Below are 72,089 nucleotides of genomic sequence, written 5' to 3' on the forward strand. Positions count from 1 at the left end.
GATCAGTTATAACACTGGATTTGAAAATCCCGACCAATTATAAAACTAGATTTGAAAATCCCGACCAGTTATAGAAACTGGATTTGAAAATCCCGACCAGTTATAAAAACTAGAGTTGAAAATCCCGACCAGTTATAGAAACTGGATTTGAAAATCACGACCAGTTATAGAAACTGGATTTGAAAATCTTGACCAGTTATAGAAACTCGATTTGAAAATCCCGACCAGATATAGAAACTGGATTTGAAAATCCGGACCAGTTATAAAATCTGGAATTGAAAATCCCGACCAGTTATAGAAACTGGATTTGAAAATCCTGATCAGTTATAACACTGGATTTGAAAATCCCGACCAATTATAAAACTAAATTTGAAAATCGGGATCTGTTATAGAAACTGGATTTGAAAATCCCGACCAGTTATAAATCTGGATTTGAAAATCCCAACCAGTTATAAAACTAGATTTAAAAATCCCGACCAGTTATAGAAACTGCATTTGAAAATCCTGACCAGTTATAAAACTGGATTTGAAAATCCCGACCAGTTATAGAAAATGGATTTAAAAATCCCGACCAGTTATGACACTAGATTTTGAAATCACGACCAGTTATAGAAACTGGATTTGAAAATCCCGACCAGTTGTAAAAACTGAATTTTAAAAATCCCGACCAGTTACAAAAACTGGATTAGAAAATCCCGACCAGTTATAAAAACTAGATTTGAAAATCTCGACCAGTTATAGAAACTAGATTTGAAAATCCCGACCAGTTATAGAAACTGGATTTGAAAATCCCTACCAGTTATAGAAACTAGATTTGAAAATCCCGACTAGTTATAAAACTGGATTTGAAAATCCCGACCAGTTATAGAAACTGGATTTGAAAATCCCGACCAGTTATAAAAACTGGATTTGAAAATCCCGACCACTTATAGAAACTGGATTTCAGAATACCGACCAGTTATAGAAACTGGATTTGAAAATCTCGACCAGTTATAAAAACTGGATTTGAAAATCCCGACCAGTTATAACACTGAATTTGAAAATCCCGACCAGTTATAAAAACTGGATTTGAAAATCCCGACCAGTTATAGAAACTGGATTTGAAAATCCTGACTAGTTATAGAAACTGAATTTGAAAATCCCGACCATTTATAGAAACTGGATTTGAAAATCATGATCAGTTATAACACTAGATTTGAAAATTCTGACCAATTATAAAACTGGATTTGAAAATCCCGACCAGTTATAGAAACTGGATTTGAAAATCCTGACTAGTTATAAAACTGGATTTGAAAATCCCGACCAATTATAAAACTGGATTTAAAAATCCCGACCAGTTATAGAAACTGGATTTGAAAATCCCAACCAGTTATAAAACTGGATTTGAAAATCCCGACCAGTTATAGAAACTGGATTTGAAAATCTCGACCAGTTATAGAAACTGGATTTGAAAATCCTGACTAGTTATAGAAACTGAATTTGAAAATCTCGACCAGTTATAGAAACTGGATTTGAAAATCCTGACCAGTTATAAAACTGGATTTGAAAATCCTGACCAGTTATAGAAACTGGATTTGAAAATCCTGATCAGTTATAACACTAGATTTGAAAATTCCGACCAATTATAAAACTGAATTTAAAACTCCCGACCAGTTATAGAAACTGGATTTGAAAATCCCGACTAGTTATAAAACTGGATTTGAAAATCCCGACCAGTTATAAAACTGGATTTGAAAATCCCGACCAGTTATAGAAACTGGATTTCAAAATCCTGACCAGTTATAGAAACTGAATTTGAAAATCCCGACCAGTTATAGAAACTGGATTTGAAAATCCCGACCAGTTATAGAAAATGGATTTGAAAATCTCGACCAGTATTAAAAACTGAATTTTGAAAATCCCGACCAGTTACAAAAACTGGATTTGAAAATCCCGACTAGTTATAAAACTGGATTTGAAAATCCTGACCAGTTATAGAAACTGGATTTGAAAATCCTGATCAGTTATAACACTAGATTTGAAAATTCCGACCAATTATAAAACTGGATTTGAAAATCCCGACCAGTTATAGAAACTGGATTTGAAAATCCCGACTAGTTATAAAACTGGATTTGAAAATCCCGACCAGTTATAAAACTGGATTTAAAAATCCCGACCAGTTATAGAAACTGGATTTGAAAATCCCGACCAATTATAAAACTGGATTTGAAAATCCCCACCAGTTATAGAAACTGGATTTGAAAATCCTGACCAGTTATAAAACTGGATTTGAAAATCCCGACCAGTTAAAGAAACTGGATTTAAAAATTCCGACTAGTTATGACAGTAGATTTGAAAATTCCGACCAGTTATAGATACTAGATTTGAAAATCCCGACCAGTTATAAAAACTGGAGTTGAAAATCCCGACCAGTTATAGAAACTGGATTTGAAAATCTCGACAAGTTATAGAAACTGGATTTGAAAATCCCGACCAGTTATAGAAACTGGATTTCAAAATCCCGATCAGTTATAGAAACTGATTTGAAAATCCCGACCAGTTATAGAAACTGGATTTGAAAATCCTGACCAGTTATAAAACTGGATTTGAAAATCCCGACCAGTTATAGAAACTGGATTTAAAAATTCCGACCAGTTATGACACTAGATTTGAAAATTCCGACCAGTTATAGATACTGGATTTGAAAATCCAGACCAGTTATAAAAACTGGAGTTGCAAATCCCGACCAGTTATAGAAACTGGATTTGAAAATCTCGACCAGTTATAGAAACTGTATTTGAAAATCCCGACCACTTATAGAAACTGGATTTCAAAATCCCGACCAGTTATAGAAACTGGATTTGAAAATCCCGACCAGTTATAGAAACTGGATTTGAAAATCCTGACCAGTTATAGAAACTGGATTTGAAAATCCTGATCAGTTATAACACTAGATTTGAAAATTCCGACCAATTATAAAACTGAATTTAAAACTCTCGACCAGTTATAGAAACTGGATTTGAAAATCCCGACTAGTTATAAAACTGGATTTGAAAATCCCGACCAGTTATAAAACTGGATTTGAAAATCCCGACCAGTTATAGAAACTGGATTTCAAAATCCCGACCAGTTATAGAAACTGGATTTGAAAATCCCGACCAGTTATAAAACTGGATTTGAAAATCCTGACCAGTTATAAAAACTGGATTTGAAAATCCCGACCAGTTATAAAAACTGGATTTGAAAATCCCGACCAGTTATAGAAACTAGATTTAAAAATTCTGACTAGTTATGACACTAGATTTAAAAATTCTGACCAGTTATAGATACTGGATTTGAAAATCCCGACCAGTTATAACACTGAATTTGAAAATCCCGACCAGTTATAAAAACTGGATTTGAAAATCACGACCAGTTATAGAAACTGGATTTGAAAATCCCGACCAGTTATAGAAACTGGATTTAAAAATTCCGACCAGTTATGACACTAGATTTGAAAATTCCGACCAGTTATAGATACTGGATTTGAAAATCCCGACTAGTTATAAAAACTGGAGTTGCAAATCCCGACCAGTTATAGAAACTGGATTTGAAAATCTCGACCAGTTATAGAAACTGTATTTGAAAATCCCGACCAGTTATAAAATCTGGAATTGAAAATCCCGACCAGTTATAGAAACTAGATTTCAAAATCCCGACCAGTTATGGAAACTAGATTTGAAAATCCCGACCGGTTATAAAAACTGGATTTGAAAATCCCGACCAGTTATAGAAACTTGATTTGAAAATCCTGACCAGTTATAGAAACTGGATTTGAAAATCCCGACCAGTTATAAAAACTGGATTTGAAAATCCCGACCAGTTATAAAACTGGATTTGAAAATCCCGACCAGTTATAGAAACTGGATTTGAAAATCCTGATAAGTTATAACACTGGATTTGAAAATCCCGACCAGTTATAGCAACTGGATTTCAAAATCCCGACCAGTTATAGAAACTGGATTTGAAAATCCCGACCAGTTATAGAAACTGGATTTGAAAATCCCGACCAGTTATAACACTGAATTTAAAAATCCCGACCGGTTATAAAAACTGGATTTGAAAATGCCGACCAGTTATAGAAACTGGATTTAAAAATCCTGATCAGTTATAATACTGGATTTGAAAATCCCGACCAATTATAAAACTAGATTTGAAAATCCCGACCAGTTATAGAAATTGGATTTGAAAATCCCGACCAGTTATAAAACTGGATTTGAAAATCCCGACCAGTTATAGAAACTGGATTTGAAAATCCCGACCAGTTATAACACTGAATTTGAAAATCCCGACCAGTTATAAAAACTGGATTTGAAGATCCCGACTAGTTATAAAAACTGGATTTGATAATGCCGACCAGTTATAGAAACTGGATTTGAAAATCCTGATCAGTTATAACACTGGATTTGAAAATCCCGACCAATTATAAAACTAGATTTGAAAATCCTGACCAGTTATAGAAACTGGATTTGAAAATCCTGATCAGTTATAACACTAGATTTGAAAATTCCGACCAATTATAAAACTGGATTTGAAAATCACGACCAGTTATAGAAACTGGATTTGAAAATCCCGACTAGTTATAAAACTGGATTTGAAAATCCCGACCAGTTATAAAACTGGATTTAAAAATCCCGACCAGTTATAGAAACTGGATTTGAAAATCCCGACCAGTTATAAAACTGGATTTGAAAATCCCCACCAGTTATAGAAACTGGATTTGAAAATCCTGACCAGTTATAAAACTGGATTTGAAAATCCCGACCAGTTATAAAAACTGGATTTGAAAATCACGACCAGTTATAGAAACTGGATTTGAAAATCCCGACCAGTTATAGAAACTGGATTTAAAAATTCCGACCAGTTATGACACTAGATTTGAAAATTCCGACCAGTTATAGATACTGGATTTGAAAATCCCGACGAGTTATAAAAACTGGAGTTGCAAATCCCGACCAGTTATAGAAACTGGATTTGAAAATCTCGACCAGTTATAAAAACTGGATTTGAAAATCCTGACCAGTTATAGAAACTGAATTTGAAAATCCCGACCAGTTATAAACACTGGATTTGAAAATCCCGACCAGTTATAAAACTGGATTTGAAAATCGCGAGGAGTTATAGAAACTGAATTTGAAAATCCTTATCAGTTATAACACTGAATTTGAAAATCCCGACTAATTATAAAACTAGATTTGAAAATCCCGACCAGTTATAGAAAATGGATTTAAAAATCCCGACCAGTTATAAAACTGGATTTGAAAATCCCGACCAGTTATAGAAACTGGATTTGAAAATCCCGACTAGTTATAAAAACTGGATTTGAAAATCCCAACCAGTTATAGAAACTTGATTTCAAAATCCCGACCAGTTATAGAAACTGGAGTTGAAAATCCCGACCAGTTATAACACTGAATTTGAAAATCCCGACCAGTTATAAAAACTGAATTTGAAAATCCTGACCAGTTATAGATACTGGATTTGAAAATCCTGACCAGTTATAGAAACTGGATTTGAAAATCCTGATCAGTTATAACACTAGATTTGAAAATTCCGACCAATTATAAAACTGAATTTAAAACTCCCGACCAGTTATAGAAACTGGATTTGAAAATCCCGACTAGTTATAAAACTGGATTTGAAAATCCCGACCAGTTATAAAACTGGATTTGAAAATCCCGACCAGTTATAGAAACTGGATTTCAAAATCCCGACCAGTTATAGAAACTGGATTTGAAAATCTCGACCAGTTATAGAAACTGGATTTGAAAATCCTGACCAGTTATAACACTGAATTTGAAAATCCCGACCAGTTATAAAAACTGGATTTGAAAATCCCGACCAGTTATAGAAACTGGATTTAAAAATTCTGACTAGTTATGACACTAGATTTAAAAATTCCGACCAGTTATAGATACTGGATTTGAAAATCCCGACCAGTTATAACACTGAATTTGAAAATCCCGACCAGTTATAAAAACTGGATTTGAAAATCACGACCAGTTATAGAAACTGGATTTGAAAATCCCGACCAGTTATAGAAACTGGATTTAAAAATTCCGACCAGTTATGACACTAGATTTGAAAATTCCGACCAGTTATAGATATTGGATTTGAAAATCCCGACGAGTTATAAAAACTGGAGTTGCAAATCCCGACCAGTTATAGAAACTGGATTTGAAAATCTCGACCAGTTATAGAAACTGTATTTGAAAATCCCAACCAGTTATAGAAACTGGATTTCAAAATCCCGACCAGTTATAGAAACTGGATTTGAAAATCCCTATCAGTTATAGAAACTGGATTTGAAAATCCCGACCAGTTATAAAATCTGGAATTGAAAATCTCGACCAGTTATAGAAACTAGATTTCAAAATCCCGACCAGTTATAGAAACTAGATTTGAAAATTCCGACCGGTTATAAAAACTGGATTTGAAAATCCTGACCAGTTATAGAAACTTGATTTGAAAATCCTGACCAGTTATAGAAACTGGATTTGAAAATCCCGACCAGTTATAAAAACTGGATTTGAAAATTCCGACCAGTTATAAAACTGGATTTGAAAATCGCGAGGAGTTATAGAAACTGAATTTGAAAATCCTTATCAGTTATAACACTGAATTTGAAAATCCCGACTAATTATAAAACTAGATTTGAAAATCCCGACCAGTTATAGAAAATGGATTTAAAAATCCCGACCAGTTATAGAAACAGGATTTGAAAATCCCGACCAGTTATAAAAACTGGATTTGAAAATCCCAACCAGTTATAGAAACTGGATTTCAAAATCCCGACTAGTTATAGAAACTGGAGTTGAAAATCCCGACTAGTTATAACACTGAATTTGAAAATCCCGACCAGTTATAAAAACTGGATTTGAAAATTCCGACCAGTTATAGAAACTGGATTTGAAAATCCTGACCAGTTATAGAAACTGAATTTGAAAATCCCGACCAGTTATTAAAACTGGATTTGAAAATCCCGACCAGTTATAAAACTGGATTTGAAAATCCCGACGAGTTATAGAAACTGAATTTGAAAATCCTGAACAGTTATAACACTGGATTTGAAAATCCTGACCAATTATAAAAACTAGTTATAGAAACTGGATTTGAAGATCCCGACCAGTTATAGAAACTTGATTTGAAAATCCTGACCAGTTATAGAAACTGGATTTGAAAATCTCGACCAGTTATAAAAACTGGATTTGAAAATCCCGACCAGTTATCAAACTAGATTTGAAAATCCCGACCAGTTATAGAAACTGGATTTGAAAATCCTGATCAGTTATAACACTGGATTTGAAAATCCCGACCAATTATAAAACTAAATTTGAAAATCGGGATCTGTTATAGAAACTGGATTTGAAAATCCCGACCAGTTATAAATCTGGATTTGAAAATCCCAACCAGTTATAAAACTAGATTTAAAAATCCCGACCAGTTATAGAAACTGCATTTGAAAATCCTGACCAGTTATAAAACTGGATTTGAAAATCCCGACCAGTTATAGAAATTGGATTTGAAAATCCCGACCAGTTATGACACTAGATTTGGAAATGACGACCAGTTATAGAAACTGGATTTGAAAATCCCGACCAGTTATAAAAATTGGATTTGAAAATCTCGACTAGTTATAGAAACTGGATTTGAAAATCCCGACCTGTTGTAAAAACTGAATTTTGAAAATCCCGACTAGTTACAAAAAATGGATTCTAAATTCCCGACCAGTTATAAAAACTAGATTTGAAAATCCCGACCAGATATAGAAACTGGATTTGAAAATCCCGATCAGTTATAGAAACTGGATTTGAAAATCCCGACCAGTTATAGAAACTAGATTTGAAAATCCCGACCAGTTATAAAACTGGATTTGAAAATCCCGACCAGTTATAGAAACTGGATTTGAAAATCCCGACCAGTTATAAAAACTGGATTTGAAAATCCCGACCAGTTATAGAAACTGGCTTTCAAAATACCGACCAGTTATAGAAACTTGATTTGAAAATCCCGACCAGTTATAGAAACTGGATTTGAAAATCCCGACCAGTTATAAAAACTGGATTTGAAAATCCCGACCAGTTATATAAACTGGATTTCAAAATACAGACCAGTTATAGAAACTTGATTTGAAAATCCTGACCAGTTATAGAAACTGGATTTGAAAATCCCGACCAGTTATAGAAACTAGATTTGAAAATCCCGACCAGTTATAAAACTGGATTTGAAAATCCCGACCAGTTATAAAGACTGGATTTGAAAATCCCGACCAGTTATAAAAACTGGATTTGAAAATCCCGACCAGTTATAGAAACTCGATTTCAAAATACCGACCAGTTTTAGAAATTGGATTTGAAAATCCCGACCAGTTATAGAAACTGGATTTGAAAATCCCGACCAGTTATAACACTGAATTTGAAAATCCCGACCAGTTATAAAAACTGGATTTGAAAATCCCGACGAGTTATAGAAACTAAATTTGAAAATCCTGATCAGTTATAACTCTGGATTTGAAAATCCAGACCAATTATAAAACTAGATTTGAAAATCCCGACCAGTTACAGTAAATGGATTTGAAAATCCCGACCAGTTATAAAACTGGATTTGAAAATTCCGACCAGTTATGACACTAGATTTGAAAATCCCGACCAGTTATAGAAACTGGATTTGAAAATCCCGACCAGTTATAAAACTGGATTTGAAAATCCCGACCAGTTATAGATACTGGATTTGAAAATCCCGACCAGTTATAGAAACTGGATTTTAAAATCCCGACCAATTATAGAAACTGGATTTGAAAATCCTGACCAGTTATAGAAACTAGATTTGAAAATCCCGACCAGATATAAAAACTAGATTTGAAAATCCCGACCAGTTATAGAAACTGGATTTGAAAATCCCGACCAGTTATAGAAACTAGATTTGAAAATATCGACCAGTTATAGAAACTAGATTTGAAAATCCCGACCAGTTATAAAACTGGATTTGAAAATCTCGACCAGTTATAGAAACTGGATTTGAAAATCCCGACCAGTTATAAAAACTGGATTTGAAAGTCCCAACCAGTTATAGAAACTGGATTTCAAAATCCCGACCAGTTATAGAAACTGGAGTTGAAAATCCCGACTAGTTATAACACTGAATTTGAAAATCCCGACCAGTTATAAAAACTGGATTTGAAAATTCCGACCAGTTATAGAAACTGGATTTGAAAATCCTGACCAGTTATAGAAACTCAATTTGAAAATCCCGACCAGTTATTAAAACTGGATTTGAAAATCCCGACCAGTTATAAAACTGGATTTGAAAATCCCGACGAGTTATAGAAACTGAATTTGAAAATCCTGATCAGTTATAACACTGGATTTGAAAATCCCGACCAATTATAAAACTAGATTTGAAAATCCCGACCAGTTATAGAAAATGGATTTGAAAATCCCGACCAGATATAAAACTGGATTTGAAAATCCCGACCAGTTATAAAAACTAGAGTTGAAAATCCTGACCAGTTATAGAAACTGGATTTGAAAATCACGACCAGTTATAGAAACTGGATTTGAAAATCTCGACTAGTTATAGAAACTGGATTTGAAAATCCCGACCAGATATAAGATCTGCATTTGAAAATCCCGACCAGTTATAAAATCTGGAATTGAAAATGCCGACCAGTTATAGAAACTGGATTTCAAAATCTCGACCAGTTATAGAAACTGGATTTGAAAATCCCGACCAGTTATAGAAACTGGATTTGAAAATCCCGACCAGTTATAACACTGAATTTGAAAATCCCGACCGGTTATAAAAACTGGATTTGAAAATCCCGACCAGTTATAGAAACTTGATTTGAAAATCCTGACCAGTTATAGAAACTGGATTTGAAAATCCCGACCAGGTATAAAAACTGGATTTGAAAATCTCGACCAGTTATAAAATTGGATTTAAAAATCCCGACCAGTTATAGAAACTGGATTTGAAAATCCCGACCAGTTATAACACTGAATTTGAAAATCCCGACCAGTTATAAAAACTGGATTTGAAAATCACGACCAGTTATAGAAACTGGATTTGAAAATCCCGACCAGTTATAGAAACTGGATTTAAAAATTCCGACCAGTTATGACACTAGATTTGAAAATTCCGACCAGTTATAGATATTGGATTTGAAAATCCCGACGAGTTATAAAAACTGGAGTTGCAAATCCCGACCAGTTATAGAAACTGGATTTGAAAATCTCGACCAGTTATAGAAACTGTATTTGAAAATCCCAACCAGTTATAGAAACTGGATTTCAAAATCCCGACCAGTTATAGAAACTGGATTTGAAAATCCCTATCAGTTATAGAAACTGGATTTGAAAATCCCGACCAGTTATAAAATCTGGAATTGAAAATCCCGACCAGTTATAGAAACTAGATTTCAAAATCCCGACCAGTTATAGAAACTAGATTTGAAAATTCCGACCGGTTATAAAAACTGGATTTGAAAATCCTGACCAGTTATAGAAACTTGATTTGAAAATCCTGACCAGTTATAGAAACTGGATTTGAAAATCCCGACCAGTTATAAAAACTGGATTTGAAAATTCCGACCAGTTATAAAACTGGATTTGAAAATCTCGACCAGTTATAGAAACAGGATTTGAAAATCCCGACCAGTTATAAAAACTGGATTTGAAAATCCCAACCAGTTATAGAAACTGGATTTCAAAATCCCGACTAGTTATAGAAACTGGAGTTGAAAATCCCGACTAGTTATAACACTGAATTTGAAAATCCCGACCAGTTATAAAAACTGGATTTGAAAATTCCGACCAGTTATAGAAACTGGATTTGAAAATCCTGACCAGTTATAGAAACTGAATTTGAAAATCCCGACCAGTTATTAAAACTGGATTTGAAAATCCCGACCAGTTATAAAACTGGATTTGAAAATCCCGACGAGTTATAGAAACTGAATTTGAAAATCCTGAACAGTTATAACACTGGATTTGAAAATCCTGACCAATTATAAAAACTAGTTATAGAAACTGGATTTGAAGATCCCGACCAGTTATAGAAACTTGATTTGAAAATCCTGACCAGTTATAGAAACTGGATTTGAAAATCCCGACCAGTTATAAAAACTGGATTTGAAAATCCCGACCAGTTATCAAACTAGATTTGAAAATCCCGACCAGTTATAGAAACTGGATTTGAAAATCCTGATCAGTTATAACACTGGATTTGAAAATCCCGACCAATTATAAAACTAAATTTGAAAATCGGGATCTGTTATAGAAACTGGATTTGAAAATCCCGACCAGTTATAAATCTGGATTTGAAAATCCCAACCAGTTATAAAACTAGATTTAAAAATCCCGACCAGTTATAGAAACTGCATTTGAAAATCCTGACCAGTTATAAAACTGGATTTGAAAATCCCGACCAGTTATAGAAATTGGATTTGAAAATCCCGACCAGTTATGACACTAGATTTGGAAATGACGACCAGTTATAGAAACTGGATTTGAAAATCCCGACCAGTTATAAAAATTGGATTTGAAAATCCCGACTAGTTATAGAAACTGGATTTGAAAATCCCGACCTGTTGTAAAAACTGAATTTTGAAAATCCCGACTAGTTACAAAAAATGGATTCTAAATTCCCGACCAGTTATAAAAACTAGATTTGAAAATCCCGACCAGATATAGAAACTGGATTTGAAAATCCCGATCAGTTATAGAAACTGGATTTGAAAATCCCGACCAGTTATAGAAACTAGATTTGAAAATCCCGACCAGTTATAAAACTGGATTTGAAAATCCCGACCAGTTATAGAAACTGGATTTGAAAATCCCGACCAGTTATAAAAACTGGATTTGAAAATCCCGACCAGTTATAGAAACTGGCTTTCAAAATACCGACCAGTTATAGAAACTTGATTTGAAAATCCCGACCAGTTATAGAAACTGGATTTGAAAATCCCGACCAGTTATAAAAACTGGATTTGAAAATCCCGACCAGTTATATAAACTGGATTTCAAAATACAGACCAGTTATAGAAATTTGATTTGAAAATCCTGACCAGTTATAGAAACTGGATTTGAAAATCCCGACCAGTTATAGAAACTAGATTTGAAAATCCCGACCAGTTATAAAACTGGATTTGAAAATCCCGACCAGTTATAAAGACTGGATTTGAAAATCCCGACCAGTTATAAAAACTGGATTTGAAAATCCCGACCAGTTATAGAAACTCGATTTCAAAATACCGACCAGTTTTAGAAATTGGATTTGAAAATCCCGACCAGTTATAGAAACTGGATTTGAAAATCCCGACCAGTTATAACACTGAATTTGAAAATCCCGACCAGTTATAAAAACTGGATTTGAAAATCCCGACGAGTTATAGAAACTAAATTTGAAAATCCTGATCAGTTATAACTCTGGATTTGAAAATCCAGACCAATTATAAAACTAGATTTGAAAATCCCGACCAGTTACAGTAAATGGATTTGAAAATCCCGACCAGTTATAAAACTGGATTTGAAAATTCCGACCAGTTATGACACTAGATTTGAAAATCCCGACCAGTTATAGAAACTGGATTTGAAAATCCCGACCAGTTATAAAACTGGATTTAAAAATCCCGACCAGTTATAGATACTGGATTTGAAAATCCCGACCAGTTATAGAAACTGGATTTTAAAATCCCGACCAATTATAGAAACTGGATTTGAAAATCCTGACCAGTTATAGAAACTAGATTTGAAAATCCCGACCAGATATAAAAACTAGATTTGAAAATCCCGACCAGTTATAGAAACTGGATTTGAAAATCCCGACCAGTTATAGAAACTAGATTTGAAAATATCGACCAGTTATAGAAACTAGATTTGAAAATCCCGACCAGTTATAAAACTGGATTTGAAAATCTCGACCAGTTATAGAAACTGGATTTGAAAATCCCGACCAGTTATAAAAACTGGATTTGAAAGTCCCAACCAGTTATAGAAACTGGATTTCAAAATCCCGACCAGTTATAGAAACTGGAGTTGAAAATCCCGACTAGTTATAACACTGAATTTGAAAATCCCGACCAGTTATAAAAACTGGATTTGAAAATTCCGACCAGTTATAGAAACTGGATTTGAAAATCCTGACCAGTTATAGAAACTGAATTTGAAAATCCCGACCAGTTATTAAAACTGGATTTGAAAATCCCGACCAGTTATAAAACTGGATTTGAAAATCCCGACGAGTTATAGAAACTGAATTTGAAAATCCTGATCAGTTATAACACTGGATTTGAAAATCCCGACCAATTATAAAACTAGATTTGAAAATCCCGACCAGTTATAGAAAATGGATTTGAAAATCCCGACCAGATATAAAACTGGATTTGAAAATCCCGACCAGTTATAAAAACTAGAGTTGAAAATCCTGACCAGTTATAGAAACTGGATTTGAAAATCACGACCAGTTATAGAAACTGGATTTGAAAATCTCGACTAGTTATAGAAACTGGATTTGAAAATCCCGACCAGATATAAGATCTGCATTTGAAAATCCCGACCAGTTATAAAATCTGGAATTGAAAATGCCGACCAGTTATAGAAACTGGATTTCAAAATCCCGACCAGTTATAGAAACTGGATTTGAAAATCCCGACCAGTTATAGAAACTGGATTTGAAAATCCCGACCAGTTATAACACTGAATTTGAAAATCCCGACCGGTTATAAAAACTGGATTTGAAAATCCCGACCAGTTATAGAAACTTGATTTGAAAATCCTGACCAGTTATAGAAACTGGATTTGAAAATCCCGACCAGGTATAAAAACTGGATTTGAAAATCTCGACCAGTTATAAAATTGGATTTAAAAATCCCGACCAGTTATAGAAACTGGATTTGAAAATCCTGATCAGTTATAACACTGGATTTGAAAATCCCGACCAATTATAAAACTAGATTTAAAAATCGGGACCTGTTATAAAAACTGGATTTGAAAATCCCGACCAGTTATAAATCTGGATTTGAAAATCCCAACCAGTTATAAAACTAGATTTAAAAATCCCGACCAGTTATAGAAACTGCATTTGAAAATCCTGACCAGTTATAAAACTGGATTTGAAAATCCCGACCAGTTATAGAAATTGGATTTAAAAATCCCGACCAGTTATGACACTAGATTTTGAAATCACGACCAGTTATAGAAACTGAATTTGAAAATCCCGACTTGTTGTAAAAACTGAATTTTGAAAATCCCGACCAGTTACAAAAACTGGATTTGAAAATCCCGACCAGTTATAAAAACTAGATTTGAAAATCCCGACCAGTTATAGAAACTGGATTTCAAAATCCCGATCAGTTATAGAAACTGATTTGAAAATCCCGACCAGTTATAGAAACTGGATTTGAAAATCCTGACCAGTTATAGAAACTGAATTTGAAAATCCCGACCATTTATAGAAACTGGATTTGAAAATTATGATCAGTTATAACACTAGATTTGAAAATTCCGACCAATTATAAAACTGGATTTGAAAATCCCGACCAGTTATAGAAACTGGATTTGAAAATCCCGACTAGTTATAAAACTGGATTTGAAAATCCCGACCAATTATAAAACTGGATTTAAAAATCCTGACCAGTTATAGAAACTGGATTTGAAAATCCTGACCAGTTATAAAACTGGATTTGAAAATCCCGACCAGTTATAGAAACTGGATTTGAAAATCCTGACCAATTATAAAACTGGATTTGAAAATCCCGACCAGTTATAGAAACTGGATTTAAAAATTCTGACTAGTTATGACACTAGATTTAAAAATTCCGACCAGTTATAGATACTGGATTTGAAAATCCCGACCAGTTATAACACTGAATTTGAAAATCCCGACCAGTTATAAAAACTGGATTTGAAAATCCCGACGAGTTATAGAAACTAAATTTGAAAATCCTGATAAGTTATAACACTGGATTTGAAAATCCCGACCAATTATAAAACTAGATTTGAAAATCCCTACCAGTTATAGCAAATGGATTTGAAAATCCCGACCAGTTATAAAACTGGATTTGAAAATCCCGACCAGTTATGACACTAGATTTGAAAATCCCGACCAGTTATAGAAACTGGATTTGAAAATCCCGACCAGTTATAGAAACTGGATTTGAAAATCCCGACCAGTTATAGAAACTGGATTTTAAAATCCCGACCAATTATAGAAACTGGATTTGAAAATCCTGACCAGTTATAGAAACTAGATTTAAAAATCCCGACCAGTTATAAAAACTAGATTTGAAAATCCCGACCAGTTATAAAAACTGGATTTGAAAATCCCGACCAGTTATAGAAACTAGATTTGAAAATATCGACCAGTTATAGAAACTAGATTTGAAAATCCCGACCAGTTATAAAACTGGATTTGAAAATCTCGACCAGTTATAGAAACTGGATTTGAAAATCCCGACGAGTTATAAAAACTGGATTTGAAAATCCCAACCAGTTATAGAAATTGGATTTCAAAATCCCGACCAGTTATAGAAACTGGAGTTGAAAATCCCGACCAGTTATAACACTGAATTTGAAAATCCCGACCAGTTATAAAAACTGGATTTGAAAATCCCGACCAGTTATAGAAACTGGATTTGAAAATCCTGACCAGTTATAGAAACTGAATTTGAAAATCCTGACCAGTTATTAAAACTGGATTTGAAAATCCCGACCAGTTATAAAACTGGATTTGAAAATCCCGACGAGTTATAGAAACTGAATTTGAAAATCCTGATCAGTTATAACACTGGATTTGAAAATCCCGACCAATTATAAAACTAGATTTGAAAATCCCGACCAGTTATAGAAAATGGATTTGAAAATCCCGACCAGTTATAAAACTGGATTTGAAAATCCCGACCAGTTATAAAAACTAGAGTTGAAAATCCCGACCAGTTATAGAAACTGGATTTGAAAATCACGACCAGTTATAGAAACTGGATTTGAAAATCTCGACCAGTTATAGAAACTGGATTTGAAAATCCCGACCAGATATAGAAACTGGATTTGAAAATCCCGACCAGTTATAAAATCTGGAATTGAAAATCCCGACCAGTTATAGAAACTGGATTTCAAAATCCCGACCAGTTATAGAAACTGGATTTGAAAATCCCGACCAGTTATAGAAACTGGATTTGAAAATCCCGACCAGTTATAACACTGAATTTGAAAATCCCGACCGGTTATAAAAACTGGATTTGAAAATCCCGACCAGTTATAGAAACTTGATTTGAAAATCCTGACCAGTTATAGAAACTGGATTTGAAAATCTCGACCAGTTATAAAAACTGGATTTGAAAATCTCGACCAGTTATAAAATTGGATTTGAAAATCCCGACCAGTTATAGAAACTGGATTTGAAAATCCTGATCAGTTATAACACTGAATTTGAAAATCCCGATCAATTATAAAACTAGATTTGAAAATCGGGACCTGTTATAGAAACTGAATTTGAAAATCCCGACCATTTATAGAAACTGGATTTGAAAATTATGATCAGTTATAACACTAGATTTGAAAATTCCGACCAATTATAAAACTAGATTTGAAAATCCCGACCAGTTATAGAAACTGGATTTGAAAATCCCGACTAGTTATAAAACTGGATTTGAAAATCCCGACCAATTATAAAACTGGATTTAAAAATCTCGACCAGTTATAGAAACTGGATTTGAAAATCCCGACCAGTTATAAAACTGGATTTGAAAATCCCGACCAGTTATAGAAACTGGATTTAAAAATTCTGACTAGTTATGACAGTAGATTTAAAAATTCCGACCAGTTATAGATACTGGATTTGAAAATCCCGACCACTTATAACATTGAATTTGAAAATCCCGACCAGTTATAAAAACTGGATTTGAAAATCCCGACGAGTTATAGAAACTAAATTTGAAAATCCTGATCAGTTATAACACTGGATTTGAAAATCCCTACCAATTATAAAACTAGATTTGAAAATCCCGACCAGTTATAGCAAATGGATTTGAAAATCCCAACCAGTTATAAAACTGGATTTGAAAATCCCGACCAGTTATGACACTAGATTTGAAAATCCCGACCAGTTATAGAAACTGGATTTGAAAATCCCGACCAGTTATTGAAACTGGATTTGAAAATCCCGACCAGTTATAGAAACTGGATTTTAAAATCCCGACCAATTATAGAAACTGGATTTGAAAATCCTGACCAGTTATAAAAACTAGATTTGAAAATCCCGACAAGTTATAAAAAACTAGATTTGAAAATCCCGACCAGTTATAGAAACTGGATTTGAAAATCCCGACCAGTTATAGAAACTAGATTTGAAAATATCGACCAGTTATAGAAACTAGATTTGAAAATCCCGACCAGTTATAAAACTGGATTTGAAAATCCCGACCAGTTATAAAAACTGGATTTGAAAATCCCAACCAGTTATAGAAACTGGATTTCAAAATCCCGACCAGTTATAGAAACTGGAGTTGAAAATCCCGACCAGTTATAACACTGAATTTGAAAATCCCGACCAGTTATAAAAACTGGATTTGAAAATCCCGACCAGTTATAGAAACTGGATTTGAAAATCCTGACCAGTTATAGAAACTGAATTTGAAAATCCTGACCAGTTATTAAAACTGGATTTGAAAATCCCGAACAGTTATAAAACTGGATTTGAAAATCCCGACGAGTTATAGAAACTGAATTTGAAAATCCCGACCAGTTATAGAAACTGGATTTGAAAATCCCGACCAATTATAAAACTAGATTTGAAAATCCTGACCTGTTATAGAAACTGGATTTGAAAATCCCGACCAGTTATAAATCTTGATTTGAAAATCCCAACCAGTTATAAAACTAGATTTAAAAATCCCGACCAGTTATAGAAATTGGATTTGAAAATCCTGACTAGTTATAAAACTGGATTTGAAAATTCCGACCAGTTATAGAAACTGGATTTGAAAATCCCGACCAGTTATAGAAACTGGATTTGAAAATCCCGACCAGTTATAGAAACTGGATTTGAAAATCCCGACTAGTTATAAAACAGGATTTGAAAATCCTGATCAGTTATAACACTGGATTTGAAAATCCCGACCAATTATAAAACTAAATTTGAAAATCGGGATCTGTTATAGAAACTGGATTTGAAAATCCCGACCAGTTATAGAAACTGCATTTGAAAATCCTGACCAGTTATAAAACTGGATTTGAAAATCCCGACCAGTTATAGAAAATGGATTTAAAAATCCCGACCAGTTATGACACTAGATTTTGAAATCACGACCAGTTATAGAAACTGGATTTGAAAATCCCGACCAGTTGTAAAAACTGAATTTTGAAAATCCCGACCAGTTACAAAAACTGGATTTGAAAATCCCGACCAGTTATAAAAACTAGATTTGAAAATCCCGACCAGTTATAGAAACTGGATTTGAAAATCCCGACCAGTTATAGAAACTGGATTTGAAAATCCCTACCAGTTATAGAAACTAGATTTGAAAATCCCGACTAGTTATAAAACTGGATTTGAAAATCCCGACCAGTTATAGAAACTGGATTTGAAAATCCCGACCAGTTATAAAAACTCGATTTGAAAATCCCGACCACTTATAGAAACTGGATTTCAAAATACCGACCAGTTATAGAAACTGGATTTGAAAATCTCGACCAGTTATAGAAAATGGATTTGAAAATCCCGACCAGTTATAACACTGAATTTGAAAATCCCGACCAGTTATAAAAACTGGATTTGAAAATCCCGACCAGTTATAGAAACTGGATTTGAAAATCCTGACTAGTTATAGAAACTGAATTTGAAAATCCCGACCATTTATAGAAACTGGATTTGAAAATCATGATCAGTTATAACACTAGATTTGAAAATTCCGACCAATTATAAAACTGGATTTGAAAATCCCGACCAGTTATAGAAACTGGATTTGAAAATCCCGACTAGTTATAAAACTGGATTTGAAAATCCCGACCAATTATAAAACTGGATTTAAAAATCCCGACCAGTTATAGAAACTGGATTTGAAAATCCCAACCAGTTATAAAACTGGATTTGAAAATCCCGACCAGTTATAGAAACTGGATTTGAAAATCTCGACCAGTTATAGAAACTGGATTTGAAAATCCTGACTAGTTATAGAAACTGAATTTGAAAATCTCGACCTGTTATAGAAACTGGATTTGAAAATCCTGACCAGTTATAAAACTGGATTTGAAAATCCTGACCAGTTATAGAAACTGAATTTTAAAATCCTGATCAGTTATAACACTAGATTTGAAAATTCTGACCAATTATAAAACTGAATTTAAAACTCCCGACCAGTTATAGAAACTGGATTTGAAAATCCCGACTAGTTATAAAACTGGATTTGAAAATCCCGACCAGTTATAAAACTGGATTTGAAAATCCCGACCAGTTATAGAAACTGGATTTCAAAATCCCGACCAGTTATAGAAACTGGATTTGAAAATCCCGACCAGTTATAAAACTGGATTTGAAAATCCTGACCAGTTATAGAAACTGGATTTGAAAATCCTGATCAGTTATAGCACTAGATTTGAAAATTCCGACCAATTATAAAACTGGATTTGAAAATCCCGACCAGTTATAGAAACTGGATTTGAAAATCCCGACTAGTTATAAAACTGGATTTGAAAATCCCGACCAGTTATAAAACTGGATTTGAAAATCCCGACCAGTTATAGAAATTGGATTTGAAAATCCCGACCAGTTATGACACTAGATTTGGAAATCCCGACCAGTTATAGAAACTGTATTTGAAAATCTCGACCAGTTATAGAAACTGGATTTGAAAATCCTGACTAGTTATAAAACTGGATTTGAAAATCCCGACCAGTTATAGAAATTGGATTTGAAAATCCCGACCAGTTATGACACTAGATTTGGAAATCCCGACCAGTTATAGAAACTGTATTTGAAAATCTCGACCAGTTATAGAAACTGGATTTGAAAATCCCGACCAGTTATAGAAACTGGATTTGAAAATCCTGACCAGTTATAGAAACTGGATTTGAAAATCTCGACCAGTTGTAAAAACTGAATTTTGAAAATCCCGACCAGTTACAAAAACTGGATTTGAAAATCCCGACTAGTTATAAAACTGGATTTGAAAATCCTGACCAGTTATAGAAACTGGATTTGAAAATCCTGATCAGTTATAACACTAGATTTGAAAATTCCGACCAATTATAAAACTGGATTTGAAAATCCCGACCAGTTATAGAAACTGGATTTGAAAATCCCGACTAGTTATAAAACTGGATTTGAAAATCCCGACCAGTTATAAAACTGGATTTAAAAATCCCGACCAGTTATAGAAACTGGATTTGAAAATCCCGACCAGTTATAAAACTGGATTTGAAAATCCCCACCAGTTATAGAAACTGGATTTGAAAATCCTGACCAGTTATAAAACTAGATTTGAAAATCCCGACCAGTTAAAGAAACTGGATTTAAAAATTCCGACTAGTTATGACAGTAGATTTGAAAATTCCGACCAGTTATAGATACTAGATTTGAAAATCCCGACCAGTTATAAAAACTGGAGTTGAAAATCCCGACCAGTTATAGAAACTGGATTTGAAAATCTCGACAATTTATAGAAACTGGATTTGAAAATCCCGACCAGTTATAGAAACTGGATTTCAAAATCCCGATCAGTTGTAGAAACGGATTTGAAAATCCCGACCAGTTATAGAAACTGGATTTGAAAATCCTGACCAGTTATAAAACTGGATTTGAAAATCCCGACTAGTTATAGAAACTGGATTTAAAAATTCCGACCAGTTATGACACTATATTTGAAAATTCCGACCAGTTATAGATACTGGATTTGAAAATCCAGACCAGTTATAAAAACTGGAGTTGCAAATCCCGACCAGTTATAAAAACTGGATTTGAAAATCTCGACCAGTTATAGAAACTGTATTTGAAAATCCCGACCACTTATAGAAACTGGATTTCAAAATCCCGACCAGTTATAGAAACTGGATTTGAAAATCCCTACCAGTTATAGAAAATGGATTTGAAAATCCCGACCAGTTATAAAATCTGGAATTGAAAATCCCGACCAGTTATAGAAACTAGATTTCAAAATCCCGACCAGTTATAGAAACTAGATTTGAAAATCCCGACCAGTTATAACACTGAGTTTGAAAATCCCGACCGGTTATAAAAACTGGATTTGAAAATCCCGACCAGTTATAAAAACTTGATTTGAAAATCCTGACCAGTTATAGAAACTGGATTTGAAAATCCCGACCAGTTATAAAAACTGGATTTGAAAATCCCGACCAGTTATAAAACTGGATTTGAAAATCCCGACCAGTTATAGAAACTGGATTTGAAAATCCCGACCAATTATAAAACTAGATTTGAAAATCCTGACCTGTTATAGAAACTGGATTTGAAAATCCCGACCAGTTATAAATCTGGATTTGAAAATCCCAACCAGTTATAAAACTAGATTTAAAAATCCCGACCAGTTATAGAAATTGGATTTGAAAATCCTGACTAGTTATAAAACTGGATTTGAAAATTCCGACCAGTTATAGAAACTGGATTTGAAAATCCCGACCAGTTATAGAAACTGGATTTGAAAATCCCGACCAGTTATAGAAACTGGATTTGAAAATCCCGACTAGTTATAAAACAGGATTTGAAAATCCCGACCAGTTATAAAACTGGATTTAAAAATCCCGACCAGTTATAGAAACTGGATTTGAAAATCCCGACCAGTTATAGAAACTGGATTTCAAAATCCCGATCAGTTATAGAAACTGATTTGAAAATCCCGACCAGTTATAGAAACTGGATTTGAAAATCCTGACCAGTTATAAAACTGGATTTGAAAATCCCGACCAGTTATAGAAATTGGATTTGAAAATCCCGACCAGTTATGACACTAGATTTGGAAATCCCGACCAGTTATATAAACTATATTTGAAAATCTCGACCAGTTATAGAAACTGGATTTGAAAATCCCGACCAGTTATAGAAACTAGATTTGAAAATCCTAACCAGTTATAGAAACTGGATTTGAAAATCTCGACCAGTTGTAAAAACTGAATTTTAAAAATCCCGACCAGTTACAAAAACTGGATTTGAAAATCCCGACTAGTTATAAAACTGGATTTGAAAATCCCGACCAGTTATAGAAACTGGATTTGAAAATCCTGATCAGTTATAATACTAGATTTGAAAATTCTGACTAATTATAAAACTGGATTTGAAAATCCCGACCAGTTATAGAAACTGGATTTGAAAATCCCGACTAGTTATAAAACTGGATTTGAAAATCCTGACCAGTTATAAAACTGGATTTAAAAATCCCGACCAGTTATAGAAACTGGATTTAAAAATCCCGACCAGTTATAAAACTGGATTTGAAAATCCCCACCAATTATAGAAACTGGATTTGATAATCCTGACCAGTTATAAAACTGGATTTGAAAATCCTGACCAGTTATAGAAACTGGATTTAAAATTTTCGACTAGTTATGACACTAGATTTGAAAATTCCGACCAGTTATAGATACTGGATTTGAAAATTCCGACCATTTATGACACTAGATTTGAAAATTTCGACCAGTTATAGATACTGGATTTGAAAATCCCGACCAGTTATAAAAACTGGAGTTGCAAATCCCGACCAGTTATAGAAACTGGATTTGAAAATCTCGACCAGTTATAGAAACTGTATTTAAAAATCCCGACCACTTATAGAAACTGGATTTCAAAATCCCGACCAGTTATAAAAACTGGATTTGAAAATCCATACCAGTTATAGAAACTGGATTTGAAAATCCCGACCAGTTATAAAATCTGGAATTGAAAATCCCGACCAGTTATAGAAACTAGATTTCAAAATCCCGACCAGTTATAGAAACTAGATTTGAAAATCCCGACCAGTTATAACACTGAGTTTAAAAATCCCGACCGGTTATAAAAACTGGATTTGAAAATCCCGACCAGTTATAAAAACTTGATTTGAAAATCCTGACCAGTTATAGAAACTGGATTTGAAAATCCCGACCAGTTATAAATCTTGATTTGAAAATCCCAACCAGTTATAAAACTAGATTTAAAAATCCCGACCAGTTATAGAAACTGGATTTGAAAATCCCGACCAATTATAAAACTAGATTTGAAAATCCTGACCTGTTATAGAAACTGGATTTAAAAATCCCGACCAGTTATAAATCTGGATTTGAAAATTCCAACCAGTTATAAAACTAGATTTAAAAATCCCGACCAGTTATAGAAATTGGATTTGAAAATCCTGACTAGTTATAAAACTGGATTTGAAAATCCCGACCAGTTATAGAAACTGGATTTGAAAATCCTGACCAGTTATAAAACTGGATTTGAAAATCCCGACCAGTTATAGAAACTGGATTTGAAAATCCCGACCAGTTATAAAACAGGATTTGAAAATCCCGACCAGTTATAAAACTGGAATTAAAAATCCCGACCAGTTATAGAAACTGGATTTGAAAATCCCGACCAGTAATAAAACTGGATTTGAAAATCCCGACCAGTTATAAAAACTGGATTTTAAAATTCTGACCAGTTATAAAACTGGATTTGAAAATCCCAACCAGTTATAGAAACTGGATTTCAAAATCCCGACCAGTTATAGAAACTGGATTTGAAAATCCCGACCAGTTAAAAAAACTAGATTTAAAAATCCCGACTAGTTATAGAAACTGATTTTGAAAATGCCGACCAGTTATAGAAAGTGGATTTTAAAATCCTGACCAGTTATAGAAACTGGATTTGAAAATCCTGACCAGTTATAGAAACTGGATTTGAAAATCCTGATCAGTTATAGAAACTAGATTTGAAAATCCCGACTAGTTATAGATGCTGGATTTGAAAATCCCGACCAGTTATAAAAACTGGAGTTGAAAATCCCGACCAGTTATAGAAACTGGATTTGAAAATCTCGACCAGTTATAGAAAATGGATTTGAAAATCCCGACCAGTTATAGAAACTGGATTTGAAAATCCCGACCAGTTATAGAAACTGGATTTGAAAATCCCGATCAGTTATAAAATATAGAATTGAAAATCCCGACCAGTTATAGAAACTGGATTTCAAAATCCCGACCAGTTATAGAAACTCGATTTGAAAATCCCGACCAGTTATAACACTTAATTTGAAAATCCCGACCGGTTATAAAAACTGGATTCGAAAATCCGACCAGTTATAGAAACTTTATTTGAAAATCCTGACCAGTTATAGAAACTAGAATTGAAAATCCCGACCAGTTATAAAAACTGGATTTGAAAATCCCGACCAGTTATAAAACTGGATTTGGAAATCCCGACCAGTTATAGAAACTGGATTTCAAAATCCTGATCAGTTATAACACTCGATTTGAAAATCCCGACCAATTATAAATCTGGATTTGAAAATCCCAACCAGTTATAAAAATATATTTAAATATCTCGACCAGTTATAGAAATTGGATTTGAAAATCCTGACCAGTTATAAAACTGGATTTGAAAATCCCGACCTGTTATAGAAACTGGATTTGAAAATCCTGACCAGTTATAAAACTGAATTTGAAAATCCCGACAAGTTATAGAAATTGGATTTGAAAATCCCGACCAGCTATGAAACTAGATTTGGAAATCCCGACCAGTTATAGAAACTGTATTAGAAAATCTCGACCAGTTATAGAAACTGGATTTGAAAATCCCGACCAGTTATAGAAACTGGATTTGAAAATCCCGACCAGTTATAGAAACTGGATTTGAAAATCCAGACCAGTTATAGAAACTGGATTTGAAAATCCTGATCAGTTATAACACTAGATTTGAAAATTCCGACCAATTATAAAACTGGATTTGAAAATCCCGACCAGTTATAGAAACTCGATTTGAAAATCCCGACTAGTTATAAAACTGGATTTGAAAATCCCGACCAGTTATAAAACTGGATTTAAAAATCCCGACCAGTTATAGAAAATGGATTTGAAAATCCCGACCAGTTATAAAACTGGATTTGAAAATCCCGACCAGTTATAGAAACTGGATTTGAAAATCCTGATCAGTTATAACACTGGATTTGAAAATCCCGACCAGTTATAAATCTGGATTTGAAAATCCCAACCAGTTATAAAACTAGATTTAAAAATCCCGACCAGTTATAAAACTAGATTTAAAAATCTCGACCAGTTATAGAAATTGGATTTGAAAATTTAGACCAGTTATAAAACTGGATTTGAAAATCCCGACCAGTTATAGAAACTGGATTTGAAAATCCCGACTAGTTATAAAACTGGATTTGAAAATCCCGACCAGTTATAAAACTGGATTTAAAAATCCCGACCAGTTATAGAAACTGGATTTGAAAATTCCGACCAATTATAAAACTGGATTTGAAAATCCCCACCAGTTATAGAAACTGGATTTGAAAATCCCGACCAGTTATAAAACTCGATTTGAAAATCCCCACCAGTTATAGAAACTGGATTTGAAAATCCTGACCAGTTATAAAACTGGATTTGAAAATCCGGACCAGTTATAGAAACTGGATTTAAAAATTCCGACTAGTTATGACACTAGATTTGAAAATTCCGACCAGTTATAGATACTGGATTTTTGAAAATTCCGACCAGTTATAAAAACTGGAGTTGAAAATCCCGACCAGTTATAGAAACTGGATATGAAAATCTCGACAAGTTATAGAAACTGGATTTGAAAATCCCGACCAGTTATAGAAACTGGATTTCAAAATCCCGATCAGTTATAGAAACTGATTTGAAAATCCCGACCAGTTATAGAAACTGGATTTGAAAATCCTGACCAGTTATAAAACTGGATTTGAAAATCCCGACCAGTTATAGAAACTGGATTTAAAAATTCCAACCAGTTATGACACTAGATTTGAAAATTCCAACCAGTTATAGATACTGGATTTGAAAATCCCGACCAGTTACAAAAACTGGAGTTGAAAATCCCGACCAGTTATAGAAACTGGATTTGAAAATCTCGACCAGTTGTAAAAACTGAATTTTGAAAATCCCGACCAGTTACAAAAACTGGATTTGAAAATCCCGACTAGTTATAAAACTGGATTTGAAAATCCTGACCAGTTATAGAAACTGGATTTGAAAATCCTGATCAGTTATAACACTAGATTTGAAAATTCCGACCAATTATAAAACTGGATTTGAAAATCCTGACCAGTTATAGAAACTGGATTTGAAAATCCCGACTAGTTATAAAACTGGATTTGAAAATCCCGACCAGTTATAAAACTGGAATTAAAAATCCCGACCAGTTATAGAAACTGGATTTGAAAATCCCGACCAGTAATAAAACTGGATTTGAAAATCCCGACCAGTTATAAAAACCGGATTTTAAAATTCTGACCAGTTATAAAACTGGATTTGAAAATCCCAACCAGTTATAGAAACTGGATTTCAAAATCCCGACCAGTTATAGAAACTGGATTTGAAAATCCCGACCAGTTAAAAAAACTGGATTTAAAAATCCCGACTAGTTATAGAAACTGATTTTGAAAATCCCGACCAGTTATAGAAAGTGGATTTTAAAATCCTGACCAGTTATAGAAACTGGATTTGAAAATCCTGACCAGTTATAGAAACTGGATTTGAAAATCCTGATCAGTTATAGAAACTAGATTTGAAAATCCCGACTAGTTATAGATGCTGGATTTGAAAATCCCGACCAGTTATAAAAACTGGAGTTGAAAATCCCGACCAGTTATAGAAACTGGATTTGAAAATCTCGACCAGTTATAGAAAATGGATTTGAAAATCCCGACCAGTTATAGAAACTGGATTTGAAAATCCCGACCAGTTATAGAAACTGGATTTGAAAATCCCGATCAGTTATAAAATATAGAATTGAAAATCCCGACCAGTTATAGAAACTGGATTTCAAAATCCCGACCAGTTATAGAAACTGGATTTGAAAATCCCGACCAGTTATAACACTTAATTTGAAAATCCCGACCGGTTATAAAAACTGGATTCGAAAATCCGACCAGTTATAGAAACTTTATTTGAAAATCCTGACCAGTTATAGAAACTAGAATTGAAAATCCCGACCAGTTATAAAAACTGGATTTGAAAATCCCGACCAGTTATAAAACTGGATTTGGAAATCCCGACCAGTTATAGAAACTGGATTTCAAAATCCTGATCAGTTATAACACTCGATTTGAAAATCCCGACCAATTATAAATCTGGATTTGAAAATCCCAACCAGTTATAAAAATATATTTAAATATCTCGACCAGTTATAGAAATTGGATTTGAAAATCCTGACCAGTTATAAAACTGGATTTGAAAATCCCGACCTGTTATAGAAACTGGATTTGAAAATCCTGACCAGTTATAAAACTGAATTTGAAAATCCCGACAAGTTATAGAAATTGGATTTGAAAATCCCGACCAGCTATGAAACTAGATTTGGAAATCCCGACCAGTTATAGAAACTGTATTAGAAAATCTCGACCAGTTATAGAAACTGGATTTGAAAATCCCGACCAGTTATAGAAACTGGATTTGAAAATCCCGACCAGTTATAGAAACTGGATTTGAAAATCCAGACCAGTTATAGAAACTGGATTTGAAAATCCCGACAAGTTGTAAAAACTGAATTTTGAAAATCCCGACCAGTTATAAAAACTGGATTTGAAAATCCCGACTAGTTATAAAACTGGATTTGAAAATCCCGACCAGTTATAGAAACTGGATTTGAAAATCCTGATCAGTTATAACACTAGATTTGAAAATTCCGACCAATTATAAAACTGGATTTGAAAATCCCGACCAGTTATAGAAACTCGATTTGAAAATCCCGACTAGTTATAAAACTGGATTTGAAAATCCCGACCAGTTATAAAACTGGATTTAAAAATCCCGACCAGTTATAGAAAATGGATTTGAAAATCCCGACCAGTTATAAAACTGGATTTGAAAATCCCGACCAGTTATAGAAACTGGATTTGAAAATCCTGATCAGTTATAACACTGGATTTGAAAATCCCGACCAGTTATAAATCTGGATTTGAAAATCCCAACCAGTTATAAAACTAGATTTAAAAATCCCGACCAGTTATAAAACTAGATTTAAAAATCTCGACCAGTTATAGAAATTGGATTTGAAAATTTAGACCAGTTATAAAACTGGATTTGAAAATCCCGACCAGTTATAGAAACTGGATTTGAAAATCCCGACTAGTTATAAAACTGGATTTGAAAATCCCGACCAGTTATAGAAATTGGATTTGAAAATTCCGACCAGTTATGACACTAGATTTGGAAATTCCGACCAGTTATGACACTAGATTTGGAAATCCCGACCAGTTATAGAAATTGGATTTGAAAATCCCGACCAGTTATAGAAACTGGATTTGAAAATCTCGACCAGTTGTAAAAACTGAATTTTGAAAATCCCGACCAGTTACAAAAACTGGATTTGAAAATCCCGACTAGTTATAAAACTGGATTTGAAAACCCTGACCAGTTATAGAAACTGGATTTGAAAATCCTGATCAGTTATAACACTAGATTTGAAAATTCCGACCAATTATAAAACTGGATTTGAAAATCCTGACCAGTTATAGAAACTGGATTTGAAAATCCCGACTAGTTATAGATGCTGGATTTGAAAATCCCGACCAGTTATAAAAACTGGAGTTGAAAATCCCGACCAGTTATAGAAACTGGATTTGAAAATCTCGACCAGTTATAGAAAATGGATTTGAAAATCCCGACCAGTTATAGAAACTGGATTTGAAAATCCCGACCAGTTATAGAAACTGGATTTGAAAATCCCGATCAGTTATAAAATATAGAATTGAAAATCCCGACCAGTTATAGAAACTGGATTTCAAAATCCCGACCAGTTATAGAAACTGGATTTGAAAATCCCGACCAGTTATAACACTTAATTTGAAAATCCCGACCGGTTATAAAAACTGGATTCGAAAATCCGACCAGTTATAGAAACTTTATTTGAAAATCTGACCAGTTATAGAAACTAGAATTGAAAATCCCGACCAGTTATAAAAACTGGATTTGAAAATCCCGACCAGTTATAAAACTGGATTTGGAAATCCCGACCAGTTATAGAAACTGGATTTCAAAATCCTGATCAGTTATAACACTCGATTTGAAAATCCCGACCAATTATAAATCTGGATTTGAAAATCCCAACCAGTTATAAAAATATATTTAAATATCTCGACCAGTTATAGAAATTGGATTTGAAAATCCTGACCAGTTATAAAACTGGATTTGAAAATCCCGACCTGTTATAGAAACTGGATTTGAAAATCCTGACCAGTTATAAAACTGAATTTGAAAATCCCGACAAGTTATAGAAATTGGATTTGAAAATCCCGACCAGCTATGAAACTAGATTTGGAAATCCCGACCAGTTATAGAAACTGTATTAGAAAATCTCGACCAGTTATAGAAACTGGATTTGAAAATCCCGACCAGTTATAGAAACTGGATTTGAAAATCCCGACCAGTTATAGAAACTGGATTTGAAAATCCAGACCAGTTATAGAAACTGGATTTGAAAATCCCGACAAGTTGTAAAAACTGAATTTTGAAAATCCCGACCAGTTATAAAAACTGGATTTGAAAATCCCGACTAGTTATAAAACTGGATTTGAAAATCCCGACCAGTTATAGAAACTGGATTTGAAAATCCTGATCAGTTATAACACTAGATTTGAAAATTCCGACCAATTATAAAACTGGATTTGAAAATCCCGACCAGTTATAGAAACTCGATTTGAAAATCCCGACTAGTTATAAAACTGGATTTGAAAATCCCGACCAGTTATAAAACTGGATTTAAAAATCCCGACCAGTTATAGAAAATGGATTTGAAAATCCCGACCAGTTATAAAACTGGATTTGAAAATCCCGACCAGTTATAGAAACTGGATTTGAAAATCCTGATCAGTTATAACACTGGATTTGAAAATCCCGACCAGTTATAAATCTGGATTTGAAAATCCCAACCAGTTATAAAACTAGATTTAAAAATCCCGACCAGTTATAAAACTAGATTTAAAAATCTCGACCAGTTATAGAAATTGGATTTGAAAATTTAGACCAGTTATAAAACTGGATTTGAAAATCCCGACCAGTTATAGAAACTGGATTTGAAAATCCCGACTAGTTATAAAACTGGATTTGAAAATCCCGACCAGTTATAGAAATTGGATTTGAAAATTCCGACCAGTTATGACACTAGATTTGGAAATCCCGACCAGTTATAGAAATTGGATTTGAAAATCCCGACCAGTTATAGAAACTGGATTTGAAAATCTCGACCAGTTGTAAAAACTGAATTTTGAAAATCCCGACCAGTTACAAAAACTGGATTTGAAAATCCCGACTAGTTATAAAACTGGATTTCAAAACCCTGACCAGTTATAGAAACTGGATTTGAAAATCCTGATCAGTTATAACACTAGATTTGAAAATTCCGACCAATTATAAAACTGGATTTGAAAATCCTGACCAGTTATAGAAACTGGATTTGAAAATCCCGACTAGTTATAAAACTGGATTTGAAAATCCCGACCAGTTATAGAAACTAGATTTGAAAATATCGACCAGTTATAGAAACTAGATTTGAAAATCCCGACCAGTTATAAAACTGGATTTGAAAATCCCGACCAGTTATAAAAACTGGATTTGAAAATCCCAACCAGTTATAGAAACTGGATTTCAAAATCCCGACCAGTTATAGAAACTGGAGTTGAAAATCCCGACCAGTTATAACACTGAATTTGAAAATCCCGACCAATTATAAAACTCGATTTGAAAATCCTGACCAGTTATAGAAACTGGATTTGAAAATCCCGACCAGTTATAAAACTCGATTTGAAAATCCCCACCAGTTATAGAAACTGGATTTGAAAATCCTGACCAGTTATAAAACTGGATTTGAAAATCCGGACCAGTTATAGAAACTGGATTTAAAAATTCCGACTAGTTATGACACTAGATTTGAAAATTCCGACCAGTTATAGATACTGGATTTGAAAATTCCGACCAGTTATAAAAACTGGAGTTGAAAATCCCGACCAGTTATAGAAACTGGATATGAAAATCTCGACAAGTTATAGAAACTGGATTTCAAAATCCCGACCAGTTATAGAAACTGGATTTGAAAATCCCGACCAGTTATAAAACTGGATTTGAAAATCCTGACCAGTTATAGAAACTGGATTTGAAAATCCTGATCAGTTATAGCACTAGATTTGAAAATTCCGACCAATTATAAAACTGGATTTGAAAATCCCGACCAGTTATAGAAACTGGATTTGAAAATCCCGACTAGTTATAAAACTGGATTTGAAAATCCCGACCAGTTATAAAACTGGATTTGAAAATCCCGACCAGTTATAGAAATTGGATTTGAAAATCCCGACCAGTTATGACACTAGATTTGGAAATCCCGACCAGTTATAGAAACTGTATTTGAAAATCTCGACCAGTTATAGAAACTGGATTTGAAAATCCTGACTAGTTATAAAACTGGATTTGAAAATCCCGACCAGTTATAGAAATTGGATTTGAAAATCCCGACCAGTTATGACACTAGATTTGGAAATCCCGACCAGTTATAGAAACTGTATTTGAAAATCTCGACCAGTTATAGAAACTGGATTTGAAAATCCCGACCAGTTATAGAAACTGGATTTGAAAATCCTGACCAGTTATAGAAACTGGATTTGAAAATCTCGACCAGTTGTAAAAACTGAATTTTGAAAATCCCGACCAGTTACAAAAACTGGATTTGAAAATCCCGACTAGTTATAAAACTGGATTTGAAAATCCTGACCAGTTATAGAAACTGGATTTGAAAATCCTGATCAGTTATAACACTAGATTTGAAAATTCCGACCAATTATAAAACTGGATTTGAAAATCCCGACCAGTTATAGAAACTGGATTTGAAAATCCCGACTAGTTATAAAACTGGATTTGAAAATCCCGACCAGTTATAAAACTGGATTTAAAAATCCCGACCAGTTATAGAAACTGGATTTGAAAATCCCGACCAGTTATAAAACTGGATTTGAAAATCCCCACCAGTTATAGAAACTGGATTTGAAAATCCTGACCAGTTATAAAACTAGATTTGAAAATCCCGACCAGTTAAAGAAACTGGATTTAAAAATTCCGACTAGTTATGACAGTAGATTTGAAAATTCCGACCAGTTATAGATACTAGATTTGAAAATCCCGACCAGTTATAAAAACTGGAGTTGAAAATCCCGACCAGTTATAGAAACTGGATTTGAAAATCTCGACAATTTATAGAAACTGGATTTGAAAATCCCGACCAGTTATAGAAACTGGATTTCAAAATCCCGATCAGTTGTAGAAACGGATTTGAAAATCCCGACCAGTTATAGAAACTGGATTTGAAAATCCTGACCAGTTATAAAACTGGATTTGAAAATCCCGACTAGTTATAGAAACTGGATTTAAAAATTCCGACCAGTTATGACACTATATTTGAAAATTCCGACCAGTTATAGATACTGGATTTGAAAATCCAGACCAGTTATAAAAACTGGAGTTGCAAATCCCGACCAGTTATAAAAACTGGATTTGAAAATCTCGACCAGTTATAGAAACTGTATTTGAAAATCCCGACCACTTATAGAAACTGGATTTCAAAATCCCGACCAGTTATAGAAACTGGATTTGAAAATCCCTACCAGTTATAGAAAATGGATTTGAAAATCCCGACCAGTTATAAAATCTGGAATTGAAAATCCCGACCAGTTATAGAAACTAGATTTCAAAATCCCGACCAGTTATAGAAACTAGATTTGAAAATCCCGACCAGTTATAACACTGAGTTTGAAAATCCCGACCGGTTATAAAAACTGGATTTGAAAATCCCGACCAGTTATAAAAACTTGATTTGAAAATCCTGACCAGTTATAGAAACTGGATTTGAAAATCCCGACCAGTTATAAAAACTGGATTTGAAAATCCCGACCAGTTATAAAACTGGATTTGAAAATCCCGACCAGTTATAGAAACTGGATTTGAAAATCCCGACCAATTATAAAACTAGATTTGAAAATCCTGACCTGTTATAGAAACTGGATTTGAAAATCCCGACCAGTTATAAATCTGGATTTGAAAATCCCAACCAGTTATAAAACTAGATTTAAAAATCCCGACCAGTTATAGAAATTGGATTTGAAAATCCTGACTAGTTATAAAACTGGATTTGAAAATTCCGACCAGTTATAGAAACTGGATTTGAAAATCCCGACCAGTTATAGAAACTGGATTTGAAAATCCCGACCAGTTATAGAAACTGGATTTGAAAATCCCGACTAGTTATAAAACAGGATTTGAAAATCCCGACCAGTTATAAAACTGGATTTAAAAATCCCGACCAGTTATAGAAACTGGATTTGAAAATCCCGACCAGTTATAGAAACTGGATTTCAAAATCCCGATCAGTTATAGAAACTGATTTGAAAATCCCGACCAGTTATAGAAACTGGATTTGAAAATCCTGACCAGTTATAAAACTGGATTTGAAAATCCCGACCAGTTATAGAAATTGGATTTGAAAATCCCGACCAGTTATGACACTAGATTTGGAAATCCCGACCAGTTATATAAACTATATTTGAAAATCTCGACCAGTTATAGAAACTGGATTTGAAAATCCCGACCAGTTATAGAAACTAGATTTGAAAATCCTAACCAGTTATAGAAACTGGATTTGAAAATCTCGACCAGTTGTAAAAACTGAATTTTAAAAATCCCGACCAGTTACAAAAACTGGATTTGAAAATCCCGACTAGTTATAAAACTGGATTTGAAAATCCCGACCAGTTATAGAAACTGGATTTGAAAATCCTGATCAGTTATAATACTAGATTTGAAAATTCTGACTAATTATAAAACTGGATTTGAAAATCCCGACCAGTTATAGAAACTGGATTTGAAAATCCCGACTAGTTATAAAACTGGATTTGAAAATCCTGACCAGTTATAAAACTGGATTTAAAAATCCCGACCAGTTATAGAAACTGGATTTAAAAATCCCGACCAGTTATAAAACTGGATTTGAAAATCCCCACCAATTATAGAAACTGGATTTGATAATCCTGACCAGTTATAAAACTGGATTTGAAAATCCTGACCAGTTATAGAAACTGGATTTAAAATTTTCGACTAGTTATGACACTAGATTTGAAAATTCCGACCAGTTATAGATACTGGATTTGAAAATTCCGACCATTTATGACACTAGATTTGAAAATTTCGACCAGTTATAGATACTGGATTTGAAAATCCCGACCAGTTATAAAAACTGGAGTTGCAAATCCCGACCAGTTATAGAAACTGGATTTGAAAATCTCGACCAGTTATAGAAACTGTATTTAAAAATCCCGACCACTTATAGAAACTGGATTTCAAAATCCCGACCAGTTATAAAAACTGGATTTGAAAATCCATACCAGTTATAGAAACTGGATTTGAAAATCCCGACCAGTTATAAAATCTGGAATTGAAAATCCCGACCAGTTATAGAAACTAGATTTCAAAATCCCGACCAGTTATAGAAACTAGATTTGAAAATCCCGACCAGTTATAACACTGAGTTTAAAAATCCCGACCGGTTATAAAAACTGGATTTGAAAATCCCGACCAGTTATAAAAACTTGATTTGAAAATCCTGACCAGTTATAGAAACTGGATTTGAAAATCCCGACCAGTTATAAATCTTGATTTGAAAATCCCAACCAGTTATAAAACTAGATTTAAAAATCCCGACCAGTTATAGAAACTGGATTTGAAAATCCCGACCAATTATAAAACTAGATTTGAAAATCCTGACCTGTTATAGAAACTGGATTTAAAAATCCCGACCAGTTATAAATCTGGATTTGAAAATTCCAACCAGTTATAAAACTAGATTTAAAAATCCCGACCAGTTATAGAAATTGGATTTGAAAATCCTGACTAGTTATAAAACTGGATTTGAAAATCCCGACCAGTTATAGAAACTGGATTTGAAAATCCTGACCAGTTATAAAACTGGATTTGAAAATCCCGACCAGTTATAGAAACTGGATTTGAAAATCCCGACCAGTTATAAAACAGGATTTGAAAATCCCGACCAGTTATAAAACTGGAATTAAAAATCCCGACCAGTTATAGAAACTGGATTTGAAAATCCCGACCAGTAATAAAACTGGATTTGAAAATCCCGACCAGTTATAAAAACTGGATTTTAAAATTCTGACCAGTTATAAAACTGGATTTGAAAATCCCAACCAGTTATAGAAACTGGATTTCAAAATCCCGACCAGTTATAGAAACTGGATTTGAAAATCCCGACCAGTTAAAAAAACTGGATTTAAAAATCCCGACTAGTTATAGAAACTGATTTTGAAAATCCCGACCAGTTATAGAAAGTGGATTTTAAAATCCTGACCAGTTATAGAAACTGGATTTGAAAATCCTGACCAGTTATAGAAACTGGATTTGAAAATCCTGATCAGTTATAGAAACTAGATTTGAAAATCCCGACTAGTTATAGATGCTGGATTTGAAAATCCCGACCAGTTATAAAAACTGGAGTTGAAAATCCCGACCAGTTATAGAAACTGGATTTGAAAATCTCGACCAGTTATAGAAAATGGATTTGAAAATCCCGACCAGTTATAGAAACTGGATTTGAAAATCCCGACCAGTTATAGAAACTGGATTTGAAAATCCCGATCAGTTATAAAATATAGAATTGAAAATCCCGACCAGTTATAGAAACTGGATTTCAAAATCCCGACCAGTTATAGAAACTCGATTTGAAAATCCCGACCAGTTATAACACTTAATTTGAAAATCCCGACCGGTTATAAAAACTGGATTCGAAAATCCGACCAGTTATAGAAACTTTATTTGAAAATCCTGACCAGTTATAGAAACTAGAATTGAAAATCCCGACCAGTTATAAAAACTGGATTTGAAAATCCCGACCAGTTATAAAACTGGATTTGGAAATCCCGACCAGTTATAGAAACTGGATTTCAAAATCCTGATCAGTTATAACACTCGATTTGAAAATCCCGACCAATTATAAATCTGGATTTGAAAATCCCAACCAGTTATAAAAATATATTTAAATATCTCGACCAGTTATAGAAATTGGATTTGAAAATCCTGACCAGTTATAAAACTGGATTTGAAAATCCCGACCTGTTATAGAAACTGGATTTGAAAATCCTGACCAGTTATAAAACTGAATTTGAAAATCCCGACAAGTTATAGAAATTGGATTTGAAAATCCCGACCAGCTATGAAACTAGATTTGGAAATCCCGACCAGTTATAGAAACTGTATTAGAAAATCTCGACCAGTTATAGAAACTGGATTTGAAAATCCCGACCAGTTATAGAAACTGGATTTGAAAATCCCGACCAGTTATAGAAACTGGATTTGAAAATCCAGACCAGTTATAGAAACTGGATTTGAAAATCCTGATCAGTTATAACACTAGATTTGAAAATTCCGACCAATTATAAAACTGGATTTGAAAATCCCGACCAGTTATAGAAACTCGATTTGAAAATCCCGACTAGTTATAAAACTGGATTTGAAAATCCCGACCAGTTATAAAACTGGATTTAAAAATCCCGACCAGTTATAGAAAATGGATTTGAAAATCCCGACCAGTTATAAAACTGGATTTGAAAATCCCGACCAGTTATAGAAACTGGATTTGAAAATCCTGATCAGTTATAACACTGGATTTGAAAATCCCGACCAGTTATAAATCTGGATTTGAAAATCCCAACCAGTTATAAAACTAGATTTAAAAATCCCGACCAGTTATAAAACTAGATTTAAAAATCTCGACCAGTTATAGAAATTGGATTTGAAAATTTAGACCAGTTATAAAACTGGATTTGAAAATCCCGACCAGTTATAGAAACTGGATTTGAAAATCCCGACTAGTTATAAAACTGGATTTGAAAATCCCGACCAGTTATAAAACTGGATTTAAAAATCCCGACCAGTTATAGAAACTGGATTTGAAAATTCCGACCAATTATAAAACTGGATTTGAAAATCCCCACCAGTTATAGAAACTGGATTTGAAAATCCCGACCAGTTATAAAACTCGATTTGAAAATCCCCACCAGTTATAGAAACTGGATTTGAAAATCCTGACCAGTTATAAAACTGGATTTGAAAATCCGGACCAGTTATAGAAACTGGATTTAAAAATTCCGACTAGTTATGACACTAGATTTGAAAATTCCGACCAGTTATAGATACTGGATTTGAAAATTCCGACCAGTTATAAAAACTGGAGTTGAAAATCCCGACCAGTTATAGAAACTGGATATGAAAATCTCGACAAGTTATAGAAACTGGATTTGAAAATCCCGACCAGTTATAGAAACTGGATTTCAAAATCCCGATCAGTTATAGAAACTGATTTGAAAATCCCGACCAGTTATAGAAACTGGATTTGAAAATCCTGACCAGTTATAAAACTGGATTTGAAAATCCCGACCAGTTATAGAAACTGGATTTAAAAATTCCAACCAGTTATGACACTAGATTTGAAAATTCCAACCAGTTATAGATACTGGATTTGAAAATCCCGACCAGTTACAAAAACTGGAGTTGAAAATCCCGACCAGTTATAGAAACTGGATTTGAAAATCTCGACCAGTTGTAAAAACTGAATTTTGAAAATCCCGACCAGTTACAAAAACTGGATTTGAAAATCCCGACTAGTTATAAAACTGGATTTGAAAATCCTGACCAGTTATAGAAACTGGATTTGAAAATCCTGATCAGTTATAACACTAGATTTGAAAATTCCGACCAATTATAAAACTGGATTTGAAAATCCTGACCAGTTATAGAAACTGGATTTGAAAATCCCGACTAGTTATAAAACTGGATTTGAAAATCCCGACCAGTTATAAAACTGGAATTAAAAATCCCGACCAGTTATAGAAACTGGATTTGAAAATCCCGACCAGTAATAAAACTGGATTTGAAAATCCCGACCAGTTATAAAAACCGGATTTTAAAATTCTGACCAGTTATAAAACTGGATTTGAAAATCCCAACCAGTTATAGAAACTGGATTTCAAAATCCCGACCAGTTATAGAAACTGGATTTGAAAATCCCGACCAGTTAAAAAAACTGGATTTAAAAATCCCGACTAGTTATAGAAACTGATTTTGAAAATCCCGACCAGTTATAGAAAGTGGATTTTAAAATCCTGACCAGTTATAGAAACTGGATTTGAAAATCCTGACCAGTTATAGAAACTGGATTTGAAAATCCTGATCAGTTATAGAAACTAGATTTGAAAATCCCGACTAGTTATAGATGCTGGATTTGAAAATCCCGACCAGTTATAAAAACTGGAGTTGAAAATCCCGACCAGTTATAGAAACTGGATTTGAAAATCTCGACCAGTTATAGAAAATGGATTTGAAAATCCCGACCAGTTATAGAAACTGGATTTGAAAATCCCGACCAGTTATAGAAACTGGATTTGAAAATCCCGATCAGTTATAAAATATAGAATTGAAAATCCCGACCAGTTATAGAAACTGGATTTCAAAATCCCGACCAGTTATAGAAACTGGATTTGAAAATCCCGACCAGTTATAACACTTAATTTGAAAATCCCGACCGGTTATAAAAACTGGATTCGAAAATCCGACCAGTTATAGAAACTTTATTTGAAAATCCTGACCAGTTATAGAAACTAGAATTGAAAATCCCGACCAGTTATAAAAACTGGATTTGAAAATCCCGACCAGTTATAAAACTGGATTTGGAAATCCCGACCAGTTATAGAAACTGGATTTCAAAATCCTGATCAGTTATAACACTCGATTTGAAAATCCCGACCAATTATAAATCTGGATTTGAAAATCCCAACCAGTTATAAAAATATATTTAAATATCTCGACCAGTTATAGAAATTGGATTTGAAAATCCTGACCAGTTATAAAACTGGATTTGAAAATCCCGACCTGTTATAGAAACTGGATTTGAAAATCCTGACCAGTTATAAAACTGAATTTGAAAATCCCGACAAGTTATAGAAATTGGATTTGAAAATCCCGACCAGCTATGAAACTAGATTTGGAAATCCCGACCAGTTATAGAAACTGTATTAGAAAATCTCGACCAGTTATAGAAACTGGATTTGAAAATCCCGACCAGTTATAGAAACTGGATTTGAAAATCCCGACCAGTTATAGAAACTGGATTTGAAAATCCAGACCAGTTATAGAAACTGGATTTGAAAATCCCGACAAGTTGTAAAAACTGAATTTTGAAAATCCCGACCAGTTATAAAAACTGGATTTGAAAATCCCGACTAGTTATAAAACTGGATTTGAAAATCCCGACCAGTTATAGAAACTGGATTTGAAAATCCTGATCAGTTATAACACTAGATTTGAAAATTCCGACCAATTATAAAACTGGATTTGAAAATCCCGACCAGTTATAGAAACTCGATTTGAAAATCCCGACTAGTTATAAAACTGGATTTGAAAATCCCGACCAGTTATAAAACTGGATTTAAAAATCCCGACCAGTTATAGAAAATGGATTTGAAAATCCCGACCAGTTATAAAACTGGATTTGAAAATCCCGACCAGTTATAGAAACTGGATTTGAAAATCCTGATCAGTTATAACACTGGATTTGAAAATCCCGACCAGTTATAAATCTGGATTTGAAAATCCCAACCAGTTATAAAACTAGATTTAAAAATCCCGACCAGTTATAAAACTAGATTTAAAAATCTCGACCAGTTATAGAAATTGGATTTGAAAATTTAGACCAGTTATAAAACTGGATTTGAAAATCCCGACCAGTTATAGAAACTGGATTTGAAAATCCCGACTAGTTATAAAACTGGATTTGAAAATCCCGACCAGTTATAGAAATTGGATTTGAAAATTCCGACCAGTTATGACACTAGATTTGGAAATTCCGACCAGTTATGACACTAGATTTGGAAATCCCGACCAGTTATAGAAATTGGATTTGAAAATCCCGACCAGTTATAGAAACTGGATTTGAAAATCTCGACCAGTTGTAAAAACTGAATTTTGAAAATCCCGACCAGTTACAAAAACTGGATTTGAAAATCCCGACTAGTTATAAAACTGGATTTGAAAACCCTGACCAGTTATAGAAACTGGATTTGAAAATCCTGATCAGTTATAACACTAGATTTGAAAATTCCGACCAATTATAAAACTGGATTTGAAAATCCTGACCAGTTATAGAAACTGGATTTGAAAATCCCGACTAGTTATAAAACTGGATTTGAAAATCCCGACCAGTTATAGAAACTAGATTTGAAAATATCGACCAGTTATAGAAACTAGATTTGAAAATCCCGACCAGTTATAAAACTGGATTTGAAAATCCCGACCAGTTATAAAAACTGGATTTGAAAATCCCAACCAGTTATAGAAACTGGATTTCAAAATCCCGACCAGTTATAGAAACTGGAGTTGAAAATCCCGACCAGTTATAACACTGAATTTGAAAATCCCGACCAATTATAAAACTCGATTTGAAAATCCTGACCAGTTATAGAAACTGGATTTGAAAATCCCGACCAGTTATAAAACTCGATTTGAAAATCCCCACCAGTTATAGAAACTGGATTTGAAAATCCTGACCAGTTATAAAACTGGATTTGAAAATCCGGACCAGTTATAGAAACTGGATTTAAAAATTCCGACTAGTTATGACACTAGATTTGAAAATTCCGACCAGTTATAGATACTGGATTTGAAAATTCCGACCAGTTATAAAAACTGGAGTTGAAAATCCCGACCAGTTATAGAAACTGGATATGAAAATCTCGACAAGTTATAGAAACTGGATTTGAAAATCCCGACCAGTTATAGAAACTGGATTTCAAAATCCCGATCAGTTATAGAAACTGATTTGAAAATCCCGACCAGTTATAGAAACTGGATTTGAAAATCCTGACCAGTTATAAAACTGGATTTGAAAATCCCGACCAGTTATAGAAACTGGATTTTAAAATTCCAACCAGTTATGACACTAGATTTGAAAATTCCAACCAGTTATAGATACTGGATTTGAAAATCCCGACCAGTTACAAAAACTGGAGTTGAAAATCCCGACCAGTTATAGAAACTGGATTTGAAAATCTCGACCAGTTGTAAAAACTGAATTTTGAAAATCCCGACGAGTTACAAAAACTGGATTTGAAAATCCCGACTAGTTATAAAACTGGATTTGAAAATCCTGACCAGTTATAGAAACTGGATTTGAAAATCCTGATCAGTTATAACACTAGATTTGAAAATTCCGACCAATTATAAAACTGGATTTGAAAATCCTGACCAGTTATAGAAACTGGATTTGAAAATCCCGACTAGTTATAAAACTGGATTTGAAAATCCCGACCAGTTATAAAACTGGATTTAAAAATCCCGACCAGTTATAGAAATTGGATTTGAAAATTCCGACCAATTATAAAACTGGATTTGAAAATCCCCACCAGTTATAGAAACTGGATTTGAAAATCCCGACCAGTTATAAAACTCGATTTGAAAATCCCCACCAGTTATAGAAACTGGATTTGAAAATCCTGACGAGTTATAAAACTGGATTTGAAAATCCGGACCAGTTATAGAAACTGGATTTAAAAATTCCGACTAGTTATGACACTAGATTTGAAAATTCCGACCAGTTATAGATACTGGATTTGAAAATTCCGACCAGTTATAAAAACTGGAGTTGAAAATCCCGACCAGTTATAGAAACTGGATATGAAAATCTCGACAAGTTATAGAAACTGGATTTGAAAATCCCGACCAGTTATAGAAACTGGATTTCAAAATCCCGATCAGTTATAGAAACTGATTTGAAAATCCCGACCAGTTATAGAAACTGGATTTGAAAATCCTGACCAGTTATAAAACTGGATTTGAAAATCCCGACCAGTTATAGAAACTGGATTTAAAAATTCCAACCAGTTATGACACTAGATTTGAAAATTCCAACCAGTTATAGATACTGGATTTGAAAATCCCGACCAGTTACAAAAACTGGAGTTGAAAATCCCGACCAGTTATAGAAACTGGATTTGAAAATCTCGACCAGTTGTAAAAACTGAATTTTGAAAATCCCGACCAGTTACAAAAACTGGATTTGAAAATCCCGACTAGTTATAAAACTGGATTTGAAAATCCTGACCAGTTATAGAAACTGGATTTGAAAATCCTGATCAGTTATAACACTAGATTTGAAAATTCCGACCAATTATAAAACTGGATTTGAAAATCCTGACCAGTTATAGAAACTGGATTTGAAAATCCCGACTAGTTATAAAACTGGATTTGAAAATCCCGACCAGTTATAAAACTGGAATTAAAAATCCCGACCAGTTATAGAAACTGGATTTGAAAATCCCGACCAGTAATAAAACTGGATTTGAAAATCCCGACCAGTTATAAAAACCGGATTTTAAAATTCTGACCAGTTATAAAACTGGATTTGAAAATCCCAACCAGTTATAGAAACTGGATTTCAAAATCCCGACCAGTTATAGAAACTGGATTTGAAAATCCCGACCAGTTAAAAAAACTGGATTTAAAAATCCCGACTAGTTATAGAAACTGATTTTGAAAATCCCGACCAGTTATAGAAAGTGGATTTTAAAATCCTGACCAGTTATAGAAACTGGATTTGAAAATCCTGACCAGTTATAGAAACTGGATTTGAAAATCCTGATCAGTTATAGAAACTAGATTTGAAAATCCCGACTAGTTATAGATGCTGGATTTGAAAATCCCGACCAGTTATAAAAACTGGAGTTGAAAATCCCGACCAGTTATAGAAACTGGATTTGAAAATCTCGACCAGTTATAGAAAATGGATTTGAAAATCCCGACCAGTTATAGAAACTGGATTTGAAAATCCCGACCAGTTATAGAAACTGGATTTGAAAATCCCGATCAGTTATAAAATATAGAATTGAAAATCCCGACCAGTTATAGAAACTGGATTTCAAAATCCCGACCAGTTATAGAAACTGGATTTGAAAATCCCGACCAGTTATAACACTTAATTTGAAAATCCCGACCGGTTATAAAAACTGGATTCGAAAATCCGACCAGTTATAGAAACTTTATTTGAAAATCCTGACCAGTTATAGAAACTAGAATTGAAAATCCCGACCAGTTATAAAAACTGGATTTGAAAATCCCGACCAGTTATAAAACTGGATTTGGAAATCCCGACCAGTTATAGAAACTGGATTTCAAAATCCTGATCAGTTATAACACTCGATTTGAAAATCCCGACCAATTATAAATCTGGATTTGAAAATCCCAACCAGTTATAAAAATATATTTAAATATCTCGACCAGTTATAGAAATTGGATTTGAAAATCCTGACCAGTTATAAAACTGGATTTGAAAATCCCGACCTGTTATAGAAACTGGATTTGAAAATCCTGACCAGTTATAAAACTGAATTTGAAAATCCCGACAAGTTATAGAAATTGGATTTGAAAATCCCGACCAGCTATGAAACTAGATTTGGAAATCCCGACCAGTTATAGAAACTGTATTAGAAAATCTCGACCAGTTATAGAAACTGGATTTGAAAATCCCGACCAGTTATAGAAACTGGATTTGAAAATCCCGACCAGTTATAGAAACTGGATTTGAAAATCCAGACCAGTTATAGAAACTGGATTTGAAAATCCCGACAAGTTGTAAAAACTGAATTTTGAAAATCCCGACCAGTTATAAAAACTGGATTTGAAAATCCCGACTAGTTATAAAACTGGATTTGAAAATCCCGACCAGTTATAGAAACTGGATTTGAAAATCCTGATCAGTTATAACACTAGATTTGAAAATTCCGACCAATTATAAAACTGGATTTGAAAATCCCGACCAGTTATAGAAACTCGATTTGAAAATCCCGACTAGTTATAAAACTGGATTTGAAAATCCCGACCAGTTATAAAACTGGATTTAAAAATCCCGACCAGTTATAGAAAATGGATTTGAAAATCCCGACCAGTTATAAAACTGGATTTGAAAATCCCGACCAGTTATAGAAACTGGATTTGAAAATCCTGATCAGTTATAACACTGGATTTGAAAATCCCGACCAGTTATAAATCTGGATTTGAAAATCCCAACCAGTTATAAAACTAGATTTAAAAATCCCGACCAGTTATAAAACTAGATTTAAAAATCTCGACCAGTTATAGAAATTGGATTTGAAAATTTAGACCAGTTATAAAACTGGATTTGAAAATCCCGACCAGTTATAGAAACTGGATTTGAAAATCCCGACTAGTTATAAAACTGGATTTGAAAATCCCGACCAGTTATAGAAATTGGATTTGAAAATTCCGACCAGTTATGACACTAGATTTGGAAATCCCGACCAGTTATAGAAATTGGATTTGAAAATCCCGACCAGTTATAGAAACTGGATTTGAAAATCTCGACCAGTTGTAAAAACTGAATTTTGAAAATCCCGACCAGTTACAAAAACTGGATTTGAAAATCCCGACTAGTTATAAAACTGGATTTCAAAACCCTGACCAGTTATAGAAACTGGATTTGAAAATCCTGATCAGTTATAACACTAGATTTGAAAATTCCGACCAATTATAAAACTGGATTTGAAAATCCTGACCAGTTATAGAAACTGGATTTGAAAATCCCGACTAGTTATAAAACTGGATTTGAAAATCCCGACCAGTTATAGAAACTAGATTTGAAAATATCGACCAGTTATAGAAACTAGATTTGAAAATCCCGACCAGTTATAAAACTGGATTTGAAAATCCCGACCAGTTATAAAAACTGGATTTGAAAATCCCAACCAGTTATAGAAACTGGATTTCAAAATCCCGACCAGTTATAGAAACTGGAGTTGAAAATCCCGACCAGTTATAACACTGAATTTGAAAATCCCGACCAATTATAAAACTCGATTTGAAAATCCTGACCAGTTATAGAAACTGGATTTGAAAATCCCGACCAGTTATAAAACTCGATTTGAAAATCCCCACCAGTTATAGAAACTGGATTTGAAAATCCTGACCAGTTATAAAACTGGATTTGAAAATCCGGACCAGTTATAGAAACTGGATTTAAAAATTCCGACTAGTTATGACACTAGATTTGAAAATTCCGACCAGTTATAGATACTGGATTTGAAAATTCCGACCAGTTATAAAAACTGGAGTTGAAAATCCCGACCAGTTATAGAAACTGGATATGAAAATCTCGACAAGTTATAGAAACTGGATTTCAAAATCCCGACCAGTTATAGAAACTGGATTTGAAAATCCCGACCAGTTATAAAACTGGATTTGAAAATCCTGACCAGTTATAGAAACTGGATTTGAAAATCCTGATCAGTTATAGCACTAGATTTGAAAATTCCGACCAATTATAAAACTGGATTTGAAAATCCCGACCAGTTATAGAAACTGGATTTGAAAATCCCGACTAGTTATAAAACTGGATTTGAAAATCCCGACCAGTTATAAAACTGGATTTGAAAATCCCGACCAGTTATAGAAATTGGATTTGAAAATCCCGACCAGTTATGACACTAGATTTGGAAATCCCGACCAGTTATAGAAACTGTATTTGAAAATCTCGACCAGTTATAGAAACTGGATTTGAAAATCCTGACTAGTTATAAAACTGGATTTGAAAATCCCGACCAGTTATAGAAATTGGATTTGAAAATCCCGACCAGTTATGACACTAGATTTGGAAATCCCGACCAGTTATAGAAACTGTATTTGAAAATCTCGACCAGTTATAGAAACTGGATTTGAAAATCCCGACCAGTTATAGAAACTGGATTTGAAAATCCTGACCAGTTATAGAAACTGGATTTGAAAATCTCGACCAGTTGTAAAAACTGAATTTTGAAAATCCCGACCAGTTACAAAAACTGGATTTGAAAATCCCGACTAGTTATAAAACTGGATTTGAAAATCCTGACCAGTTATAGAAACTGGATTTGAAAATCCTGATCAGTTATAACACTAGATTTGAAAATTCCGACCAATTATAAAACTGGATTTGAAAATCCCGACCAGTTATAGAAACTGGATTTGAAAATCCCGACTAGTTATAAAACTGGATTTGAAAATCCCGACCAGTTATAAAACTGGATTTAAAAATCCCGACCAGTTATAGAAACTGGATTTGAAAATCCCGACCAGTTATAAAACTGGATTTGAAAATCCCCACCAGTTATAGAAACTGGATTTGAAAATCCTGACCAGTTATAAAACTAGATTTGAAAATCCCGACCAGTTAAAGAAACTGGATTTAAAAATTCCGACTAGTTATGACAGTAGATTTGAAAATTCCGACCAGTTATAGATACTAGATTTGAAAATCCCGACCAGTTATAAAAACTGGAGTTGAAAATCCCGACCAGTTATAGAAACTGGATTTGAAAATCTCGACAATTTATAGAAACTGGATTTGAAAATCCCGACCAGTTATAGAAACTGGATTTCAAAATCCCGATCAGTTGTAGAAACGGATTTGAAAATCCCGACCAGTTATAGAAACTGGATTTGAAAATCCTGACCAGTTATAAAACTGGATTTGAAAATCCCGACTAGTTATAGAAACTGGATTTAAAAATTCCGACCAGTTATGACACTATATTTGAAAATTCCGACCAGTTATAGATACTGGATTTGAAAATCCAGACCAGTTATAAAAACTGGAGTTGCAAATCCCGACCAGTTATAAAAACTGGATTTGAAAATCTCGACCAGTTATAGAAACTGTATTTGAAAATCCCGACCACTTATAGAAACTGGATTTCAAAATCCCGACCAGTTATAGAAACTGGATTTGAAAATCCCTACCAGTTATAGAAAATGGATTTGAAAATCCCGACCAGTTATAAAATCTGGAATTGAAAATCCCGACCAGTTATAGAAACTAGATTTCAAAATCCCGACCAGTTATAGAAACTAGATTTGAAAATCCCGACCAGTTATAACACTGAGTTTGAAAATCCCGACCGGTTATAAAAACTGGATTTGAAAATCCCGACCAGTTATAAAAACTTGATTTGAAAATCCTGACCAGTTATAGAAACTGGATTTGAAAATCCCGACCAGTTATAAAAACTGGATTTGAAAATCCCGACCAGTTATAAAACTGGATTTGAAAATCCCGACCAGTTATAGAAACTGGATTTGAAAATCCCGACCAATTATAAAACTAGATTTGAAAATCCTGACCTGTTATAGAAACTGGATTTGAAAATCCCGACCAGTTATAAATCTGGATTTGAAAATCCCAACCAGTTATAAAACTAGATTTAAAAATCCCGACCAGTTATAGAAATTGGATTTGAAAATCCGGACTAGTTATAAAACTGGATTTGAAAATTCCGACCAGTTATAGAAACTGGATTTGAAAATCCCGACCAGTTATAGAAACTGGATTTGAAAATCCCGACCAGTTATAGAAACTGGATTTGAAAATCCCGACTAGTTATAAAACAGGATTTGAAAATCCCGACCAGTTATAAAACTGGATTTAAAAATCCCGACCAGTTATAGAAACTGGATTTGAAAATCCCGACCAGTTATAGAAACTGGATTTCAAAATCCCGATCAGTTATAGAAACTGATTTGAAAATCCCGACCAGTTATAGAAACTGGATTTGAAAATCCTGACCAGTTATAAAACTGGATTTGAAAATCCCGACCAGTTATAGAAATTGGATTTGAAAATCCCGACCAGTTATGACACTAGATTTGGAAATCCCGACCAGTTATATAAACTATATTTGAAAATCTCGACCAGTTATAGAAACTGGATTTGAAAATCCCGACCAGTTATAGAAACTAGATTTGAAAATCCTAACCAGTTATAGAAACTGGATTTGAAAATCTCGACCAGTTGTAAAAACTGAATTTTAAAAATCCCGACCAGTTACAAAAAGTGGATTTGAAAATCCCGACTAGTTATAAAACTGGATTTGAAAATCCCGACCAGTTATAGAAACTGGATTTGAAAATCCTGATCAGTTATAATACTAGATTTGAAAATTCTGACTAATTATAAAACTGGATTTGAAAATCCCGACCAGTTATAGAAACTGGATTTGAAAATCCCGACTAGTTATAAAACTGGATTTGAAAATCCTGACCAGTTATAAAACTGGATTTAAAAATCCCGACCAGTTATAGAAACTGGATTTAAAAATCCCGACCAGTTATAAAACTGGATTTGAAAATCCCCACCAATTATAGAAACTGGATTTGATAATCCTGACCAGTTATAAAACTGGATTTGAAAATCCTGACCAGTTATAGAAACTGGATTTAAAATTTTCGACTAGTTATGACACTAGATTTGAAAATTCCGACCAGTTATAGATACTGGATTTGAAAATTCCGACCATTTATGACACTAGATTTGAAAATTTCGACCAGTTATAGATACTGGATTTGAAAATCCCGACCAGTTATAAAAACTGGAGTTGCAAATCCCGACCAGTTATAGAAACTGGATTTGAAAATCTCGACCAGTTATAGAAACTGTATTTAAAAATCCCGACCACTTATAGAAACTGGATTTCAAAATCCCGACCAGTTATAAAAACTGGATTTGAAAATCCATACCAGTTATAGAAACTGGATTTGAAAATCCCGACCAGTTATAAAATCTGGAATTGAAAATCCCGACCAGTTATAGAAACTAGATTTCAAAATCCCGACCAGTTATAGAAACTAGATTTGAAAATCCCGACCAGTTATAACACTGAGTTTAAAAATCCCGACCGGTTATAAAAACTGGATTTGAAAATCCCGACCAGTTATAAAAACTTGATTTGAAAATCCTGACCAGTTATAGAAACTGGATTTGAAAATCCCGACCAGTTATAAATCTTGATTTGAAAATCCCAACCAGTTATAAAACTAGATTTAAAAATCCCGACCAGTTATAGAAACTGGATTTGAAAATCCCGACCAATTATAAAACTAGATTTGAAAATCCTGACCTGTTATAGAAACTGGATTTAAAAATCCCGACCAGTTATAAATCTGGATTTGAAAATTCCAACCAGTTATAAAACTAGATTTAAAAATCCCGACCAGTTATAGAAATTGGATTTGAAAATCCTGACTAGTTATAAAACTGGATTTGAAAATCCCGACCAGTTATAGAAACTGGATTTGAAAATCCTGACCAGTTATAAAACTGGATTTGAAAATCCCGACCAGTTATAGAAACTGGATTTGAAAATCCCGACCAGTTATAAAACAGGATTTGAAAATCCCGACCAGTTATAAAACTGGAATTAAAAATCCCGACCAGTTATAGAAACTGGATTTGAAAATCCCGACCAGTAATAAAACTGGATTTGAAAATCCCGACCAGTTATAAAAACTGGATTTTAAAATTCTGACCAGTTATAAAACTGGATTTGAAAATCCCAACCAGTTATAGAAACTGGATTTCAAAATCCCGACCAGTTATAGAAACTGGATTTGAAAATCCCGACCAGTTAAAAAAACTGGATTTAAAAATCCCGACTAGTTATAGAAACTGATTTTGAAAATCCCGACCAGTTATAGAAAGTGGATTTTAAAATCCTGACCAGTTATAGAAACTGGATTTGAAAATCCTGACCAGTTATAGAAACTGGATTTGAAAATCCTGATCAGTTATAGAAACTAGATTTGAAAATCCCGACTAGTTATAGATGCTGGATTTGAAAATCCCGACCAGTTATAAAAACTGGAGTTGAAAATCCCGACCAGTTATAGAAACTGGATTTGAAAATCTCGACCAGTTATAGAAAATGGATTTGAAAATCCCGACCAGTTATAGAAACTGGATTTGAAAATCCCGACCAGTTATAGAAACTGGATTTGAAAATCCCGATCAGTTATAAAATATAGAATTGAAAATCCCGACCAGTTATAGAAACTGGATTTCAAAATCCCGACCAGTTATAGAAACTCGATTTGAAAATCCCGACCAGTTATAACACTTAATTTGAAAATCCCGACCGGTTATAAAAACTGGATTCGAAAATCCGACCAGTTATAGAAACTTTATTTGAAAATCCTGACCAGTTATAGAAACTAGAATTGAAAATCCCGACCAGTTATAAAAACTGGATTTGAAAATCCCGACCAGTTATAAAACTGGATTTGGAAATCCCGACCAGTTATAGAAACTGGATTTCAAAATCCTGATCAGTTATAACACTCGATTTGAAAATCCCGACCAATTATAAATCTGGATTTGAAAATCCCAACCAGTTATAAAAATATATTTAAATATCTCGACCAGTTATAGAAATTGGATTTGAAAATCCTGACCAGTTATAAAACTGGATTTGAAAATCCCGACCTGTTATAGAAACTGGATTTGAAAATCCTGACCAGTTATAAAACTGAATTTGAAAATCCCGACAAGTTATAGAAATTGGATTTGAAAATCCCGACCAGCTATGAAACTAGATTTGGAAATCCCGACCAGTTATAGAAACTGTATTAGAAAATCTCGACCAGTTATAGAAACTGGATTTGAAAATCCCGACCAGTTATAGAAACTGGATTTGAAAATCCCGACCAGTTATAGAAACTGGATTTGAAAATCCAGACCAGTTATAGAAACTGGATTTGAAAATCCTGATCAGTTATAACACTAGATTTGAAAATTCCGACCAATTATAAAACTGGATTTGAAAATCCCGACCAGTTATAAAAACTGGATTTGAAAATCCCGACCAGTTATAAAACTGGATTTGGAAATCCCGACCAGTTATAGAAACTGGATTTCAAAATCCTGATCAGTTATAACACTCGATTTGAAAATCCCGACCAATTATAAATCTGGATTTGAAAATCCCAACCAGTTATAAAAATATATTTAAATATCTCGACCAGTTATAGAAATTGGATTTGAAAATCCTGACCAGTTATAAAACTGGATTTGAAAATCCCGACCTGTTATAGAAACTGGATTTGAAAATCCTGACCAGTTATAAAACTGAATTTGAAAATCCCGACAAGTTATAGAAATTGGATTTGAAAATCCCGACCAGCTATGAAACTAGATTTGGAAATCCCGACCAGTTATAGAAACTGTATTAGAAAATCTCGACCAGTTATAGAAACTGGATTTGAAAATCCCGACCAGTTATAGAAACTGGATTTGAAAATCCCGACCAGTTATAGAAACTGGATTTGAAAATCCAGACCAGTTATAGAAACTGGATTTGAAAATCCTGATCAGTTATAACACTAGATTTGAAAATTCCGACCAATTATAAAACTGGATTTAAAAATCCCGACCAGTTATAGAAAATGGATTTGAAAATCCCGACCAGTTATAAAACTGGATTTGAAAATCCCGACCAGTTATAGAAACTGGATTTGAAAATCCTGATCAGTTATAACACTGGATTTGAAAATCCCGACCAGTTATAAATCTGGATTTGAAAATCCCAACCAGTTATAAAACTAGATTTAAAAATCCCGACCAGTTATAAAACTAGATTTAAAAATCTCGACCAGTTATAGAAATTGGATTTGAAAATTTAGACCAGTTATAAAACTGGATTTGAAAATCCCGACCAGTTATAGAAACTGGATTTGAAAATCCCGACTAGTTATAAAACTGGATTTGAAAATCCCGACCAGTTATAAAACTGGATTTAAAAATCCCGACCAGTTATAGAAACTGGATTTGAAAATTCCGACCAATTATAAAACTGGATTTGAAAATCCCCACCAGTTATAGAAACTGGATTTGAAAATCCCGACCAGTTATAAAACTCGATTTGAAAATCCCCACCAGTTATAGAAACTGGATTTGAAAATCCTGACCAGTTATAAAACTGGATTTGAAAATCCGGACCAGTTATAGAAACTGGATTTAAAAATTCCGACTAGTTATGACACTAGATTTGAAAATTCCGACCAGTTATAGATACTGGATTTGAAAATTCCGACCAGTTATAAAAACTGGAGTTGAAAATCCCGACCAGTTATAGAAACTGGATATGAAAATATCGACAAGTTATAGAAACTGGATTTGAAAATCCCGACCAGTTATAGAAACTGGATTTCAAAATCCCGATCAGTTATAGAAACTGATTTGAAAATCCCGACCAGTTATAGAAACTGGATTTGAAAATCCTGACCAGTTATAAAACTGGATTTGAAAATCCCGACCAGTTATAGAAACTGGATTTAAAAATTCCAACCAGTTATGACACTAGATTTGAAAATTCCAACCAGTTATAGATACTGGATTTGAAAATCCCGACCAGTTACAAAAACTGGAGTTGAAAATCCCGACCAGTTATAGAAACTGGATTTGAAAATCTCGACCAGTTGTAAAAACTGAATTTTGAAAATCCCGACCAGTTACAAAAACTGGATTTGAAAATCCCGACTAGTTATAAAACTGGATTTGAAAATCCTGACCAGTTATAGAAACTGGATTTGAAAATCCTGATCAGTTATAACACTAGATTTGAAAATTCCGACCAATTATAAAACTGGATTTGAAAATCCTGACCAGTTATAGAAACTGGATTTGAAAATCCCGACTAGTTATAAAACTGGATTTGAAAATCCCGACCAGTTATAAAACTGGAATTAAAAATCCCGACCAGTTATAGAAACTGGATTTGAAAATCCCGACCAGTAATAAAACTGGATTTGAAAATCCCGACCAGTTATAAAAACCGGATTTTAAAATTCTGACCAGTTATAAAACTGGATTTGAAAATCCCAACCAGTTATAGAAACTGGATTTCAAAATCCCGACCAGTTATAGAAACTGGATTTGAAAATCCCGACCAGTTAAAAAAACTGGATTTAAAAATCCCGACTAGTTATAGAAACTGATTTTGAAAATCCCGACCAGTTATAGAAAGTGGATTTTAAAATCCTGACCAGTTATAGAAACTGGATTTGAAAATCCTGACCAGTTATAGAAACTGGATTTGAAAATCCTGATCAGTTATAGAAACTAGATTTGAAAATCCCGACTAGTTATAGATGCTGGATTTGAAAATCCCGACCAGTTATAAAAACTGGAGTTGAAAATCCCGACCAGTTATAGAAACTGGATTTGAAAATCTCGACCAGTTATAGAAAATGGATTTGAAAATCCCGACCAGTTATAGAAACTGGATTTGAAAATCCCGACCAGTTATAGAAACTGGATTTGAAAATCCCGATCAGTTATAAAATATAGAATTGAAAATCCCGACCAGTTATAGAAACTGGATTTCAAAATCCCGACCAGTTATAGAAACTGGATTTGAAAATCCCGACCAGTTATAACACTTAATTTGAAAATCCCGACCGGTTATAAAAACTGGATTCGAAAATCCGACCAGTTATAGAAACTTTATTTGAAAATCCTGACCAGTTATAGAAACTAGAATTGAAAATCCCGACCAGTTATAAAAACTGGATTTGAAAATCCCGACCAGTTATAAAACTGGATTTGGAAATCCCGACCAGTTATAGAAACTGGATTTCAAAATCCTGATCAGTTATAACACTCGATTTGAAAATCCCGACCAATTATAAATCTGGATTTGAAAATCCCAACCAGTTATAAAAATATATTTAAATATCTCGACCAGTTATAGAAATTGGATTTGAAAATCCTGACCAGTTATAAAACTGGATTTGAAAATCCCGACCTGTTATAGAAACTGGATTTGAAAATCCTGACCAGTTATAAAACTGAATTTGAAAATCCCGACAAGTTATAGAAATTGGATTTGAAAATCCCGACCAGCTATGAAACTAGATTTGGAAATCCCGACCAGTTATAGAAACTGTATTAGAAAATCTCGACCAGTTATAGAAACTGGATTTGAAAATCCCGACCAGTTATAGAAACTGGATTTGAAAATCCCGACCAGTTATAGAAACTGGATTTGAAAATCCAGACCAGTTATAGAAACTGGATTTGAAAATCCCGACAAGTTGTAAAAACTGAATTTTGAAAATCCCGACCAGTTATAAAAACTGGATTTGAAAATCCCGACTAGTTATAAAACTGGATTTGAAAATCCCGACCAGTTATAGAAACTGGATTTGAAAATCCTGATCAGTTATAACACTAGATTTGAAAATTCCGACCAATTATAAAACTGGATTTGAAAATCCCGACCAGTTATAGAAACTCGATTTGAAAATCCCGACTAGTTATAAAACTGGATTTGAAAATCCCGACCAGTTATAAAACTGGATTTAAAAATCCCGACCAGTTATAGAAAATGGATTTGAAAATCCCGACCAGTTATAAAACTGGATTTGAAAATCCCGACCAGTTATAGAAACTGGATTTGAAAATCCTGATCAGTTATAACACTGGATTTGAAAATCCCGACCAGTTATAAATCTGGATTTGAAAATCCCAACCAGTTATAAAACTAGATTTAAAAATCCCGACCAGTTATAAAACTAGATTTAAAAATCTCGACCAGTTATAGAAATTGGATTTGAAAATTTAGACCAGTTATAAAACTGGATTTGAAAATCCCGACCAGTTATAGAAACTGGATTTGAAAATCCCGACTAGTTATAAAACTGGATTTGAAAATCCCGACCAGTTATAGAAATTGGATTTGAAAATTCCGACCAGTTATGACACTAGATTTGGAAATTCCGACCAGTTATGACACTAGATTTGGAAATCCCGACCAGTTATAGAAATTGGATTTGAAAATCCCGACCAGTTATAGAAACTGGATTTGAAAATCTCGACCAGTTGTAAAAACTGAATTTTGAAAATCCCGACCAGTTACAAAAACTGGATTTGAAAATCCCGACTAGTTATAAAACTGGATTTGAAAACCCTGACCAGTTATAGAAACTGGATTTGAAAATCCTGATCAGTTATAACACTAGATTTGAAAATTCCGACCAATTATAAAACTGGATTTGAAAATCCTGACCAGTTATAGAAACTGGATTTGAAAATCCCGACTAGTTATAAAACTGGATTTGAAAATCCCGACCAGTTATAGAAACTAGATTTGAAAATATCGACCAGTTATAGAAACTAGATTTGAAAATCCCGACCAGTTATAAAACTGGATTTGAAAATCCCGACCAGTTATAAAAACTGGATTTGAAAATCCCAACCAGTTATAGAAACTGGATTTCAAAATCCCGACCAGTTATAGAAACTGGAGTTGAAAATCCCGACCAGTTATAACACTGAATTTGAAAATCCCGACCAATTATAAAACTCGATTTGAAAATCCTGACCAGTTATAGAAACTGGATTTGAAAATCCCGACCAGTTATAAAACTCGATTTGAAAATCCCCACCAGTTATAGAAACTGGATTTGAAAATCCTGACCAGTTATAAAACTGGATTTGAAAATCCGGACCAGTTATAGAAACTGGATTTAAAAATTCCGACTAGTTATGACACTAGATTTGAAAATTCCGACCAGTTATAGATACTGGATTTGAAAATTCCGACCAGTTATAAAAACTGGAGTTGAAAATCCCGACCAGTTATAGAAACTGGATATGAAAATCTCGACAAGTTATAGAAACTGGATTTGAAAATCCCGACCAGTTATAGAAACTGGATTTCAAAATCCCGATCAGTTATAGAAACTGATTTGAAAATCCCGACCAGTTATAGAAACTGGATTTGAAAATCCTGACCAGTTATAAAACTGGATTTGAAAATCCCGACCAGTTATAGAAACTGGATTTTAAAATTCCAACCAGTTATGACACTAGATTTGAAAATTCCAACCAGTTATAGATACTGGATTTGAAAATCCCGACCAGTTACAAAAACTGGAGTTGAAAATCCCGACCAGTTATAGAAACTGGATTTGAAAATCTCGACCAGTTGTAAAAACTGAATTTTGAAAATCCCGACGAGTTACAAAAACTGGATTTGAAAATCCCGACTAGTTATAAAACTGGATTTGAAAATCCTGACCAGTTATAGAAACTGGATTTGAAAATCCTGATCAGTTATAACACTAGATTTGAAAATTCCGACCAATTATAAAACTGGATTTGAAAATCCTGACCAGTTATAGAAACTGGATTTGAAAATCCCGACTAGTTATAAAACTGGATTTGAAAATCCCGACCAGTTATAAAACTGGATTTAAAAATCCCGACCAGTTATAGAAACTGGATTTGAAAATTCCGACCAATTATAAAACTGGATTTGAAAATCCCCACCAGTTATAGAAACTGGATTTGAAAATCCCGACCAGTTATAAAACTCGATTTGAAAATCCCCACCAGTTATAGAAACTGGATTTGAAAATCCTGACGAGTTATAAAACTGGATTTGAAAATCCGGACCAGTTATAGAAACTGGATTTAAAAATTCCGACTAGTTATGACACTAGATTTGAAAATTCCGACCAGTTATAGATACTGGATTTGAAAATTCCGACCAGTTATAAAAACTGGAGTTGAAAATCCCGACCAGTTATAGAAACTGGATATGAAAATCTCGACAAGTTATAGAAACTGGATTTGAAAATCCCGACCAGTTATAGAAACTGGATTTCAAAATCCCGATCAGTTATAGAAACTGATTTGAAAATCCCGACCAGTTATAGAAACTGGATTTGAAAATCCTGACCAGTTATAAAACTGGATTTGAAAATCCCGACCAGTTATAGAAACTGGATTTAAAAATTCCAACCAGTTATGACACTAGATTTGAAAATTCCAACCAGTTATAGATACTGGATTTGAAAATCCCGACCAGTTACAAAAACTGGAGTTGAAAATCCCGACCAGTTATAGAAACTGGATTTGAAAATCTCGACCAGTTGTAAAAACTGAATTTTGAAAATCCCGACCAGTTACAAAAACTGGATTTGAAAATCCCGACTAGTTATAAAACTGGATTTGAAAATCCTGACCAGTTATAGAAACTGGATTTGAAAATCCTGATCAGTTATAACACTAGATTTGAAAATTCCGACCAATTATAAAACTGGATTTGAAAATCCTGACCAGTTATAGAAACTGGATTTGAAAATCCCGACTAGTTATAAAACTGGATTTGAAAATCCCGACCAGTTATAAAACTGGATTTAAAAATCCCGACCAGTTATAGAAACTGGATTTGAAAATTCCGACCAATTATAAAACTGGATTTGAAAATCCCCACCAGTTATAGAAACTGGATTTGAAAATCCCGACCAGTTATAAAACTCGATTTGAAAATCCCCACCAGTTATAGAAACTGGATTTGAAAATCCTGACGAGTTATAAAACTGGATTTGAAAATCCGGACCAGTTATAGAAACTGGATTTAAAAATTCCGACTAGTTATGACACTAGATTTGAAAATTCCGACCAGTTATAGATACTGGATTTGAAAATTCCGACCAGTTATAAAAACTGGAGTTGAAAATCCCGACCAGTTATAGAAACTGGATATGAAAATCTCGACAAGTTATAGAAACTGGATTTGAAAATCCCGACCAGTTATAGAAACTGGATTTCAAAATCCCGATCAGTTATAGAAACTGATTTGAAAATCCCGACCAGTTATAGAAACTGGATTTGAAAATCCTGACCAGTTATAAAACTGGATTTGAAAATCCCGACCAGTTATAGAAACTGGATTTAAAAATTCCAACCAGTTATGACACTAGATTTGAAAATTCCAACCAGTTATAGATACTGGATTTGAAAATCCCGACCAGTTACAAAAACTGGAGTTGAAAATCCCGACCAGTTATAGAAACTGGATTTGAAAATCTCGACCAGTTGTAAAAACTGAATTTTGAAAATCCCGACCAGTTACAAAAACTGGATTTGAAAATCCCGACTAGTTATAAAACTGGATTTGAAAATCCTGACCAGTTATAGAAACTGGATTTGAAAATCCTGATCAGTTATAACACTAGATTTGAAAATTCCGACCAATTATAAAACTGGATTTGAAAATCCTGACCAGTTATAGAAACTGGATTTGAAAATCCCGACTAGTTATAAAACTGGATTTGAAAATCCCGACCAGTTATAAAACTGGATTTAAAAATCCCGACCAGTTATAGAAACTGGATTTGAAAATCCCGACCAGTTATAAAACTCGATTTGAAAATCCCCACCAGTTATAGAAACTGGATTTGAAAATCCTGACCAGTTATAAAACTGGATTTGAAAATCCGGACCAGTTATAGAAACTGGATTTAAAAATTCCGACTAGTTATGACACTAGATTTGAAAATTCCGACCAGTTATAGATACTGGATTTGAAAATTCCGACCAGTTATAAAAACTGGAGTTGAAAATCCCGACCAGTTATAGAAACTGGATTTGAAAATCTCGACAAGTTATAGAAACTGGATTTGAAAATCCCGACCAGTTATAGAAACTGGATTTCAAAATCCCGATCAGTTAAAGAAACTGATTTGAAAATCCCGACCAGTTATAGAAACTGGATTTGAAAATCCTGACCAGTTATAAAACTGGATTTGAAAATCCCGACCAGTTATAGAAACTGGATTTAAAAATTCCGACCAGTTATGACACTAGATTTGAAAATTCCGACCAGTTATAGATACTGGATTTGAAAATCCCGACCAGTTACAAAAACTGGAGTTGCAAATCCCGACCAGTTATAGAAACTGGATTTGAAAATCTCGACCAGTTATAGAAACTGTATTTGAAAATCCCGACCACTTATAGAAACTGGATTTCAAAATCCCGACCAGTTATAGAAACTGGATTTGAAAATCCCTACCAGTTATAGAAACTGGATTTGAAAATCCCGACCAGTTATAAAATCTGGAATTGAAAATTCCGACCAGTTATAGAAACTAGATTTCAAAATCCCGACCAGTTATAGAAACTAGATTTGAAAATCCCGACCAGTTATAACACTGAGTTTGAAAATCCCGACCGGTTATAAAAACTGGATTTGAAAATCCCGACCAGTTATAAAAACTTGATTTGAAAATCCTGACCAGTTATAGAAACTGGATTTGAAAATCTCGACCAGTTATAGAAACTGGATTTGAAAATCCCGATCAGTTATAAAATCTAGAATTGAAAATCCCGACCAGTTATAGAAACTGAATTTCAAAATCCCGATCAGTTATAGAAACTGGATTTGAAAATCCCGACCAGTTATAATACTTAATTTGAAAATCCCAACCGGTTATAAAAACTGGATTCGAAAATCCCGACCAGTTATAGAAACTTTATTTGAAAATCCTGACCAGTTATAGAAACTGGATTTGAAAATCCCGACCAGTTATAAAAACTGGATTTGAAAATCCCGACCAGTTATAAAACTGGATTTGGAAATCCCGACCAGCTATAGAAACTGGATTTCAAAATCCTGATCAGTTATAACACTCGATTTGAAAATCCCGACCAATTATAAATCTGGATTTGAAAATCCCAACCAGTTATAAAAATAGATTTAAAAATCCCGACCAGTTATAGAAATTGGATTTGAAAATCCTGACCAGTTATAAAATTGGATTTGAAAATCCCGACCAGTTATAGAAACTGGATTTGAAAATCCTGACCAGTTATAAAACTGGATTTGAAAATCCCGACCAGTTATAAAAATTGGATTTGAAAATCCCGACCAGCTATGAAACTAGATTTGGAAATCCCGACCAGTTATAGAAACTGTATTAGGAAATCTCGACCAGTTATAGAAACTGGATTTGAAATTCCCGACCAGTTATAGAAACTGGATTTGAAAATCCCGACCAGTTATAGAAACTGGATTTGAAAATCCCGACCAGTTGTAAAAACTGAATTTTGAAAATCCCGACCAGTTACAAAAACTGGATTTGAAAATCCCGACTAGTTATAAAACTGGATTTGAAAATCCCGACCAGTTATAGAAACTGGATTTGAAAATCCTTAGATTTGAAAATTCCGACCAATTATAAAACTGGATTTGAAAATCCCGACCAGTTATAGAAACTCGATTTGAAAATCCCGACTAGTTATAAAACTGGATTTGAAAATCCCGACCAGTTATAAAACTGGATTTAAAAATCCCGACCAGTTATAGAAACTGGATTTGAAAATCCCGACCAGTTATAAAACTGGATTTGAAAATCCCGACCAGTTATAGAAACTGGCTTTGAAAATTCTGACCAGTTATAAAATTGGATTTGAAAATCCCGACCAGTTATAGAAACTGGATTTAAAAATTCCGACTAGTTATGACACTAGATTTGGAAATTCCGAACAGTTATAGATACTGGATTTGAAAATCCCGATCAGTTATAAAAACTGGAGTTGAAAATCCCGACCAGTTATAGAAACTGGATTTGAAAATCTTGACCAGTTATAGAAACTGTATTTGAAAATCCCGACCAGTTATAGAAACTGGATTTAAAAATTCCGACCAGTTATGACACTAGATTTGAAAATCCCGACCAGTTATAGAAACTTGATTTAAAAATTTCGACCAGTTATGACACTAGATTTGAAAATTCCGACCAGTTATAGATACTGGATTTTAAAATCCTGACCAGTTATAAAAACTGGAGTTGCAAATCCCGACCAGTTATATTAACTGGATTTGAAAATCTCGACCAGTTATAGAAACTGTATTTGAAAATCCCGACCAGTTATAAAAACTGGATTTCAAAATCCCGACCAGTTATAGAAACTGGATTTGAAAATCCCGACCAGTTATAGAAATTGGATTTGAAAATCCTGACCAGTTATAGAAACTGGATTTGAAAATCCCAACCAGTTATAAAATCTGGAATTGAAAATCCCGACCAGTTATAGAAACTAGATTTCAAAATCCCGATAAGTTATAGAAACTAGATTTGAAAATCCCGACCAGTTATAACAGTGAGTTTGAAAATCCCGACCGGTTATAAAAACTGGATTTGAAAATCCCGACCGGTTATAGAAACTTGATTTGAAAATCCTGACCAGTTATAGAAACTGGATTTGAAAATCCCGACCAGTTATAGAAACTGGATTTCAAAATCCCGACCAGTTATAGAAACTGGATTTGAAAATCCCGACCAGTTAAAAAAACTGGATTTAAAAATCCCGACCAGTTATAGAAACTGATTTTGAAAATCCTGACCAGTTATAGAAAGTGGATTTTAAAATCCCGACCAGTTATAGAAACTGGATTTGAAAATCCTGACCAGTTATAGAAACTGGATTTGAAAATCCCGACCAGTTATAAAAACTAGATTTGAAAATCCCGACCAGTTATAGACACTGGATTTGAAAATCCCGACCAGTTATAGAAACTGGATTTGAAAATCCCGACCAGTTATAGAAACTAGATTTGAAAATCCCGACCAGTTATAAAACTGGATTTGAAAATCCCGACCAGTTTTAGAAACTAGATTTGAAAATCCCGACCAGTTATAAAAACTAGATTTGAAAATCCCGACCAGTTATAGAAACTGGATTTCAAAATCCTGACCAGTTATAAAAACTGGATTTGAAAATCCTGAATAGTTATAGAAACTAGATTTGAAAATCCCGACTAGTTATAGATACTGGATTTGAAAATCCCGACCAGTTATAAAAACTGGATTTGAAAATCCCGACCAGTTATAGAAACTGGATTTGAAAATCCCGACCAGTTATAAAAACTGGATTTGAAAATCCCGACCAGTTATAGAAACTGGATTTGAAAATCCTGACCAGTCATAGAAACTGAATTTGAAAATCCCGACCAGTTATAAAAACTCGATTTGAAAATCCCGACGAGTTATAGAAACTGAATTTGAAAATCCTGATCAGTTATAACACTGGATTTGAAAATCCCGACCAATTATAAAACTAGATTTGAAAATCCCTACCAGTTATAGAAAATGGATTTGAAAATCCCGACCAGTTATAAAACTGGATTTGAAAATCCCTACTAGTTATAAAACTGGATTTAAAAATCCCGACCAGTTATAGAAACTGGATTTGAAAATCCCGACCAGTTATAAAACTGGATTTGAAAATCCCGACCAGTTATAGAAACTGGATTTGAAAATCCTGACAAGTTATAAAACTGTATTTGAAAATCCCGACCAGTTATAGAAACTGGATTTGAAAATCCTCACCAGTTATAGAAACTAGATTTGAAAATTCCGACTAGTTATAGATGCTGGATTTGAAAATCCCGACCAGTTATAAAAACTGGAGTTGAAAATCCCGACCAGTTATAGAAACTGAATTTGAAAAATCTCGACCAGTTATAGAAAATGGATTTGAAAATCCCGACCATGTATAGAAACTGGATTTGAAAATCCCGACCAGTTATAGAAACTGGATTTGAAAATCCCGATCAGTTATAAAATCTAGAATTGAAAATCCCGACCAGTTATAGAAACTGGATTTCAAAATCCCGACCAGTTATAACACTTAATTTGAAAATCCCGACCGGTTATAAAAACTGGATTCGAAAATCCCGACCAGTTATAGAAACTTTATTTGAAAATCCTGACCCGTTATAGAAACTGGATTTGAAAATCCCGACCAGTTATAAAAACTGGATTTGAAAATCCCGACCAGTTATAAAACTGGATTTGGAAATCCCGACCAGTTATAGAAACTGGATTTCAAAATCCTGATCAGTTATAACACTCGATTTGAAAATCTCGACCAATTATAAATCTCGATTTCAAAATCCCAACCAGTTATAAAAATAGATTTAAAAATCTCGACCAGTTATAGAAATTGGATTTGAAAATCCTGACCAGTTATAAAAGTGGATTTGAAAATCCCGACCAGTTATAGAAACTGGATTTGAAAATCCTGACCAGTTATAAAACTGGATTTGAAAATCCCGACCAGTTATAAAAACTGAATTTGAAAATCCCGACCAGTTATAGAAACTGGATTTGAAAATCCCTACCAGTTATAGAAACTGGATTTGAAAATCCCGACCAGTTATAAAATCTGGAATTGAAAATCCCGACCAGTTATAGAAACTAGATTTCAAAATCCCGACCAGTTATAGAAACTAGATTTGAAAATCCCGACCAGTTATAACACTGAGTTTGAAAATCCCGACCGGTTACAAAAACTGGATTTGAAAATCCCGACCAGTTATAAAAACTTGATTTGAAAATCCTGACCAGTTATAGAAACTGGATTTGAAAATCTCGACCAGTTATAGAAACTGGATTTGAAAATCCCGATCAGTTATAAAATCTAGAATTGAAAATACCGACCAGTTATAGAAACTGAATTTCAAAATCCCGATCAGTTATAGAAACTGGATTTGAAAATCCCGACCAGTTATAATACTTAATTTGAAAATCCCGACCGGTTATAAAAACTGGATTCGAAAATCCCGACCAGTTATAGAAACTTTATTTGAAAATCCTGACCAGTTATAGAAACTGGATTTGAAAATCCCGACCAGTTATAAAAACTGGATTTGAAAATCCCGACCAGTTATAAAACTGGATTTGGAAATCCCGACCAGTTATAGAAACTGGATTTCAAAATCCTGATCAGTTATAACACTCGATTTGAAAATCCCGACCAATTATAAATCTGGATTTGAAAATCCCAACCAGTTATAAAAATAGATTTAAAAATCCCGACCAGTTATAGAAATTGGATTTGAAAATCCTGACCAGTTATAAAACTGGATTTGAAAATCCCGACCAGTTATAGAAACTGGATTTGAAAATCCTGACCAGTTATAAAACTGGATTTGAAAATCCTGACCAGTTATAGAAACTGGATTTGAAAATCCTGATCAGTTATAACACTAGATTTGAAAATTCCGACCAATTATAAAACTGAATTTAAAACTCCCGACCAGTTATAGAAACTGGATTTGAAAATCCCGACTAGTTATAAAACTGGATTTGAAAATCCCGACCAGTTATAAAACTGGATTTGAAAATCCCGACCAGTTATAGAAACTGGATTTCAAAATCCCAACCAGTTATAGAAACTGGATTTGAAAATCCCGACCAGTTATAAAACTGGATTTGAAAATCCTGACCAGTTATAGAAACTGGATTTGAAAATCCTGATCAGTTATAACACTAGATTTGAAAATTCCGACCAATTATAAAACTGGATTTGAAAATCCCGACCAGTTATAGAAACTGGATTTGAAAATCCCGACTAGTTATAAAACTGGATTTGAAAATCCCGACCAGTTATAAAACTGGATTTGAAAATCCCGACCAGTTATAGAAATTGGATTTGAAAATCCCGACCAGTTATGACACTAGATTTGGAAATCCCGACCAGTTATAGAAACTGTATTTGAAAATCTCGACCAGTTATAGAAACTGGATTTGAAAATCCTGACCAGTTATAAAACTGGATTTGAAAATCCCGACCAGTTATAGAAATTGGATTTGAAAATCCCGACCAGTTATGACACTAGATTTGGAAATCCCGACCAGTTATAGAAACTGTATTTGAAAATCTCGACCAGTTATAGAAACTGGATTTGAAAATCCCGACCAGTTATAGAAACTGCATTTGAAAATCCCGACCAGTTATAGAAACTGGATTTGAAAATCTCGACCAGTTGTAAAAACTGAATTTTGAAAATCCCGACCAGTTACAAAAACTGGATTTGAAAATCCCGACTAGTTATAAAACTGGATTTGAAAATCCTGACCAGTTATAGAAACTGGATTTGAAAATCCTGATCAGTTATAACACTAGATTTGAAAATTCCGACCAATTATAAAACTGGATTTGAAAATCCCGACCAGTTATAGAAACTGGATTTGAAAATCCCGACTAGTTATAAAACTGGATTTAAAAATCCCAACCAGTTATAAAACTGGATTTAAAAATCCTGACCAGTTATAGAAACTGGATTTGAAAATCCCGACCAGTTATAAAACTGGATTTGAAAATCCCCACCAGTTATAGAAACTGGATTTGAAAATCCTGACCAGTTATAAAACTAGATTTGAAAATCCCGACCAGTTAAAGAAACTGGATTTAAAAATTCCGACTAGTTATGACAGTAGATTTGAAAATTCCGACCAGTTATAGATACTAGATTTGAAAATCCCGACCAGTTATAAAAACTGGATTTGAAAATCCCGACCAGTTATAGAAACTGGATTTGAAAATCTCGACAAGTTATAGAAACTGGATTTGAAAATCCCGACCAGTTATAGAAACTGGATTTCAAAATCCCGATCAGTTATAGAAACTGATTTGAAAATCCCGACCAGTTATAGAAACTGGATTTGAAAATCCTGACCAGTTATAAAACTGGATTTGAAAATCCCGACCAGTTATAGAAACTGGATTTAAAAATTCCGACCAGTTATGGCACTAGATTTGAAAATTCCGACCAGTTATAGATACTGGATTTGAAAATCCAGACCAGTTATAAAAACTGGAGTTGCAAATCCCGACCAGTTATAAAAACTGGATTTGAAAATCTCGACCAGTTATACAAACTGTATTTGAAAATCCCGACCACTTATAGAAACTGGATTTCAAAATCCCGACCAGTTATAGAAACTGGATTTGAAAATCCCTACCAGTTATAGAAAATGGATTTGAAAATCCCGACCAGTTATAAAATCTGGAATTGAAAATCCCGACCAGTTATAGAAACAAGATTTCAAAATCCCGACCAGTTATAGAAACTAGATTTGAAAATCCCGACCAGTTATAACACTGAGTTTGAAAATCCCGACCGGTTATAAAAACTGGATTTGAAAATCCCGACCAGTTATACAAACTTGATTTGAAAATCCTGACCAGTTATAGAAACTGGATTTGAAAATCCCGACCAGTTATAAAAACTGGATTTGAAAATCCCGACCAGTTATAAAACTGGATTTGAAAATCCCGACCAGTTATAGAAACTGGATTTGAAAATCCCGACCAATTATAAAACTAGATTTGAAAATCCTGACCTGTTATAGAAACTGGATTTGAAAATCCCGACCAGTTATAAATCTGGATTTGAAAATCCCAACCAGTTATAAAACTAGATTTAAAAATCCCGACCAGTTATAGAAATTGGATTTGAAAATCCTGACTAGTTATAAAACTGGATTTGAAAATCCCGACCAGTTATAGAAACTAGATTTGAAAATCCCGACCAGTTATAGAAATTGGATTTGAAAATCCCGACCAGTTATATAAACTGGATTTGAAAATCCCGACTAGTTATAAAACAGGATTTGAAAATCCCGACCAGTTATAAAACTGGATTTAAAAATCCCGACCAGTTATAGAAACTGGATTTGAAAATCCCGACCAGTTATAGAAACTGGATTTCAAAATCCCGATCAGTTATAGAAACTGATTTGAAAATCCCGACCAGTTATAGAAACTGGATTTGAAAATCCTGACCAGTTATAAAACTGGATTTGAAAATCCCGACCAGTTATAGAAATTGGATTTGAAAATCCCGACAAGTTATGACACTAGATTTGGAAATCCCGACCAGTTATAGAAACTATATTTGAAAATCTCGACCAGTTATAGAAACTGGATTTGAAAATCCCGACGAGTTATAGAAACTGGATTTGAAAATCCCGACCAGTTATAGAAACTGGATTTGAAAATCTCCACCAGTTGTAAAAACTGAATTTTAAAAATCCCGACCAGTTACAAAAACTGGATTTGAAAATCCCGACTAGTTATAAAACTGGATTTGAAAATCCCTACCAGTTATAGAAACTGGATTTGAAAATCCTGATCAGTTATAATACTAGATTTGAAAATTCTGACCAATTATAAAACTGGATTTGAAAATCCCGACCAGTTATAGAAACTGGATTTGAAAATCCCGACTAGTTATAAAACTGGATTTGAAAATCCTGACCAGTTATAAAACTGGATTTAAAAATCCCGACCAGTTATAGAAACTGGATTTGAAAATCCCGACCAGTTATAAAACTGGATTTGAAAATCCCCACCAATTATAGAAACTGGATTTGATAATCCTGACCAGTTATAAAACTGGATTTGAAAATCCTGACCAGTTATAGAAACTGGATTTAAAAATTCTGACTAGTTATGACACTAGATTTGAAAATTCCGACCAGTTATAGATACTGGATTTGAAAATTCCGACCATTTATAACACTAGATTTGAAAATTTCGACCAGTTATAGATACTGGATTTGAAAATCCCGACCAGTTATAAAAACTGGAGTTGCAAATCCCGACCAGTTATAGAAACTGGATTTGAAAATCTCGACCAGTTATAGAAACTGTATTTGAAAATCCCGACCACTTATAGAAACTGGATTTCAAAATCCCGACCAGTTATAAAAACTGGATTTGAAAATCCATACCAGTTATAGAAACTGGATTTGAAAATCCCGACCAGTTATAAAATCTGGAATTGAAAATCCCGACCAGTTATAGAAACTAGATTTCAAAATCCCGACCAGTTAGTGAAACTAGATTTGAAAATCCCGACCAGTTATAACACTGAGTTTAAAAATCCCGACCGGTTATAAAAACTGGATTTAAAAATCCCGACCAGTTATAAAAACTTGATTTGAAAATCCTGACCAGTTATAGAAACTGGATTTGAAAATCCCGACAAGTTATAAAAACTGGATTTGAAAATCCCGACCAGTTATAAAACTGGATTTGAAAATCCCGACCAGTTATAGAAACTGGATTTGAAAATCTCGACCAATTATAAAAATAGATTTGAATATCCTGACCTGTTATAGAAACTGGATTTGAAAATCCCGACCAGTTATAAATCTGGATTTGAAAATTCCAACCAGTTATAAAACTAGATTTAAAAATCCCGACCAGTTATAGAAATTGGATTTGAAAATCCTGACTAGTTATAAAACTGGATTTGAAAATCCCGACCAGTTATAGAAACTGGATTTGAAAATTCTGACTAGTTATAAAACTGGATTTGAAAATCCCGACCAGTTATAGAAACTGGATTTGAAAATCCCGACCAGTTATAAAACAGGATTTGAAAATCCCGACCAGTTATAAAACTGGAATTAAAAATCCCGACCAGTTATAGAAACTGGATTTGAAAATCCCGACCAGTAATAAAACTGGAGTTGAAAATCCCGACCAGTTATAGAAACTGGATTTGAAAATCTCGACCAGTTATAGAAAATGGATTTGAAAATCCCGACCATTTATAGAAACTGGATTTGAAAATCCCGACCAGTTATAGAAACTGGATTTGAAAATCCCGATCAGTTATAAAATCTAGAATTGAAAATCCCGACCAGTTATAGAAACTGGATTTCAAAATCCCGACCAGTTATAGAAACTGGATTTGAAAATCCCGACCAGTTATAACACTTAATTTGAAAATCCCGACCGGTTATAAAAACTGGATTCGAAAATCCGACCAGTTATAGAAACTTTATTTGAAAATCCTGACCAGTTATAGAAACTAGATTTGAAAATCCCGACCAGTTATAAAAACTGGATTTGAAAATCCCGACCAGTTATAAAACTGGATTTGGAAATCCCGACCAGTTATAGAAACTGGATTTCAAAATCCTGATCAGTTATAACACTCGATTTGAAAATCCCGACCAATTATAAATCTGGATTTGAAAATCCCAACCAGTTATAAAAATAGATTTAAATATCTCGACCAGTTATAGAAATTGGATTTGAAAATCCTGACCAGTTACAAAACTGGATTTGAAAATCCCGACCAGTTATAGAAACTGGATTTGAAAATCCTGACCAGTTATAAAACTGAATTTGAAAATCCCGACAAGTTATAGAAATTGGATTTGAAAATCCCGACCAGCTATGAAACTAGATTTGGAAATCCCGACCAGTTATAGAAACTGTATTAGAAAATCTCGACCAGTTATAGAAATTGGATTTGAAAATCCCGACCAGTTATAGAAACTGGATTTGAAAATCCCGACCAGTTATAGAAACTGAATTTGAAAATCCCGACCAGTTATAGAAACTGGATTTGAAAATCCCGACCAGTTGTAAAAACTGAATTTTGAAAATCCCGACTAGTTACAAAAACTGGATTTGAAAATCCCGACTAGTTATAAAACTGGATTTGAAAATCCCGACCAGTTATAGAAACTGGATTTGAAAATCCTGATCAGTTATAACACTAGATTTGAAAATTCCGACCAATTATAAAACTGGATTTGAAAATCCCGACCAGTTATAGAAGCTCGATTTGAAAATCCCGACTAGTTATAAAACTGGATTTGAAAATCCCGACCAGTCATAAAACTGGATTTAAAAATCCCGACCAGTTATAGAAAATGGATTTGAAAATCCCGACCAGTTATAAAACTGGATTTGAAAATCCCGACCAGTTATAGAAACTGGATTTGAAAATCCTGATCAGTTATAACACTGGATTTGAAAATCCCGACCAGTTATAAATCTGGATTTGAAAATCCCAACCAGTTATAAAACTAGATTTAAAAATCTCGACCAGTTATAAAACTAGATTTAAAAATCTCGACCAGTTATAGAAATTGGATTTGAAAATCCAGACCAGTTATAAAACTGGATTTGAAAATCCCGACCAGTTATAGAAACTGGATTTGAAAATCCTGACCAGTTATAAAACTGGATTTAAAAATCGCGACGAGTTATAGAAATTGGATTTGAAAATTCCGACCAGTTATGACACTAGATTTGGAAATCCCGACCAGTTATAGAAACTGTATTTGAAAATCTCGACCAGTTATAGAAACTGGATTTGAAAATCCCGACCAGTTATAGAAATTGGATTTGAAAATCCCGACCAGTTATAGAAACTGGATTTGAAAATCTCGACCAGTTGTAAAAACTGAATTTTGAAAATCCCGACCAGTTACAAAAACTGGATTTGAAAATCCCGACTAGTTATAAAACTGGATTTGAAAATCCTGACCAGTTATAGAAACTGGATTTGAAAATCCTGATCAGTTATAACACTAGATTTGAAAATTCCGACCAATTATAAAACTGGATTTGAAAATCCTGACCAGTTATAGAAACTGGATTTGAAAATCCCGACAAGTTATAAAACTGGATTTGAAAATCCCGACCAGTTATAAAACTGGATTTAAAAATCCCGACCAGTTATAGAAACTGGATTTGAAAATCCCGACCAGTTATAAAACTCGATTTGAAAATCCCCACCAGTTATAGAAACTCGATTTGAAAATCCTGACCAGTTATAAAACTGGATTTGAAAATCCAGACCAGTTATAGAAACTGGATTTAAAAATTCCGACTAGTTATGACACTAGATTTGAAAATTCCGACCAGTTATAGATACTGGATTTGAAAATTCCGACCAGTTATAAAAACTGGAGTTGAAAATCCCGACCAGTTCTAGAAACTGGATTTGAAAATCTCGACAAGTTATAGAAACTGGATTTGAAAATCCCGACCAGTTATAGAAACTGGATTTCAAAATCCCGATCAGTTATAGAAACTGATTTGAAAATCCCGACCAGTTATAGAAACTGGATTTGAAAATCCTGACCAGTTATAAAACTGGATTTGAAAATCCCGACCAGTTATAGAAACTGGATTTAAAAATTCCGACCAGTTATGACACTAGATTTGAAAATTCCGACCAGTTATAGATACTGGATTTGAAAATCCCGACCAGTTACAAAAACTGGAGTTGAAAATCCCGACCAGTTATAGAAACTGGATTTGAAAATCTCGACCAGTTGTAAAAACTGAATTTTGAAAATCCCGACCAGTTACAAAAACTGGATTTGAAAATCCCGACTAGTTATAAAACTGGATTTGAAAATCCTGACCAGTTATAGAAACTGGATTTGAAAATCCTGATCAGTTATAACACTAGATTTGAAAATTTCGACCAATTATAAAACTGGATTTGAAAATCCTGGCCAGTTATAGAAACTGGATTTGAAAATCCCGACTAGTTATAAAACTGGATTTGAAAATCCCGACCAGTTATAAAACTGGATTTAAAAATCCCGACCAGTTATAGAAACTGGATTTGAAAATCCCGACCAGTTATAAAACTTGATTTGAAAATCCCCACCAGTTATAGAAACTGGATTTGAAAATCCTGACCAGTTATAAAACTGGATTTGAAAATCCGAACCAGTTATAGAAACTGGATTTAAAAATTCCGACTAGTTATGACACTAGATTTGAAAATTCCGACCAGTTATAGATACTGGATTTGAAAATTCCGACCAGTTATAAAAACTGGAGTTGAAAATCCCGACCAGTTATAGAAACTGGATTTGAAAATCTCGACAAGTTATAGAAACTGGATTTGAAAATCCCGACCAGTTATAGAAACTGGATTTCAAAATCCCGATCAGTTATAGAAACTGATTTGAAAATCCCGACCAGTTATAGAAACTGGATTTGAAAATCCTGACCAGTTATAAAACTGGATTTGAAAATCCCGACCAGTTATAGAAACTGGATTTAAAAATTCCGACCAGTTATGACACTAGATTTGAAAATTCCGACCAGTTATAGATACTGGATTTGAAAATCCCGACCAGTTACAAAAACTGGAGTTGCAAATCCCGACCAGTTATAGAAACTGGATTTGAAAATCTCGACCAGTTATAGAAACTGTATTTGAAAATCCCGACCACTTATAGAAACTGGATTTGAAAATCCCTACCAGTTATAGAAACTGGATTTGAAAATCCCGACCAGTTATAAAATCTGGAATTGAAAATCCCGACCAGTTATAGAAACTAGATTTCAAAATCCCGACCAGTTATAGAAACTAGATTTGAAAATCCCGACCAGTTATAACACTGAGTTTTGAAAATCCTGACCGATTATAAAAACTGGATTTGAAAATCCCGACCAGTTATAAAAACTTGATTTGAAAATCCTGACGAGTTATAGAAACTGGATTTGAAAATCTCGACCAGTTATAGAAACTGGATTTGAAAATCCCGATCAGTTATAAAATCTAGAATTGAAAATCCCGACCAGTTATAGAAACT

Source organism: Nuphar pumila, chromosome 10 (genome assembly GCF_984573655.1).
Source record: "Nuphar pumila chromosome 10, dmNupPumi1.hap1.1, whole genome shotgun sequence".
Taxonomy (NCBI): domain Eukaryota; kingdom Viridiplantae; phylum Streptophyta; class Magnoliopsida; order Nymphaeales; family Nymphaeaceae; genus Nuphar; species Nuphar pumila.